General features: G+C 57.7%; 1 protein-coding gene and 1 long non-coding RNA gene across 3 annotated transcripts; both read right to left on the bottom strand.

The window, feature by feature from the left end:
* Nucleotides 1-23,953: 23,953 nt before the first annotated feature.
* Nucleotides 23,954-33,902, bottom strand: LOC103346230 (uncharacterized). 2 transcript variants are annotated; one of them, XR_011378523.1, is made up of 4 exons: nt 33,096-33,901; nt 28,376-28,413; nt 25,962-25,999; nt 23,954-24,211 (listed from the first exon to the last, which is right to left on the bottom strand). It is a non-coding gene; the product is annotated as an uncharacterized lncRNA (long non-coding RNA). The 2 variants fall into 2 exon arrangements; XR_011378522.1 differs by lacking the exon at nt 28,376-28,413 and having other exon boundaries at nt 33,096-33,902.
* Nucleotides 33,903-34,574: 672 nt separating this feature from the next.
* Nucleotides 34,575-36,686, bottom strand: LOC138843581 (zinc transporter ZIP10-like). The gene is made up of 2 exons (XM_070048205.1): nt 36,412-36,686; nt 34,575-34,878 (listed from the first exon to the last, which is right to left on the bottom strand). The coding sequence occupies exons 1-2, from the start codon at nt 36,671-36,673 to the stop codon at nt 34,673-34,675; spliced, it is 468 nt and encodes a 155-aa protein (XP_069904306.1). The 5' UTR covers nt 36,674-36,686; the 3' UTR covers nt 34,575-34,672.
* Between the last annotated feature and the right edge of the window lie 33,932 nt (nt 36,687-70,618).

Genomic DNA, 70,618 nt, shown 5'->3' with positions numbered 1-70,618 from the left:
CTTCCTTACTAGCTGAACTCTTTATGAGTGAAATATAAAGCTCTTAGGAGGCAAGTTAAAAAAAATACACTATTTCAAAAATAATAAAAGATTTAAAGAGAATGACAAGCCCTTACTTTCTAAATTTTTGGTTTGTTAAGAATAGTATACAAACTGAAATGTCTCTGTAGTGATTCTCAAAATCCAATAAAATCTCAATTATGAAAAAAAGCTTATCTCGTATTCATTGTATTGCTCTGATGCTATCCAATTTCACATACACGTGAAAACATACTACCATTTTCTTAATTAAAGGAAACAATCTAAAATAAATATGCATCACCAACTTAAAATGCAGCATAATAGCCTTTTGACTGAGCATGTCAAGAAAGAACCATTCAGTCATTTACAGGCTATGTTTTTGTATTAATTAACCATTTTCAAATACCATAATATTAGTTGTGACATTAATCATTTAAAACCCCTTAACCTTATACACCAAGTAACATGTTGGTATTTTTACTTACATTTTATCCACAAGAGTTGTACATATGTATGGGCTAGTGTGACATTTCAATACTTATATAAAATTTGTACTGATCAAATCTACATTTCTTTTTGGACATTATTTTACGCTTAGAGCCTTGAGCTCGTGTACTTGGTTTGCTAATAAAAGATCTAACAGAGATTACTGTGAGCTACACACAGCCCACTGTGTGACTTTAGGAAATGACTCAATGATCTACTGCCACTAGGATACAGCATCATCCATAAACCATTTTTTCCACCTCGTTTTAATATCGCAACTGGTTTCAAAAGCAAAACACAGAGAAACAATAAAGGGGAGAGGGGGAGAGACAAAGAGAGAAAGATACCCACCCGTCTAGCAGTTCATTACCCAAATGCCCACAAGGGCTGATCTGACCCAGGCTGAGCTGGGAGATGGTCTCCAAGGTGGTAGCAAGAATCCCACTACTTAAACGATCACTGCTGCCACTGGTATCCTGAGCATTGTCTTTCCCACTAGGCCAAACATCCATCCTTCAAAAAACTCTGACATAGCCTCATATAGCCCTGGCTTCCAGAGAAGGAGGCCACAGTCCCCTGTCTTGACCCCATCACTGCATGGTCTCCTACTCCCCAATCACCACACATGCCCCCATGTGTGCCTCCCACAACCTCCCTAACTTCAACCAGCCCACTGTCTTCTCTGGCATAAGGGCCACATCATAATACAGCTTCAGATATCTGTATGTGGATATTCAGTTTGGTTCTGCCTGAGATATGGGTACCTGGGTCTGCTGAGTGTACACTTAACAACCCCAGTGTGCAATGAGGCCCAGTGTCACCTGGGGACCTAGTACCACAGATAGAACAGAACATCAGAGCACTGAAGCTAGGATGGAGGCACGGGACTCGGACCACGAGCCAGCAGTACGGGCCAACCTGGCTTCTGCCAGCTTCTGCCAAGTTCCTGCTCAACTCCAGCCACAGCATCTGGTTTAACGGATCCAACTGAAGACACTGGGAACCCTGGCCCACCAGGGCTGCCAAACATGTAGTCACTGGACGTAAGGGCCCACATCTGAGGCAGAAGCAACCTGGCTATCCACATGTACAAAACTGAAACTGTGGCACTGTCACACCACATATTAAAATCAACTCAAAATGAACTGAGAGTCCACACAGAAGATCTGAACTTTTACAACTTATAAAATAGAAAAATCCCTGACATTAGCCTCAAGAGTGGTTGCTCATGTGTTAACAATTAAGCACAGCAAAAGCAAATATAAGGAAATGAAACTACAACAAACTAGTAAAGCAGTAAAGCAAGGATCAATGAAATGAAAAGGCAAACCAATGAATAGGAGAGAATGTTAGCAAACCAGATGTGCGATCAAGGGAGTAATACAAGGAATGTGCACCACTAAGAAGCAAAGAATACAATTAAAAAGGGACAAAGGACTGAATCAATGTTTTCCAGCAAAGACATACAATGTACCCAGTGGGTATGTGAAAAAGTTCTGAACATTGCTAACATCAACAAAATGCAAATCAAGATGACAATGGTTATTATCTCCTATCTGTTAAATGGCTACTGTTAAAAAGCTAAAAGATAACAAGTATTGGGCACAATGTAGAGAAAACGAACACACATCATTGGAGGGAATGTACATTATACCGTCCATTATGAAAAACAATATGGAAGTTCCTCAAATACAATTTAAAAAGGAACAACCTTTATTGACCATGAATCCAAAAGAAAATCACCATCTCAATGAACTGTCTGCACCCCCACATCACTTCAGCATCATTCACAATTCCACGATATGGAAATAATCCAAATGTTTGCTGATGGACCCATAAGGAAAAATGGGATACACGCACAGTGGCATCCTCGCCAAACCTTAAAAAGAAAGGAAATATTACTACTTGTCACAGATGGATCCAAAAGTATGGAACTACAGGACATGACCATGAGGGAAACAAGACGCACAGAAATAAGCACTACGACACGATCACACTTCCATGTGGAATATACAAAGTCCAACTAACACAGTCAGAGAGCAGGATGGTGTCTGTGATGAACTGGGAGCATGAAACTGAAGAGAGGGCAGTCAAACGATACAAACATATGGTGATGGGGCTGGAGCTGGGGTGTAAAAAAAGCCTGAGCCTCCACCGGCACTGCCAGCATCGCGTGTAAGCACCAGACCAGGTCCCAACTGCTCCACTTACCATTCACCTCCCCGCTAACGTGCCTGGGAAAGCACTAGAAGATGACCCAAGGACGTGGGCCCCAGTGCCAAAGTGGGAGACCTGGGGCAGAGCCTTGCCACTGAGGACATCTGAGGAGGGAAATAATGCATGAGATGAGATATCCCTCATCCTCTCGCTCACCCTGTCTGTCTCTGCCTTACTCTCTTTATCCCTCTCTCCCCTTTTCTCTGTTTCCTGCCTTTCAAAAGAAATGTACAGGGGTCGGCACCGTGGCTCACTAGGTTCATCCTCCACCTGCGACACCCGGCATCCCATATGGGCACCGGTTCTAGTCCCGGTTGCCCCTCTTCCAGTCCAGCTCTCTGCTGTGGCCAGGGAGTGCAGTGGAGGATGGCCCAAGTGCTTGGGCCCTGTACCCCATGGGAGACCAGGAGAAGTACCTGGCTCCTGCCATTGGATCAGCGCAGCACGCCAGCTGCGGCGGCCATTGGAGGGTGAACCAACGGCAAAAGGAAGACCTTTCTCTCTCTCTCTCTCTGTCACTGTCCACTCTGCCTGTCAAAAAAAAAAAAGCATAGGAGTGTCAATGAGAGGGCAGGTACAGTAGAAGAATTACTGCTACCAATAAATACAACTGCTAAAGCTGCAATTATTGAATGCATAAAGTATGTATACCTCAAATAAAAGTTGTCTGGGAAAATACATAAAGAAATAAAATTTGAAAAAGTTACAAAACACGGTAAAAGTGATAAATTTGTTAGGTGGCCCCATTGTACTAATCCTTTCATAGTGTACTGTAAGTACCAGGAGAGTCGAACGGTTTGTGTGAAAATGCAATATACAGATCAGACTCATATCGAAACACAGAGAACGTGCCTTGAATAGATAGAATTTTTGTTTCTCAGTTACACTGTGAAAAGGCTGGAAAAAATAAAGCATTCAAAATAGGTTCCTATACTTAAAATGCATCATAAAAGTTAAGGAACTTAGGTTAATATTGTGGGGTTTTGGTAGGCTTCATGGGACAGAAATGATGCTAAAATATTCATGATTGGGGCTGGCACTGTGGCATAGCGGGTGAGGCCACCAAATGCAGTGCTGGCATCCTACACGGGCACCAGTTCAAGTCCCGGCTGCTCCACTTCCAATCCAGCTCTCTGCTATGGCCTGGGAAAGCAGTAAAAGACGGCCCAAGTCCTTGGGCCCCTGAACCCATGTGGGAGACCCAGAAGAGGTTCCTGGCTCCTGGCTTCACACTGGCACAGTTCCGGCCTTTGCAGCCAACTGGGGAGTGAACCAGCAGGTGGAAGACCTCTCTCTCTCTCTGCCTCTCCTTCTATCTCTGTGGAAGTCTGACTTTCAAATACATAAATCTTTAAAAAGAACATTCATAAACTTGACTAAACTAAATTTCAGGAGATTTATATCTTGAAAATAAAGATTCGGGAATTCCATCAAGAGAATATTTAAGACAATATCCAAGTAACATAATGCATTGTCACCCCACCTCCCTCAAACTGAAAACTCAGAAATAAAAAAATGAAAGGAAATGTATCTGAAGGAAACCAGGAAAGTGAAAAGTGAAACGAGAATCCTAAATTACTATGTGCTATTCTCCCACCAATGTGTGCACATTCCTATGTGCATTTAACATAGCTACTATTATAGGCAGGTTGTGAATTAGCCCAATTAAACTATGGAATGGAAAATGCAGGGCCTGCTTCATCAGTAGGTGACCAGTGACACTGCAAGAAAATGTTAACATAATTTAAATGTCTTTAAAGTAGCACTCTGAAAACCACAGATATACCAATTCATTGAAGGATTTCCTGGACTCCATGCCTGTTCTCTCACTACAGAACTCCCAAATATTTGCAACATTGAACTGCAAGTCAGTTTTAGTTTTCCCATTCATAATTACTGAGGTATACATAACTCACAAACAAAACAAAGGCATTGTGTGAGGTGAACACTCCATCTAGTTTCCCCCCCCCCCATAGATACGATTCTAGTCAAACACAGGGAAAGCATCTTAAGACGTTTGGCGTAAACCACTTTAATTTTGGAACTTCCCCAGAAAGTTTCTAAATTTTAACTTCCTGTTAGTAGTACACTAGTAGTTGCTAGCCTAGGGAGAGGCTAGGCTTATGGGAGATGATAAAGTTTTATGGTGGTCACAGGAGCAGAGGTGTGGAAAAGGTGACGGAATTGAGACACAAAAGCGAAAAGCCAAAGAATCACATATTCATGTGGCTTCCAGAAGGGTGTGGGGACCAGCCAGCCTTTGAGATGCCTGGTGAATGTTATCAGAGAACATGTGTGGACTGGGAGCATGAGAAAACAAGAGAACAGATTTTTCCTGGTTTGTTGTGTGTGAGGGAAAAGAATTATGGAATCAAGGAATCAAGTTTGAAAATAGCCAAAATGAGAAAACCGTGGGCAACATAAACAGGTCTAGCTAATGATGGGAGAAAAAGCCAAGACCCTCCTGAAACACGGTACAGAGATGAGGCTGTCTAGGATGAGAAGACCAGTGAGAACAAACACTTAGAATGAACATGGGGTCATTTCAACATCTGGATTTGAATAATCAGGACTAAGAGGAACACCAAGAGTGGATAATGAGGAAACTGGAACATCCATGATGACTCGCCTCAAGGGGTTGTTACCGATTAGTCCCTGCTCAGCATCTCCTAAAATGAAAATCAAGGAATGATCCTTGGATGTCAACACTAGTGAATGCTAACCAGCAGGAAGGAAGACTCGATTCTCCACATACTATAAGAACCAAACCACAAAACACAATACCTAGGGATTCTGAAATTCTGTGTTGTTTAAACACACGGACTAACAGGGATTTCATTTCGTCAACCAAAGTTTCACAACCAATGGCATGGCAACCATTGTGGATACTGTGCAGAAACAATACCCCTCTCCTCTCCGACCGAAAAATATCATAATCCAAGTGATTTCAATATTTCAAAATCTAACTTAGAAATAAAAAGAACCTGTATTGAGTTATTCAGAACCTTATAGTTTTATACCTGCAACAAATATACTTAGGGAATAATGCTTCCTTCTCAAACTTTCGGTGCCATCCTCTGATCTACTTGCCTCTGATGATAAACAGAGTCCCCATAGTCCTAGCTAATGTAATAATATGACTGGGATATGTGAAGTTTACATCGTATGTCTCCCCATATAGCCACATTCGTTAAGACAATCTAACAATATCTTCCTAAAGAACTTTTTCATAAAATTAGGGCAACACTGGATATCACAGAGGCAGAATTAGAATTCAGTGGGGCAATGACATCGATATACAACCATTTTGGGGGGTTTCCCAGTCAATGCTATCACTGCTGTGTTGCAGAACCTTCCATGTAAACTGAGATAAACTAGCTTAGCAAATTAGGAAAAACAGGAGTCAAAGCCTGTGAGCAGGAACTTCCTTTCTGGATGACTAGATCCATTTTCTCAGTTCCTATCCACCAAGCAGAACTATAAATCCAGAAAATAACACAAGAAACCTGGAAATTAACGCAGTCGCTGGGCATCGTAAGTGCCCACCCGACAGAAGATGACTCACCTGCTGGTTCACCCATCCTGGCATGACAATTCAGCCAGGTAGGCCCATTCCTTCTGGAACCGTATGTGATACCTCCGAGCACATACACATTTTACGATATACAATGTAAAGCCTATTTAGAACATGTGACACGAAATTTATAATATATAATACAAATTGAATATACAGCATTCAATTTACAACATACAATATAATACACAATTTATCCTTCCTTTCCCCTGGCTCCTGAAGGCCCGAGTGTCCCCTGCCTGTGGCCAGGGCCGGCATATGATACGCACAAACATTTTGAGAAGACTCACCAGGCGAGGAGGGACAAACCTGAGGGTCCTGTTGAACCTACTGCCACTCCTCCGACACCAGCAGCCCGGCCCTTCCTGCAGGTGTTGCTCTTGGCTGCTCACCTCCTTGTTCGAAGGCTTAGCGCCAGTGCTCAGTACATGTTCCAACAAAGAACTCCACGACGCTGGATGCTAAGAAGAGAAAAGGGAAACAGCAACACTGAGCACCCTTTTTATAAACTCGGTATTCGACAGCATGCGTCAATTCTGATTGGATTCCCTTCAGGCACCAACCAATCAGAAAACAAAGACCAAGCCCACACAGGCTTGCACACGGGATGTGGCTCCAGGCTTCTCCGGAGCTCCTGCTGTCTGTACCAAGTAGACAGCGAGGCCAGGCTCCAGTGCGGTGGGGCCGCAGGTCAGTTGTTTGCTTCACTTTTGCCATGGAATTTATTCCACCATTCGATTTAAAATTTGACAGAGATTTTCTCTTTAGGTACAGTACATACTCCTCTGATTTTCTCCCTAGAGTGTTCAAATAAAGTGAAACTGCTTTTATAGGACTCATGCATTGGGAGTGGTTTTGTTTTTCAACGACTGGATTACAGAAAGAAAACAAGTATGGGATGCTGGCATTACGGGTGGTGGCTTGACCCACTGCACAACACTAGCCCCTACCCACAGGAATTTAGAAGCCCAATGATTTAGAAAAAGACTGTCTCACATGTGGAAGGAATGCAAATGTATAGTTTCGGTAAGTCTGAATGACTTTTATTGCAGAAAACAAGAAAACACAAAGATATTTCAACTAGGTGATGAGGAGTCTGATATACAACAAATGATTCATTTAGCAGTACCGTTACCACTGCGGGATCTTTTCCTCTAACTACTGGTTTAGACACTTGATTTAAATTTGTGGCCAGCCTTGGAAAGCTGGAAATCTTGATGCCAAGCAGAAGCGGGATGAAATTTAAAACAGAGGCATACCAGCTAGAACCACAGCCTAGACCTAATTCTAGTGTTTACTCTTGGCGAGAGTTTACTCTTGGCGAGAGTTGGAAATCACAAACTCTGTAAGTAAGAAAACACCATCTCCACCTCCAGATTCCACGTTAAGCACCATATGCGCTGACCAACAATGCTTTCCTCCCTCCTACTTAATAAAAATATAATAAAAATAAGTCTATGATTGCTGCACTAATTGTAAGATACCTCTGCTTAAAGATACACCATGAAATAAAATATTTCAAGGATTTATAATAACTCTAAGAGGTTTCTAACTCAGAGAAAGTTCCAGGAGGCAAGGGTAGGTCTGTTCTAGTCTCTAGAACAGTGGGCAATCAATCCCCCAGGGCCCCAACTGTTCCCCTCCGAAGTGACTCAAAAACGCGTGCTTGAGCAATTTTGAAAAGTCACAAGTTGAGGGACTGTGTACTAACAGAACTCTACCAGCCATCCAAATGAGGGAGAACCATCATGCAGACATTGTGCAGACACCACACCACCTGTGGGTAAGGCCTCCCCAGTGTGCACAGCACTAGCCCTGGAAATGCCAGTCACAGGGCGTAACGATGCCCACGGGGGCTGTGCAGTGTGACGACTCTGCCAGTAATAACATCTCTACCCAACAGCTCTCGAGTAGCTCAGGAGCGTAGCAGTTACATCTTGTAAAAACTAGCAGACGTGACTTTTACACAGGCCAAGAATATCTACTAGCTCACTTCACACAAGTCAGTATGTGTCATTTCTGATGAACACTTTATCAGCAAACTTCAACAAGAATTTCAGGCAAGATTTTAGGCTAGTGAGTACTGTGGGTCTGCAAGATTCTTCTTCTTTCTACTTGAGGCTTTCTTTGAATGGTTAAAGGTTCTTTTTTTAAAAAACATTTTATTTATTTTAAAGGCACAGTTACAGAAAGAGAGGGAGAAAAAGAGAAAGAGAAAGAGAGAAAGAGAGAAAGAGAGAAAGAGAAAGAGAAAGAGAAAGAGAAAGAGAAAGAGAAAGAGAAAGAGAAAGAGAAAGAGAAAGAGAAAGAGAAAGAGAAAGAGGTCTTCCATACACTAGTTCACTCCCCAAATGGCCACAATGGCCAGGAGCCTCTTCTGGCTTTACCACGTGGGTGCAGGAGCCCAAGCACTGGGGCTATCTTGTGCTGCCCTCCCAAGTGCATTAGCAGAAATCTGGATTGAAAGCGGAGCTGGGAATTTGAATCAGCGTCCATATGGGACGCTGGTATCTTTGGGGGCAGCTTTACCAGCTAAGCCAAAACACTGGCAGCAAAAGTTCTTATCTTCTACTTTGATTTACAAAACCCCTCAGAAATCTAGAAATTTTATGACACAGCTAACAACTCGGAAAGGACAAGAGTTATTAATGGGTGGAGTAGGGCATCTGGTACAGTGCTTAAGGAGAAACAACCTGGGCCTGGTGAGTGGACAGTGCTGTCTATGACTGTCCTCCAACCTACTTTATTTTCAGCTGTGAGTCCTAGAGGTTTGAGAGCACATTTAATAATGTACAAAGCAAAGAGGCAGAAAGAAGGGCAGTCAGGCACAAGAGTGCACTGCTCTAGTCTTTTCCACACTGCAGGTGCAGAGATCTGTTCAACACCTGTGTAAATTTCAACACAGTCAGCCTTGTGCTAGGGAGCGAGCTGGCCTGCAACCCCACTGCCTACTGCAGAATGCTAGCAAAGACCTAGTGATTCTGAACTAACACAAGTCATCAAAACAGTTCCAGGAATGCTCTGGTATGGATATTCCACGTTGCTCCCTGCAGCATTGCTTTAATGGTGAAATAGCAGAATTATCTCAAAATAGCAACCACTTATGTTGGAATACAATGTAATCTTATACAGTCACAGCCAATGGGTTATACTCAGCAGCCAAGGCCAACCTCACGGGTGCAGCCTACATGGTCACAAAGGAGCCATCACACAGCGCTGGTACTCAGAAGGGCCTTCACTGGGTGTAAACCTCTGCTGGTGGTGACTCAAAATCCTCAAAATTTTATCTTTGAATTTGCAGTTTGTAAGCGAGTCCAAAGAACATGAGGCTGAGCCAAGGAGGTATGCGGGAGAAAGGAAAGAGCTTTATGATTTAGTACCTTTAGTGGCACTTTATCCCTGCCTTAGGAACAAGGCGCTCACAAAATTATGCAGCAGGCCTTGTTAGCAGTGGTGATGTAAGCCCCTCCCAAGCAGCCAGCCACCCTGTGAAGGAGGGAACAGAAGACTAATCAAGGAATGGCTTCTGGTGTAGTGGCTAAGCCACTGCTGGAATCCCCACAGCCCATGTTAGAGTGCCCAGGATCAAGTCCTGGCTGAAGTCCTGATTCCAGCTTCCTGCTAATCCACCCTGGGAGGCAGCAGGTGAAGGCTCAAGTACTTACATTCCTGCCACTCACATAGGAGACTTGGATTGAGTTCCCAGGTCCTGGCTTCAGATACAGTTCCAGCTGTTGTGGGCACTAGGGAAGTAAACTAAAGGATGAAATATTTCTCTCTTCCTTTGAAATAAATAAATAAGAAACAAAGACTAATCACCAGGGACCTTGTGGACCCCTCAAACCCTCTGGTCTTAACCCTACCAGCAAATCTCCTTTCATACCTAAGGGTCCCTATCAAAAGTCAGTTCCAGTCCCCAGGTGGCAAGATGCCCACCTCAGACTCCTCCAATATTGTTAGTTCTGCATAGGCTGAATACCAACTGTGTACCAGGGACTACAGGAATGAAAGCAGAGAGAAAAGGCCTGCCCTGGACAAGCTCACAGTCTTCTATGAGATACAGGTATTTAGCAAATACATGCTGATAAAATGGGTTAAGCGCTTTACGAAGATAAGCAGTGTGTTATGCAAGTTCTGGAAACGTATCCCTGCCTGGGAGGATGAGAGAAATGTATCAGAGAAGGAAGACCCTTGAGTTGGATATTTTGAAACATGGCTACGACTTTCTCAAGCTGAAAATACTGAGGAACATCAAGTAGTGGCTGCCTATCTGCAGAGCAGTGGCAAGTCTGGCATGACAGAAGCAGGGGCTGTGCAGCTTGGAAAAAGAAGCTGTGAACAGACCTGAGAACAAGGCCTTGGAATCCCCCCCTAAGGGATTAGGGCTTTTGGAAGTATGCAAGAGGAGATGAGAAAAGATCAGACAGTCCCCTATGCTTTCTAGGGAAATGCAGGTGGTATGCAGGCCAGAAGCAGAAAAGCCTGGAAGAAAGAATCCAGAGAGCAATGATACTTAGCAGCAGGCAGCCTCGGCCTGAGGGCTTGTGTAGGACCTGAGCCACCGCTGACATAGATTCGGTGACTACTAGGAGACAGATGCTGGTAAAGAGGGTGCTGCCAAGTTTGCCAACTTGGAAGGCAAGTCAGATGGAGCCACCAATACAGAGATCAGTGCAATGTGTGGAGCAGGTTTAAAGGGAACAGGAAGTCTGCGGTACCTGCAGGACACTCAAGTGTGTGTCTAAGAGGCAATGCAAATGGAGATGTGGATCTCCTGGTAGACGCTGAGGATGGAGACACTGCTTTGGCAGGCAGTCTCATAGAGACGTCGGTTCAAGCCACAGGAGTACTATCACCTTGAGTTAATTAGAGTGCCCCAGGCCAGTTTTCCCGCACACACATCACAGTTCAGAACCACCCAGAGAAGAGAGGCCGGGAGTCAAGGCCGCTTCTCACAGACGCAGCCAAAACTGCTTCCGGCCAGGGCCAGGAAACCCCCAAAACAGAACCCAGGCCGTAGGAAAAGTTCTTCCTCTCCCAACCCCCACCTCCACCCGCCCACCGGCACTCCTGTCACACTCGCCCTCCCTTGACGCTGCCCCAAACACCTCCTTCCCCTTCCTTCCACGCCACCCCACCTTCACGCCACCTTCCCCTCCCTTCCTCTCTCCTCCCGAATCTCCCTTGGCCACCTCTCTCCTCCTCCTCTCCCCTCCACCCCTCACATGCACACCCCTTGCCCGCTATCTGCACCCCAGGCCCCACCTACCCCGTGACGACAGCAAGGCCATCGCGCCCAACTCACCAAAGAGCGTTTCTGCTCCTCTGGAACAGGAGCCGAGGCCCGAGGGGTAGACTTCCGGAAGCTGCCCAAGAAGAGGACCGCGCCTACACATTTCCAGAAGGGCAAGGTACCTGCCGCGGCAGCCTCGGGCCGCAGCCTCTCTGAGCCCGGCCTGACCCCGGGGGATTTGGGTCTCCCGCAGGCTCCGCCGGCAGCGTCCAGGACGGCTCCGGACGGCTCGCGCGGGCTCTCCGGCAGCAGCAGACTGGACCGCCGAGGACTCCTACCTGAGCACAGCGGGCCACAAGGGGCCACTTCCGGGGCACAAGGGGCCACTTCCGGGGCACAGCGCCGGGCGCAGGCGCACTCCCCATTGGCGGCCGCCGTGGCGCCACGAATGCATCTGCGCGCTGCCTGCGGCGTCCAGCGTCTGACGCCCCAGGGCCGCTGGTGGGGCGGCCTCTCCAGGCTGTGACCCAGGGACCACGCCTCCCGGCCTCCTGGGCGCCCTGAATGGAGGTCAAGCCTCCTGGCTTCTGCCTGGCCCGGCGCTGGCCGTTGGAGCCGCTTGGGGAGAGAAGCAGAGCACCGGGCATCGCGAGCCCTCTTGCCTCTTGCTCTCTCTCACGGATCGTCCCTCTGGGGGTTCAACCCCCAGGTGGCTACTAAGGCCGGGACCAACTCAGAGTAGAGTTTGGTAAAGTGGCAGGATAGAAAATCAACAGCCTTTGTATACGCAGACAGTGCCGTGGCTCAGAAAGAACTTCTAGGACCAATCCTGTCCACATAGCTACAAAGAAAATACAGGCTCTGGGGACCATTTTAACCAAGGATGTCCACTATCTGAGAATCACAACAGATTAAAGAAAGGAATAGAAGAGGGCAAAAAGCAAAAAACCAAATTGAGAAGCTTCTGCACTGCAAGCAAAACACTCGGCAAAGCGCAGAGGCAACTAACAGAATGGGAGAAATTATCTGCAAAGTATGCACCTGGTAAAGGATTCACTACCAGAGGTTTTCAAGAAACTCAACAGCAGCAAAACAAACCACCCACTCAAGAAACGGGCCAAGGACTTCCGCAGGCATGGTTCAAGAAAGGAAATCCAAATGGCCAACAAACACATGCAAAAATGCTCAGGGTCACTAGCCATCATGGAAATGCACAGCAATACTACAACAGCCTTGAGGATGTCAGGGGGGGAAAGGCGGCCTGCTCCGCTGTTGGTGGGAATGTAAACTGGTATAGCCACTGTGGGAGACAGTATGAGAAACCTCAGAAACCTGAATATAGACAAACCAGCCGTTCCACCCCGGGGAATATACGCAAGGGAAAGGAAATCAGCATATGGAAGAGTCATATTTACTGCAGCTCATTTCACAACAGCAAAGATAGGCAATCAACCAAAATGCCGCTCTCCTGAAGACTGAAGAAAGAAATTACAGGCCATGTACACCACACATACATATACAGACCACAGGGGAGAGGAAAGGCCATCATTTTGAAATAGCCCTGCCTATATGTTCTCCACTTGAGAACAAGGAGACCTCTCTACCCTAGAGCATAATCGACCTTGGGGAAGGGCCATTAACCAACTCCTGCCCCTGGAAGTCTTGCTGTCTTACACAGGGGATAAAAGAGCAAAGAAAAAGGCTAGAAAAGTATTGTGAAAGCTACAGGCTAGGGGTGAAGGCCAATGAAACCAAATATTCAATCCTAAGGTTATACACGCTTTCTTCCTTCAATACTTTAGCACATCACCCGGGCTCCAGATCTATACCAGACACAGGTTCTATTTAAGAAGCAATTTCTAGGGAAACCCCAAAAAAGAGTGTGAGACACCAAAATAAAGGCCCAAAAGGAAAATGAAACCTCTGATACCTACAGCAAAGCAAACATTAAATAGCCTAACTCCCACCCAGAGGAACATAAACCTCACACTAAGAGACGCACTTACTTTGCTTTCTATTACCTGATACATTGTGTCCAGCTTTCAGAAAAAAAAAAAAGTTAAAGCAAGAAAAATGCATAGTCTGAAGAGACAAAGCAAGCATCAAAACCAGGCCCTACCATGGCAAAGATTCTGGAGCCGTCTGACTGGGTTATTAAAACAACTGTAATAGAAAAATTGGACAATATACAAGACCACATGAATAATGCAAACAGATAGATGGAAACTCTCAAAGAATCAAAAGGGACTGCCAGATCAAAACAACCACTGAGACAGAAACGAAGAATGTCTTGGAGGGGCTCATTATCAGACTAGACACTAGAGAGAAGACAATCCGTGAGCGGGTGTGTATCAATAAAAACTTCCTAAACTAAAAACCAAAGAAAGAAATGGGGAAAACGCTAATGGAATGCCTAAGGTTATGGGACAATTACAAAGGTATGACACACACAAAGCAGGAATACTAGAAGAAGAAAGGAAGGAACAGCGGCAATACTGAAGTAATGATGGCCAAAAATGTTTCAAAAGCTGAAGGTAAAAACGATAGAGGTTGAGGGGCTGGCGCTGTGGTGTAGCAGATACAGCCACCACCTGCAGCATCGGCATCCCATGTGGGTGCCGCTTTGAATCCCATATGCCCCACTTCCGATCCAGCTCTCTACTGTGGCCTGGGAAAGCAGCAGAAGATGGCCCAAGTCCTTGGTCCCCTGCACCCACATGGGAGACCCAGAAGGTCCTGGCTCCTGCCTTTTAATCGGCACAGCTCTGACCATTGTGGCCATCTGGGGAGTGAACCAGCAGATGGAAGACCTCTCTGTCTGCCTCTGCCTCTCTGTAATTCTGCCTTTCACATGAATAAATAAATACATCTTAAAAAAAAAAAAGGTTGAATATCACTGGTAGGAAACGTTTGGTGATAGAAATATCTCAGATGAGAAACAATGACTTGATCAGCCCTTGTCCTGACTGTCCAGGAACACCTTACTACTTTATTCCTTTTAGTAGTAGTTTGTTCTACTTATTAGCATTGGTTGAACTCTTTAATTTACACACAATTATTCTTAGGTGTTTAAATTCTACTGAAAAATGATTCCTGTTAAATATAAGAGTGGGAATAAGAGAGGGAGGAGATGTACAGTCCAGAACATGCTGATTCAGACTTACCCTTAATGGTAGAGCTAGAAACATGCCAGGGGATTCCAATTCAATCCCCATCAATGTGGCATGTACCAATGCCATCTTACTAGTCTAAAGTGATCAGCTTCAGTTCATAATTGATCATAATGAGAGGATTAAATGTCAAGGGGATCACATAAACAAGTCTAGTGTCTGCTTCTACTAACTGATAGAATTAAAAAGGAGAAAACAATCCAACATGGGAAGCAGGATACACAGCAGACTCATAGAATGGCCAAAGCCCTAAACAGCACCCTGGCCTCCAAATCAGCTCCTAAAGCATTCGGATCTGGCTGTAAAGCCCATGAGAGTATTTCAGGCATGGGAAGTCCAGACACTCTGGCAAAAGAAAAAAAATAACCTAAATTTAAGAACGCTGTGAGTGAGATCCCAGAGGAAAGAACAGGCCAGCAAAGAAGGAGGTACTTTTCTCTGAAGGGAGGAGAGAACTTCCACTTTGACTCTGGCCTTGTCTAAAGAAGATCAGAGTTGGTGAACTCCAGAGGAACTTCCATAGCCTTGGCAGCTCATGACAAGAACCTCTGGTGATTACTGACGTCATCAATAAGAGTGTCCATTGTTAAATCAACAACAGGAGTCACTGTGCACTTACTCCCCATGTAACATCTCTATCCTTAATGTGTTGTACTCTGTGAATGAATGCTAAAACTACTACTCAAACAGTACTCTATACTTTGTGTGTCTGTGCGGGGGCAGTCTGTTGGAATCTTTACTTAGTATATACTAATTTGATCTTCTATACATGAAGAGAATTGAAAATGAATCTTGATGAAGAATGGGACGGGAGAAGGAGTGGGGGATGGGATGGTTGTGGGTGGGATGGATGTTATTGGGGGAAAAGCTGCTATAATCCCAATGTTGTGCTTTGGAAATTTATAGTTATTAAATAGAAGTTGAAAAACTAAATTATGTGTGTATGTTTCTACAGTAGAGCATATGTGTAGTTTTTCAAATGGTAGTATCAACAGGAATAGAACAAAATTTTTCAAGTTAAAATAGAAGTCAAAAAACCTATTAAAAAAGAAAAAGGAAAATAAATGTATTTAAAACTATTTTGGAAAATAAGAAAACAAGTATTCAAAATCAATCCCACGAAAACCCCTTTTGATGCCAGCTTACCAACAGAGGACGCATATGCTCATATAATCATAGGCGCAACTAAGAGGTGATCCTTAACACTTTATAAGCATTTACCCACCTACTTAAAAACTTTTCATAACAAAAGAAATAGCTTTCAGGGCCACCGTTGTGGGTCAGTGGGTTAATCCTCTGCCTGCAGCGCCTGCATCCCATGTGGGCACCGGTTCTAGTCCCAGCTGCTCCTCTTCCGATCCAGCTCTCTGCTATGGCCTGGGAAAGCAGGGGAAGATGGCTCAAGTCCTTGGGCCCCTGCAGTCATGCCGGAGACAGGAAGAAGCTCCTGGCTCCTGGCTTCGGATCGGCACAGCTCCAGCCGTTGTGGCCATTTGGGGAGTGAACCACCAGACGGAAGGCCTTTCTCTCTGTCTCTCCCTCTCACTGTCTGTAACTCTGCCTTTCAAATAAATAAATAAATACAATCTTAAAAAAAATAGCTTTCTAACATTTTACTCTATGGATGCAGCAGAATTTGCTACTTACTTATATATTATTCTTTTCCATGTATATATTATTCCTAACTTCATTTTTCCTCCCTCATCAGAAAGGAAGACATGCTCAGGTTTGAAAAACTGTAAATCACAATCATTCAAAAAGGAGAGGATAGAAGCCACCATAACCCCTTCACTAGAATGAGCATGCTAACATGGAGGATTACCTTCTGTGCATTTATCCCATTCTTCATTACAACTAAGGTGATTTTAAACATCTTTGCACGTGAATGTTTGTTTGCATTTTTATTTCTTTAGAGTAGAAGATTGCAGAATAAGTGGATCATAAAGCACTAACTGTTTTGTGATCCTAGAATGCAATATCTAATTTCCTTTGGGAGCATTTCTTTCAATGCTGTTTTTCTCAATGCAACCCCAGATTACTAAGTCTGAAGCTAAACCAGCAACTCTTAAGGTTCCAAAGCAATCATACACACATCTGACATCCTAGGAGCAGTGAGTCTCCCTTTCCATGCTCACAGCCCAGGCAGGCTGCCAGGTGTCTTCCCTGTGAGAGCCCACAGGCGGAAAACTCCACACCTCCTGGGCTGAGCTCACTCACTCCCTTCTTCCTTCTCCTGACAGGCCGGCACCACTAATCACCAAGCATTAGAACTAAGAGTTATCCTGAACCACCAATGTTACCTAAGTTCAATTGCTTAAGTTGTACCAGTAGCTACAACTGATGTCACTAAGGCCAACTGGTCCTATTTCACACAGACCTTGCACATCCTCCCCCTGCACAGCCACTGTCCCAGTTCAGAGTCTCATCGTGTCACCTACATAACTGCAATAGCTGCTCCCAGAAATTCACTCTGGATTTAAATCTATCCCAATTGTCTAAAATAAAAAGTCATACCATTCCATCAACATCTGTCCTTACACAACCACAACCACACACACAGGAAACTCAATGTATCAAAACCAAACTGCTGATTTCCCCATGAAACCTCTTGCTCTGGCCCCCTATCTTCCCCTGCAATAACTGACCCACCATTTCACCAGCAGCTCAAGTCAAACCCTAGCATCATTCTCACTCCTTTATTTCCATCAAGCCATCAGTGCCACCTGTAAACTTTCTCCACTTCTCTCCATTTTCAGCCTGAGCAGATGTGAGCTAAGCAGATTTGAAGCCAGGAGCCTGCAGCTTCCTCCAGGATTCCCAAACAGTCGCAGGGGACCAAAGACTTGGGCACTCTTCTACTGCTGGGCCGGGCCACAGCAGAGCTGGGACGGAAGCGGAGGTGCTGGGACTTGAACCACCACCCATATGGGATGCTGCTACTTCAGGCAGCAGCTTCATCCACTCTGCCACGGCTCGGCCCGCCCCCACACCCTCCCCCAAATGCCCAGGTTGTTGCACTTGTGATACAGCTGGCTGCTAACAAGCCTAGGAAAGCAGAGCAAGAGGCCCAAGGACTTGGGCACCCGAACCCACACTGGAGTCCTGGATAAAGTACCTGGCTTCTGCTTCAGCCTGGCGCAGCCCCAGGACATCGTAGCCACCTGGGGTGTGAACCCATACACTGACTCTCTCTCCACCACTGCCTCATCTGTAACTCTGCCTTTCACACCAGTCTTTAAAAAGAAAAAACAATCCAGTACTTACCATGAGGCGTCAGAACCTTGGACAGGCTGGAACAGAGCACAAAGGGATTCCTGGGGTTTCTCTAAGCTTCTGCTTTCTAGTCCTTGTGTGCGGTCTGTGAAAATTCACCGGATTACGTGCAAGTTAATTCGAGTGCCCCAGGCCAGCTTTCCCGCACACACATTACAGTTCAGAACCACCCAGAGAAGAGAGGCCGGGAGTCAAGGCCGCTTCTCACAGACGCAGCCAAAACTGCTTCCGGCCAGGGCCAGGAAACCCCCAAAACAGAACCCAGGCCGTAGGAAAAGTTCTTCCTCTCCCAACCCCCGCCTCCACCCACCCACCGGCACTCCTGTCACACTCGCCCTCCCTCGACGCTGCCCCACATGCCTTCCTTCCCCTTCCTTCCACGCCACCCCACCTTCACGCCACCTTTTCCTTCTCCCCCTTCCTCTCTCCTCCCGAATCTCCCTTGGCCGCCTCTCTCCTCCTCCTCTCCCCTCCACCCCTCACATGCACACCCCTTGCCTGCTATCTGCACCCCAGGCCCCACCTACCCCGTGACGACAGCAAGGCCATCGCGCCCAACTCACCAAAGAGCGTTTCTGCTCCTCTGGAACAGGAGCCGAGGCCCGAGGGGTAGACTTCCGGAAGCTGCCGAAGAAGAGGACCGCGCCTACACATTTCCAGAAGGGCAAGGTAACTGATGCGGCTGTCCCGGGCTGCAGTGTCTCTGATTCAGGCCTGACCCCGGAGGCACTGGGTCTCACTCAGGCTCCGCCAGCAGCATCGAGGACGGCTCCTCAAGACTTGAACAGGCTTTTGGGCAGGAACAGATGAGGAGCAGACTTCCATCTGAGGATGGCTGAGCAGATGTACCTACGGGTACAATTCCTGGTCACAGCGCAGGGCGCAAATTCACTCCCCACAGGCAGCTGCCATGGCGCCATGGGACACATCTGCATGCTGCTACGTCCAGTGTGGGGCGCTCAAGAGCCGATTCCAGTCCCGCTACTCCAGGATGGGACCGAGGGAGGCAGCTGCTGATGGCCCAGGTACTTGGAACCTGCCTCCTTCCCTCCTGGGAGTCCTGAATGGAGTTCTTGCCTCCTGGCTTCTGCCTGGCCCGGCACTGGCCTTTGAAGCCACTTGGGGAGAGAAGCAGTGCATGGGGCATCACGAGCACTCTTGCTCTCTCTCAGTGATTGCCCATCTGGTGGTTCGCCCCCTCCCAGTGGCTACAAAGGCCAGGGCTGGGCCAGGCTGAAACAGAAGCCAGGGACTTTATCTGGTGCCCCATTCTGAGAACCTGCCACTGGGCCCCTGGCTCCTGAATACTGGCTCCGGATCTGCTCAGCCCCCATCACTGCGCCAATTTGGAGAGAACCAGCAGATGAAAGACTTACTTTCTCTTTCTCTCTCTCTCTCTCTCTGAATGTAACTCTGAATTTCAAATAAATGAATAAGAACTTTATAAAAAAAAAGGAAGACATAGCTATAAATAAACTACTACATCAAGGCCAACTACTAGAGTTTATATCGAACTTGATAATATATGCATCACCTAGCCTATTAACACAGAACTCCTGTGTGAAGGATAGTTAAAACCCGTGATTTGCAAACCCTTCCAAAAAGGAGATGAAGGGGAAAAATCTTCCATCTTATCCCATCAGACCAACTTTTTCCCAACATCCAAAACAAACGCATCATAAAGAAAACGGCACATACGTATCTGTCATGACTGCGCTGTCACTTTCCTCAACAAAATATTACCAAACGCGCTCCTGAAGCACAACCAAAGCTTAGCACGCTGGGTGCAACTGAGAGGTACTCCGGGAATGCAAGGATGGCTACCATACACAATCAATATATCACAGAACAGAATAAACATGGGGAAAGCCCACAAAGTATCCCTATAGACACAGAAAACCTATTTCACAAAAACTCCCACCGCTTTGGCGATCTTAAAAAAAAAAAAAGGAATCATCAAATCAGGAACAGAAGCTAAACCTCGGCTTGACAATGGCCTCTCACTGAAAACCCACAGAGCGCTAACATCACACCAAATGCCAGTTAACCGGAAACTGTCCTCCTAGACCAGGAAACAGAGGAGCGTTTTCGCTCTTATTCCTCCCCGTCAGCAGTCTCGGGGGTCTCGAGCAGGGCGGCTGGGCCATCAAAACGCAAACAGACGGGAACGCGGGGCCGCTCCGGGAGGAGACGGAGCCCCTCTGCTCTGGCACAGCTGCTCGCACACTGGGGAAAGTTCCAGACCGACCGTCCACACAGCAAGACCACGACTCCACCCGCGCCTTCGGGACCCGAGAGCAACAGGCACGCCGGCAGCGAAGACTCGCAGCGGGAAACCCCAACAGCCCCGCGTCACTCACCGCCAAGGGGGCCCGGTCTGCTGGCGGGCGGCACAGGGGCCCGCGAAGGCCGCTGCTTCCACGAGGGGCCGAAGAAGAGAACCGCGCCTGGGAAACGGCGCGGCAGCCTCGGGCCGCAGCCTCTCTGAGCCCGGCCTGACCCCGGGGGCGCTGGGTCTCCCGCAGGCTCCGCCGGCAGCGTCCAGGACGGCTCCCGACGGCTCGCGCGGGCTCTCCGGCAGCAGCGGACGGGACCGGCAAGGACTCCTACCTGAGCGCCGCGGGCCACGAGGGGCCACTTCCGGGGCACAGCGCCGGGCGCAGGCGCACTCCCCACGGCGGCCGCCATGGCGCCATGGGACGCACCGGCATGCTGCCTGCGGCGTCCAGCGTCCGACGCCCCAGGGCCGCTGGCAGTGCGGCCTCTCCAGGCTGTGACCTAGGGACGGCGGTTCGAGTCCCGGCTGCTCCACTGCCGATGCTTCTCCACAGCCACCATCTGTCCTGTAGGGTGCCTGGTGAAGCTGAGCTCAGCTCCAGTCTCCTCGCCCCAGAGGGAAGGGACTCGGCAGCCTGGGCCATGGCATAGCTGGGGACACCTCTGGCTCCTCCTGCATAGCCCCACGGGCTGCACAGGCCCTGATGCCTGCCTCACTCTCCCATCTCTGGGGACCACTGGCACCAACTCCGGGTCCCATGCTGTTCCTGTCACCTACCCCACCTGACTTCCTGACCCTAATGGTGCATTGGCTGGAGCCGGCGCTGTGGCACAGTAGGCTAATCCTCTGCCTGCGCTGCCCGATCCCATGTGGGCGCCGGCTCTAGTCCTGGAGGCTCCTCTTCCAATCCAGCTCTCTGCTGTCGGCTGGGAAAGCAGTAGAAGATGGCGCAAGTGCTTGGGTCCCTCATCTGCATGGGGGACCAGAAAGAAGCACCTGGCTCCTGGCTTCTGATCGCTGTAGCTCCGGCCATTGTGGCCATTTGGGGAAATGAACCAACGGACGGAAGACCTTTCTCTCTGTCTCTCCCTCTCACCCTAACTCTACTCTCAAGTAAATAAATAATAAAATAAAATAAAAAATAGTGCATTGGCTGATTACCAGCATCTTAGTCCCTCCTTAATGGCTGGAATGGATCCTCACCTAAGGTGATGGTGAGGGCTGGGGCAGACATGAAGTCTGGGCCAGGCACTCGGGGACTAGGAGTGCTGTTTCTAAAGAGGTGGCAGGGGTTCCCTGTGTTTCCTGTCCCTGGGCCACTGGCCCCTTCCCCATGAGATTCGGCTGTCCCGATTCTGTCCCATGAGCATCCAGGGGAGGCAGCAGCTGGAAGCACAGTGCAGCCTCCCCAGAGCTTGAACAGCCTGCACCTGGGCCTCCACTGCGAGCCTCTAGAGCTGAGACAAACCCATCTCTGCTCTGCATGGGGACCCAGGTGCTCATTTATGGCAGCCACAGCAGGGGATGAGCATGGGACACCCCCCCCCCGCCACCAGAGCCCACAGGTAACAATGCTCTGTGTCCTGCTACCCCTCTGTTGGCCCGAGGCTAGGACTGCAAAACCCCACACTCACTTGCACTTGAGTTCTGCCCCTGGGACCTCCAGAACCTGCCTCTGCACCCACCCCTACTCACAGGAGTCAACTTGGCCCCCACAAATGGGCTCAGGGCACCTGGGCCTTCCAGGTGTCCTCAGATCCAATGCCCGGCTGGCTTTGGCCTTCACTGCGCATGGTCTCCCACAGCCCCACCTCCCTCTAGCCCTGCCCTTATACAGGTGGGAGCCCCACCCCCCCAGTCCTATGAGGGTCTTGTCTGAAGACAGCTGTGGTCATCAGGCCAGGAGCCTGTGTGGGGTCATTCAGGGAGAGGCCCCCTGGGCAGGCAGGGACACAGCTCATCTTGCCAGAGTGGGGGGTCCAGCTGTGCTCCGGGCTCCTGGAGACAGAGCCACATGCAGGGCCCTGAGGACAGCTCCACAGCCCGGCCCAAGAGTCATGGCGGTTGAGCCAATACCCGCCCCCATCCCACAGGAGGATTTAAGGAAGCTCCAGTTGGCTGGTGCCGTGGCTCACTAAGCTAATCCTCCACCTGTGGTGCTGGCACGCCAGGTTCTAGTCCCGGTCGGGTTGCCAGATTCTGTCCTGGTTGCTCCTCTCCCAGTCCAGCTCTCTGCTGTGGCCCAGGAAAGCAGTGGAGGATGGCCCAAGTGCTTGGGACCTGCACCTGCATGGAAAGCCCAGGGGGAAGCACCTGGCTCCCAGCTTCAGATCAGCACAGCGCGCCGGCCGTGACAGCCATTTAGGGGGCGAAACAAAGGAAGGAAGACCTTTCTCTCTGTCTCTCTCTAACTCTGCCTGTCAAAAAAATAAATTAAATATGGCCAAATGAGCCACTGGGCCAGAGCATTTCCCAACCCTAGAGACCCACTGGCTCTTTGTCCTAAATGTTGCCAGAAGGGCCATTGAGGAATGGGCTGTCCTCTTGCCCATCCTAATTGAGTCAGTAGGCCATCCACCCCACCTATGCCCTGGGTTGACCTTTTAGGGCTAGCTATTGAGGACTGAAGGAGCCTGGACTCCCACCACCGAACTATGGCCATCACTCCATAGGAGCCCAGGTTAACTGTGATGCTATCAGGTAGGCCAATTACTTTTTTTTACTGACATGGGGGCAACCTTCTCAGTCCTGACCCAGTATTGGGGACCCACCTCTGTTGCCTCAACCTCCATGGCTTCAGCATGGCCCAGCCTGACCTTGTGGCAATATGGTGAGTGAACCAGTTGGTAAAAGATTCTCTTTCTCCCCATCTCCCTCCCGCTCCCTCCTGCTCCGTTCCTCTCCCTCCCTCTCTCCCTCTCACTCTCTCCCTCTCTCTCACTCTTAACTCTGCCTGTTAAATAAATAATCTTTTTGAAAATATTAAAGCAGTCAAATAATTGCCACATATTTGTTATGTACCAGGTAGTTCCATTTTCAAAATGCCAGACACTGTATCAAATTCTCTTTTCAAAGATTATGAAATAAATGGGGATTAATGGAGAGAGTCAATGATTTGCTGTGGGAACATAACACAGAGAATTCAGAAACCTAGCAAGGAGCAGAGGTGTGTTGGTGTCATCAACTGATTCTCTAGGGTTAACAAAAAGTTCTGACTTGTGGCATTTAGCAACTTACGTGGCATGAATATCAACAGATGGATGTGGTTTGAAACTACCAAACTGTGATTTGGTATGAACACGATTTTAAATCCATTCAAAGGATTTTATGGTATGCATCTTTATCAAATTTTGATGAGATTTTAGAATATGAGCTTTCATGAACTTTCTGTGACTTCATGATGAAAAAAAAATGTATGAAAATGCTACCATGAAAAAAATTATGTGTGGGTTTAAATTTTTTGTGCCAATATCAGCTCATATTTTCATTGTTTTTATATATTTCACTGTATTCTTAAATACTGATTTTATAGTAACTGTTGCATGTCCCCTTGAACAATGGAATTGGAAATTCAAGACTGAAATGGGTTGAGCTGAAAATTTTGGAATCAGATCATTCCATATTCCTTTTTGAATAAGTTTGTGAAGTGTGAAGTGTACAACATGATTTCCGCACAGTCAGAAAACATGACTCCTTTGAAGTCAGTTGCAAGCCAATTTGTTTATTTCTGGACAGAAAGAAAAATCTGTCAATTTTTTTTCTAAAAACACTCTTAGCTTCATGGTAGAGTGTAGGGAAATTAGTGATGTCCAGCTGTGAATATGCTACCATTGAATGAAATAAAATGATTCATTTTGGAGAGTTGGGCGGCCCCCTTCTAGATGTGAGTTTTGCAGCTTGCTTTATAGGGTCGATTACTGTTGTTCCAAAGCACCAGATATGATGAGATGGTTCCATTTCTGTTGAAATAAAAAGTGAAATAATATTCTCAGATTCTGGAGATATCCCAATTCCTGATTAAAGAACTGCCCTCAAGATTTCCCCTAAGAAATGAGGTAAACATCATTAAACCAAAAGACACACATGAGAAGGAACTGATAATACATGTCTCCAGGTGATGAACCAAACTTCACCCTGTAAAAAAATTGCCTTTTGCCAATAACAACCTAGGTTTGCAGAGTGCTTGCTGGCACTACTGAGGAGAAGTTAAGAGGAAGCCCTGAGATACCATGCCAATGGAGCTCTTGAGTAACAGCGGACAGAGGACACAGCTGTGCCCTGGAATCCTCTTCCAATGCAGGATTCCGGTCAATCGCCCTACTTGACATGGGGTCAGATTCCAGGAGTGGCATTATTTATTTCACTGAAGATAAAACCTAAGTTTTCTTAGGACATATTCATAAAGTAAACTCAGTATGAGAGAGAGAGTGGCAAAAAAAGTACTTTAAAGCCAAGTGTCACACACTCATAAAGGAGTGTTTTCATGAGGTTTCTGAGACTTCATGCAGACAATTTAAGGAAAATATGTGTTATGAAAAAACCATAGATATTATACTTTCTGAACCCAACAAATCCCCACTCTTCATTTTTAGAAGATTTACCTTTATCTTTGAATACTCTTTGTGTACAAAGCATTGGAATTAACCCCTGATGAAGCAAAAGAATAAGGGCAGGTAAACTGAAAGGACCTGGTAGTTTGGAAAGTGTCCATTCAGTGTGCAACTGTGAACACACATGGAACCACTTGATGCACAATGGTTGTCTTGGTGTAGGGGCCTCTTGGGCAATTCTCTACTCAGGAATTCCATCCATTCTTGGACAGAAATTGAATGTGTCAAGCAAAAACAGAAAACTTGTGCAAGCAGTCCTTCCTGTGAGGTTAAATGAAGTGCATGGGGAAAAAACCCTAAGCAGTCATGGTAACTGTGCTCTTCTGTAACTCAGAAGTCAGAGGACAGTGCACTGGTTGGGCCCATACCAAGCGCAGGCTTGGCATCCTCTCCGGCTGGAGAATTCACTCGGTCATTATACTGGACACTGGTCTGGTCTGCAGTAGCAGGGTAATTTGTTCTGCTGAAGAAACACCAGGGAGCAGGAAAAATAATGTTAGGTGAGAGCATGATACACTCATGGTGTGGATTTCAGGAGGTTTCTGAGACAGCTTAGAGATAAGCTTATGAAAAGATACAACTGATGAGCAAATTGATACCTAGCGTAAATGCTTTGTTGGACCAAAACAACTTCCTATTGTACCTTGATTCTTATATTTTAGTTTTTGTCTTTGAATACCAAATTGTCTTGCAGCATTAGAACTACTTTTAATGAAGGCAAAGAAAAAAATGAAACAAACTTGTAGCTTGGAAAATGTGAATTCAGTGTTGTACTGCCAACAAGTGTGAAGAAAACATGAAGACTATGTAGTCTTAGTTTATGGGCCTCATGGGCAATTCTCTACCAAGGAAGTTCACCCACCAGGGGAAGAAACTGAAGATATTTCAAGCAAAGTTTAAAAACAAACATTTTGAAACAGTAGTCCTTAGTCTTATGTTAAGTAAAATACAGAGAAAAGAAAAGAAAATCTTAAGAAAAAGAGATCCTAACTCAGTTTTCCAGCCACTTGGAATGCAGAGGACAGAAGACATAGGTGGGCCCATCTAGGCTCAGGCATGGCATCCTGTGCCATTTCGAGATTTTGGCCATTCACCCTACCTGGTATTGTGTCAACAGCAGTGGTAGCATCAAAGCACCTGTTGAATGACAAACAAAAGTTGTCAAGATATTTCAGACAACAGACCCATCTCAACCATCTGATGGCAGCAAAAAAATTTGAAATCCAAGCAAATTGGCTCCTATTGTGGACTTGAATGAGTTTTCTGATACATCATTAAAATCAGTTTCTTAAAGTATGGATAATGAAAAAAAGCTCATAGTTTAATAATTTTAGAACAAAATTCTTGTTTAAATTCATTTTTAGTTTTTTCCCCCTTTATCCTTGACTATTATTTGTATCTTAACAATCGCAACTACTCTTTCAGAAGACAAAAAGATTATGATAAAAATCAAAGGTCTGGTAACTTGGAAAGTGCCCATTTGGTGTTTCTCTAGGAGTCAAGGATAGAATAGGAGGAATACAAAATGGAGTAGATGAGGTTAAGTGCCCCACGGGAAATTCCCTGGCAAGGAACTCCATGCTTCCTGCACAGGATCTGAAGAGTCCAAGCCAAGTTAGAAAACTTCTACAAACATTTCTGCACAATAATTCTTAGTGTAAAGTTAAAAGATTTGTACAGAAAGATAAAATCCTGGTGCTTTGGCACAGTAGGTTAACCCTCCACCTGCGGCGCCAGCATCTCATATAGGTACCGGTCCTAGTCCCAGTTGCTTCTCTTCTGGTCCAGCCCTCCACCATGGCCTGGGAAAGCAGTAGAAGTTGGCCCAAGTACTCTAGCCCCTGCACCCATGTGGAAGGCCTGGAAGAAGCTCTTGTCTGCTGGCTTTGGACCGGTGCAGCTCTGGCTAGTGTGGTCATTTGGGGAGTGAACCAACAGATGGAAGACCTTTCTCTGTCTCTCACTGTCTGTAATTCTACCTCTCAAATAAATTTAAAAAATCTTTAAAATAGAGAAAACCCCAAGGAATCAGGCCAGCTGTCCTCATAATAAGTAAGAAAAAGAGGAGAGAAAACATCAGTAGGCCCACTGCAAGGTTAGGCCTGATATCCTCTCCCAGTGGAAGATTTTTGTCAGTCACCATATTTGACACTGGGTGGGCTTCCCCTGGAGTGTCATTCATTCCATTGCAGAAAAAAATAAAGCTCTCCTAAAACATTTTCATAAGAGACTCATCTCAGTATCAGATAGTAATAACAAATTACTTTAAATACCAGCATCCTACACTTACAGTGGGGATTTTCATGAGGTTTCTGAGACTTCATGTAGAAAAGCTAAGGAAAATATATGTTCTGGGTTCATTTTTAGGTGTCTTATTTTACCTTTGAACACTATTTGTGTAGAAAGCACTGAAATTACCCTGCATTATGGCAAAGGCGTAAGGAGATACTGATACTATCTGGTAACACGAAAAGTGTCCATGCAGCGTGCAACTGTGAGGCAACGATAGAGTAACAATGCAAAACACTTTTCTTATTTTAGGTGCCTCTTGGGCAATTCTCTACCCAGGAATTCCGTCCATTCTTCATGCACAGAAACTGAGGATGTCAAACAACATTAGAAAACATGCGCAAGCATTCTAGAAAATGTAGTTCATACTGTGAGGTGAAATGAAGTTTATCGGGAAAAAATATCCTAAGGGATCATGTCAACTGTGCTCTCCAGTAACTCAGAAGACAGAGTACAGTAGACACGGGTGGTCCCATAGAAGGTCAGACTTCTCACCTTCTACCACTGGAGGATTTTGGTCAGTGAATATACGTGACACTGTTCTGGTTTGGAGTGGTGGGGGAAATTTCTTATGTTGAAGAAAAACCAGGAGTTATCTTAGTATATTTGAAGACAACATATTCATTTCAACATGGAGCAACAGTAAAAGAAAAAATATACTGAAACATAATACACCCATGATGTGGACTTCATGAGGCTTCTAAGAGGTAAGTTTATGTAAATACAATGAATGAAAACTTGATGCACAGGTTTAACAATCTGGGGGAGCAAAACAAGTCCTCATGCTAACTTCCTTCTTACATTGTTTAATTTTTGCCTTTGAATGCATTGTGTACTGACCGTTACACTACCCCTTGGTAAAGCCAAAGGAAAAGGATGGAAAAAAATGAAAGCAACTGGCAAGTTGGAACATTCCCACTCAGTGTACTCCAGCAAACAAATGATAGAAAAACAAGAAGCAAAACACTAGTCTTAGTTTAGATACCTCAATGACAATTCTCTACTAAAGTACTCCTTCCTGTGAGGAAACTAAGGTTTTCAAGCAAAGTGAGAAAACTCAAACAGATATTTTTGAAAAGTAGTCCCTAGTGTTAGGTTAAAGGAAGTGCATAGAAATGAAGAAAAATACTAAGGAATGATGCTAACTGAACTCTCAGTAACTCAGAATGCAGAGGACAGAAGGCTTCAGCTGCCATTGAAAATTTTTTTACTCTGTCATCATACCTTACACTGATTCGTACTCCAGGGTAGCATTAAATCACCTGTGGAAGGTAAATCAAAAGTTTTCTTAGGATATTTTCAGAACACAATCATTTTATCAACTGACAACAGGAAAACATTATTTGAACCCATAGAAATACATGCTCATAATGTAGATTTTCATGAGTTTTCTGACACAAGATAAACATAGGTTTATTTTTATTTATTTATTTTTGACAGGCAGAGTGGACAGTGAGAGAGAGGCAGAGAAAGGTCTTCCTTTGCCATTGGTTCACCCTCTGCTGCGGTCGGCGCACCTCGCTGATCCTATGGCAGGAGCTAGGTACTTCTGGTCTCCCATGGGGTACAGGGCCCAAGGACTTGGGCCATCCTCCACTGCACTCCCTGGCCACAGCAGAGAGCTGGCCTGGAAGAGGGGCAACCGGGACAGAATCCAGTGCCCCAACCGGGACTAGAACCCGGTGTGCCGGCGCTACAAGGTGGAGGATTAGCCTAGTGAGCCGTGGCGCCGGCCAGACATAGGTTTATAAAGATGGGTACAATGAGAAAGCGGCTCATAGATTTAATAATTCAGCAACAAAAATGCCAATTTCAAATATATCCTTAGATTCCTTATTTTTATCCTTAAATATCGTTTGTGACTTACCAATTGCAAACACCCCTCAATAAAGAAAAAGCCAGGTATAGACAAAAGGAAAGGATACGGTAACTTGGAAAGTGCCCATTCCGTGTTCTGCTGGGAGCCACACAGAGAACAACATGAAACAAAAGCTTTGCCTTAGATTAGAGCCCTCAAGGACAATCTCTGCTGAGCAATTCTATCCTTCCTGGAGAACAACCGAAGAGACCGAGTCAAGTTAGTGGTCACATGAACATTTTGAAAATGGATTCTTTGTGTAAACTTAAAGAAACTGTATGGAAGTAAGAAGAAATCCTAAGGAAATACACCAAAGTGCTTTTCAGTAACTAAGAAGATAAAGTGCAAAAGGAAAGTGTGGTCCCACTCTAGATTCGGGCTGAATATTCACACAGTGAAGATCATGGTCAGTCACACACCTTGACACTGATTGGATTTCCATTGTGGTGTTACTTATTCTGTTGATGGAAAGAACTAAGGCTGTCTAATGATGTTTTCAGAAAACAGACCCATATCAATATGCACATGGTGTAAAATAAATTATTTTACATCCCACCATGTTTAATTCATAATGATGATTGTCATGAACTTTATGGTACCCCAAAAAGAAGTAAAGGAAAATGCATGAGAACAAAACAGATAGATAGGAGAGTTGTTAAACAATTCCTATTTTAAATTTCTTCAAGATGTTTTATTTGTATTTGAACAGCAGCTGAGAACAAAGCATCAGATGACCTTAGGCTATAGCAAAGGGGTAAAGATAGACAATCGCCAAGTTTCTGGTAACTTGCAAAGTGCCCATAGAATGTGCAGCTGTTGGCCAGTGAGAGATGATGCGCTTCCACATGACGGTCTTGTACAGGTGTCACATGGGCAAATCTCTATCGAGGAAATACGTCCTTCCGTGGCAGAAACTAAAGGTTTCAGGAACATTAAGAAAACATAGCCAAACGTTCTGGGAAAAGCAGCTCTCAGCATTATCTTGAAAGCATGGCAGACATACTGAAGAGGAGTTCTCAGAACTTATGCCACATGAAATCTTCAGCATCTCATAGATCAGAGGACATAAAACATATGGACCCCTACTGAGCTGAGGCATGGTATCATTTGCCACTGGAAGGCTCTGCTCAGTCACCATGCCTGATTCTGGGTTTGACTCCAGTGAGACTATCATACTTCCTGTGGAAGAAAAAACAAAAGTTGCCTAAGCAGATTTTCAGATGCAGATCCAACTCCATGTCAGAAAGCAGGAACAGAAGTGATCTCCAACCCAAACAACACATTCTCATAATGTGGATGTGCACAAGTTTTCTGAGACATAATAAGGGTAAGTCTACAAAAATCCAAATTAGGAGAAAATGGGGAGATGTTGTCATGTTTTGAGAGAAAAACAACTGGCAAGGTGAAAATCATTCTTAGAGGTTTATGTCCTTGGCAATCATTTGAGTTTAAAGAATTTCCCTTCCACTTGGAGAAAATGAGACAACAGTCATAGATGAAAAGAAAGGATCCAGTAATTCAGAAAGTGCTCTCTCCATGTCCCAGTGGGAGCCACGAAAGAACAATATGATGCACAACCCACTGTCCTAGTACAGGAGCCACATGGATAACTCCATCAGGGATCGGGTCCCTCCTGGACAGCAACTGAAGACTTAAATTCAACATGACAAAGTCATGCAAATATTTAGGCAAGTTTATCCTTCATGGAGGGCTCCAGAAATGTAGATAGGATGCGACAAGCTACTAAGCAACCATGCCGACTCTTCAGTAAAGCAATAGACAGAATACAAATGACACGGTTGACACATGCCAAGCTCAGGCATGCCCTTCTCTTCGCATGGAGGATTTGGACCAAGTATATGTGTGGCAATGGTTAGGATTTCCAAGTTGGTTAGATTGACTCCGCTGCAGATATACCTAAAAGTGTCTTCGGATAGGTTGAGAAAACACACTCAACCTGCTATTACAAGCAAATCAATGATTTGACATCCCAGCAAATGGCACTCAAAATCAACACTTTCTGGAGGTTTCTGAGACATCATAAACTAAGAATCAACTACATATCAGAAGTACCAAATGCAAAGCTAGAATACTACAAGGAAAAAAGTGTGTGGCACGTGGTGGTATAGAACTTGTGTACCAAGCATTGCAGTGACCATAAACAGCTGCAAAAGCATAAGGAGAGAGAAACTGAACATCTTTGTGATCTTGGGAAGCACATACTGAGTGTAGAGCCACAGGAAGCAAACTGGCTGTCTCAGTAAATGTGCCCCAGGGGCAATGTTGTACCTAGGAACTCTATCCTTCCAGGCCAGAACATCAAACGTTTCCAGCAACCTAAGAAACACAAAGGAAAAATGGAAAAAGCAACCCCTAGTGTTCAGAGAAAGGATCAGCAGAGAATATCAAAGGAACTTGTAAGGCATTCTGGTATTTGAGCACATCAAGTGCTCAAGAGAACAGAGGTTAGAACAGAAGTGTACCCAAAGGGAGACTGGTGCTAGCATCATTGGACACATTTGGAGTTTGATCAGTTATCAGACCATCCTAAATGTCAGATTCCCATGTAATCATCAGGTCTTTCGGTAAGGGAAAGAAAATAAGTCCTCGGTGATTTTTCACATCAGAGAGGAATAAAATCAGTATTTCTGAAACACAGAGATGAACACACTCACAATGGATGTTCCTGACAATTCTGACTCATGTTCCTGTACATGCAAACATGCATTATGGGAAATGGCTCATGGATTTCAAACAGCTAGAGTAAAATCATTTCTTGCGCTCCACTCATTCTTAAAGGTTTTCTTTCTGTCCAGGGACATATCTTGATACTCCTAATTGCAAAGACAATTCCAGACAGCCAAAGAATAGAGAAAGATGTAATGAGAGATCTGGTAACATACAAATGGCACAAATGGTGTCTACCTGGGAGACAAGTAAAGTCACAGGTGGTCCAAGAGTGTTTTTTAGTTTGGTACCATCTCAGACAATATCTGAAAAATTTTCTACTATATTTACAAATGTTCGAATGGGGAACACAGGAATGGAACAACATGCAAATATAGGTGCAGGTTGGCTCCACTGCACACTGGAGCATTAGGTTCAGCGAGAAGACTTGACACTTGATTACAGTTCTGCTATTATTTCATCCATGGAAGGATCCAGGCATACTGAACTGAGTGACTGAGAAGACAGATTTCATTCAGCATTAGTATAGAGTAACAAAAAATAACTTCCTAACTAAAGAGTAAGGAAGAAAAACTAAAAGGCTCTGCGAACATTCAAAAATGCCGAGTCGTTATGCAGCAGTGTTCAGCCAATGATAGGACTCACGAGGACAAAAGGCAGTCATGGAGGACACGACTTGCACACGAGCACTTCTACACTGAAGAAACGCATCCATGTTAAGCAGAAGGATGAAGATTCCAAAACAGGTAGAAAACACAGACATATTTTCAGAAAAGGAGACACTTAGCAATAACATTCCACCACAAAAATGTCACGTCAAAAAGGAACAACAGCAGTAACTCTAAAGCACAAACCACACAAGAGCCAAACAGATTGTTCCTAAGTTCAAATGGGGGCGCTACAAGTTTGGGGACAACGATCTGTAACAAGATTACAGAGACCACAGAACCTACAAAAAACCAGAATGAAACAGAAAATCTTGGATTCACACAAAGAGGTCACTGAGAAAAATGTCCTGAATCATGGCAAATTACAGGAAACAAAGTACATATTACAGTGCAAAGGCAAAATGGGCACAGAGAGACAGAGAAAACTGTACTACTCAGAGACAAAAAAAAAAAAAAGGGAAACCTTTAAGGAAGGTGAAGAAAATCGAAGCAAAACAGACTGAAAAAGCAGCGTTAAAGGCAGTACAAACACTGGAGGAAAAAATGAAAGATCTATGTAAGCAAAAGACAGAGAAATCCTAGGTCACAGGACACCTTCTGGTAACAAGGAAGCACTTTGCAGAAGCTTCCCAGTCCTGGAGGCAATAGGAAAGCCCGTTCTCGCTCAAGGAGCCCCGGCAACCCAGCGGGCTCCCAGGGGCAGAGGACACAAGGCACACGGGGCCCCTACCGTGGTCGTGGTCGTGGTCGTGGTCGTGGTCAGCCTCCTCGGTGCTGGGAGTCATGGTTGGGAGCGGCACGTCCGGAACAGGTTCCCGGGTGCCGGGCTCGGCGTCTGCGGAAGAAGAGGAGACATCACGCACTTGGCCTGAGTGAGGGTCTTTGCCGACAACACACCTGCCTCCGCCTAGGAAACCAGGCAGAGCAATGTTCTCCCGGCCCCACACCTCCCGACGCCTCATGTGGGTGGGTGCCTAGGTCAGAGTGGAGACAGCACGGGCGCCTGCCTGCCTAGGCCACAAAGAATCCCGGCCAAGGGAAACTGGTGGCACCGGGACCAGGGCAAGGGCCCGCAGCAGGGCGCGCCGTCCCCACTTGTGCGTTGGGCCACGCAAGGCCTTGGTGCCACCCCACCCTCCGAGTGGGTTCCCCTCCTTGGCCAGGGCTGGCGGGCTAAGAGCGGCCCTTCCCTTCCACACGGCAAGGCGACGAGGAAGGGGAAGTGAAAGGATCCAGGAACCAGGCAAGGGCCACCTCCGGGTTCCAGGGGCAGCCAAGAAAGAACCTGACGGCACCCAGCCCCCTGTCTCAGGGGAGGGGCCTGGTGGGCACACCTCGAGCAATCCTCTGGGCCCTCCAGGACGGCAACGGAGCACCGTGTCCGGCACGGGCTCAGTCCAGCCAGGCCTCGCTGGACGGCTCCCCACATGGGGGCGAGAGGGGAGAAAAGCGGACGGAGCAACCGCGCCCTCTCTCATCTGCGCCCACTCAGGGCACGGAGGACAGACGGGCCCGCGTGGCTGGCTCCACACACCAGCCCGGGTCTGGTCTGGGCCACGAGCGCACGACTGGGAACTGGCCCATCCAGGACACTGGGTCAGATTCTCCTGGTGGCCCGCCGGACTACACGGCAGACAACTCCCCAGCTGCCTGGGGGCACGGCACGGGTCCAGAACACGCTCGTGCCAGCGTCAGAGGGCACATCGAGGACTTGTCCTCAGGCAGCGGCCACGCCTCCTGGACGCTGTCCCGGGAGCTCGGAGACCAGCCAACGCCAAGAGGAAGGCAAGGACGTCTCAGGAGAGGCAGAGGCACAGAGCACCACCCTCGCGGAGCCCAGTGTGCCCGCGCCTAAGTCCGCTGCGCACACTGGGCCACCAGGGGCAGTGGGGCACTCCACGCCGGGTCCAATGAGGCTTCTGCACTCGCAGCCTCCGTGGCGACGCCAGGCATGCGGGCTGGGAGTGCTGCAACAGAGCCCCGGGGTCATGGCCGGAGCAGACGTGGGGGGCGGGGAAGCCTACGCCCCTCCCGCACGGGTTAGCAGACCACCACGCAGAGAAACGGACAACCTGCGGACAGGCCCAGGCAGCGTGCAGCCAACCAGAGAACCCGGGAGGACACACGGCCCCGTCTCGGAGCGCCTGACTCGCACCGCGGCCCCTCTCTCCCCAGGGAGCACATCCTTCCCGGGCAGAGCCCCGAGGACGTCCCCGCAGCTCCAGAGCACAGGCCAGCGTTTCGGGACAAGGAATCGCATGGCGACACCTTCCCGGTCCCGGAGGCAATAGGAAAGCCCGTTCTCGCTCAAGGAGCCCCGGCAGCCCAGCGGGCTCCCAGAGGCAGAGGACACAAGGCACACGGGCCCCTACCGTGGTCGTGGTCGTGGTCGTGGTCGTGGTCGTGGTCGTGGTCGTGGTCTTGGTCTTGGTCGTGGTCAGCCTCCTCGGTGCTGGGAGTCATGGTTGGGAGCGGCACGTCCGGAAAAGGTTCTCGGGTGCCGGGCTCGGCGTCTGTGGAAGAAGAAGAGACATCACGCACTTGGCCTGAGTGAGGGTCTCTGCCGACAACACACCTGCCTCCGCCTAGGAAACCAGGCAGAGCAATGTTCTCCCGGCCCCACACCTCCCGACGCCTCATGTGGGTGGGTGCCTAGGTCAGAGTGGAGACAGCACGGGCGCCTGCCTGCCTAGGCCACAAAGAATCCCAGCCAAGGGAAACTGGTGGCACCGGGGCCAGGGCGAGGGCCCGCAGTCCCCCCTTGTGCGTTGGGCCGCGCAAGGCCTTGGTGCCACCCCACCCTCCAAGTGGGTTCCCCTCCTTGGCCAGGGCTGGCGGGCTAAGAGCGGCCCTTCCCTTCCACACGGCAAGGCGACGAGGAAGGGGAAGTGAAAGGATCCAGGAACCAGGCAAGGGCCACCTCCGGGTTCCAGGGGCAGCCAAGAAAGAGCCTGACGGCACCCAGCCAGCCCCCTGTCTCAGGGGAGGGGCCTGGTGGGCACACCTCGAGCAATCCTCTGGGCCCTCCAGGACGGCAACTGAGCACCGTGTCCGGCACGGGCTCAGTCCAGCCAGGCCCCGCTGGACGGCTCCCCGCACGGGGGCGAGAGGGGAGAAAAGCGGACGGAGCAACCGCGCCCTCTCTCATCTGCGCCCACTCAGGGCACGGAGGACAGACGGGCCCGCGTGGCTGGCTCCACACACCAGCCCGGGTCTGGTCTGGGCCACGAGCGCACGACTGGGAACTGGCCCATCCAGGACACTGGGTCAGATTCTCCTGGTGGCCCGCCGGACTACACGGCAGACAACTCCCCAGCTGCCTGGGGGCACGGCACGGGTCCAGAACACGCTCGTGCCAGCGTCAGAGGGCACATCGAGGACTTGTCCTCAGGCAGCGGCCACGCCTCCTGGACGCTGTCCCGGGAGCTCGGAGACCAGCCAACGCCAAGAGGAAGGCAAGGACGTCTCAGGAGAGGCAGAGGCACAGAGCACCATCCTCGCGGAGCCCAGCGTGCCCGCGCCTAAGTCCGCTGCGCACACTGGGCCACCAGGGGCAGTGGGGCACTCCACGCTGGGTCCCATGAGGCTTCTGCACTCGCAGCCTCCGTGGCAACGCCAGGCATGCGGGCTGGGAGTGCTGCACCAGACCCCCGGGGTGGTTCATGGCCGGAGCAGACGTGGGGGGCGGGGAAGCCTACGCCCCTCCCGCACGGGTTAGCAGACCACCACGCAGAGAAACGGACAACCTGCGGACAGGCCCAGGCAGCGTGCAGCCAACCAGAGCACCCGGGAGGACACACGGCCCCGTCTCGGAGCGCCTGACTCGCACCGCGGCCCCTCTCTCCCCAGGGAGCACATCCTTCCCGGGCAGAGCCCCGAGGACGTCCCCGCAGCTCCAGAGCACAGGCCAGCGTTTCGGGACAAGGAATCGCATGGCGACACCTTCCCGGTCGCGGAGGCAATAGGAAAGCCCGTTCTCGCTCAAGGAGCCCCGGCAACCCAGCAGGCTCCCAGGGGCAGAGGACACAAGGCACACGGGCCCCTACCATAGTCGTGGTAGTGGTCGGGGTCGTGGTCGTGGTCGTGGTCGTGGTCGTGGTCGTGGTCAGCCTCCTCGGTGCTGGGAGTCATGGTTGGGAGCGGCACGTCCGGAACAGGTTCCCGGGTGCCGGGCTCGGCGTCTGCGGAAGAAGAAGAGACATCACACACTTGGCCTGAGTGAGGGTCTTTGCCGACAACACACCTGCCTCCGCCTAGGAAACCAGGCAGAGAAATGTTCTCCCGGCCCCACACCTCCCGACGCCTCATGTGGGTGGGTGCCTAGGTCAGTGCGGAGACAGCATGGGCGCCTGCCTGCCTAGGCCACAAAGAATCCCGACCAAGGGAAACTGGTGGCACCGGGGCCAGGGCGAGGCCGCGCCGTCCCCCCTTGTGCGTTGGGCCGCGCAAGGCCTTGGTGCCACCCCACCCTCCAAGTGGGTTCCCCTCCTTGGCCAGGGCTGGCGGGCTAAGAGCGGCCCTTCCCTTCCACACGGCAAGGCGACGAGGAAGGGGAAGTGAAAGGATCCAGGAACCAGGCAAGGGCCACCTCCGGGTTCCAGGGGCAGCCAAGAAAGAGCCTGACGGCACCCAGCCAGCCCCCTGTCTCAGGGGAGGGGCCTGGTGGGCACACCTCGAGCAATCCTCTGGGCCCTCCAGGACGGCAACTGAGCACCGTGTCCGGCACGGGCTCAGTCCAGCCAGGCCCCGCTGGACGGCTCCCCGCACGGGGGCGAGAGGGGAGAAAAGCGGACGGAGCAACCGCGCCCTCTCTCATCTGTGCCCACTCAGGGCACGGAGGACAGACGGGCCCGCGTGGCTGGCTCCACACACCAGCCCGGGTCTGGTCTGGGCCACGAGCGCACGACTGGGAACTGGCCCATCCAGGACACTGGGTCAGATTCTCCTGGTGGCCCGCCGGACTACACGGCAGACAACTCCCCAGCTGCCTGGGGGCACGGCACGGGTCCAGAACACGCTCGTGCCAGCGTCAGAGGGCACATCGAGGACTTGTCCTCAGGCAGCGGCCACGCCTCCTGGACGCTGTCCCGGGAGCTCGGAGACCAGCCAACGCCAAGAGGAAGGCAAGGACGTCTCAGGAGAGGCAGAGGCACAGAGCACCATCCTCGCGGAGCCCAGCGTGCCCGCGCCTAAGTCCGCTGCGCACACTGGGCCACCAGGGGCAGTGGGGCACTCCACGCCGGGTCCCATGAGGCTTCTGCACTCGCAGCCTCCGTGGCGACGCCAGGCATGCGGGCTGGGCGTGCTGCACCAGACCCCCGGGGTCATGGCGGGAGCAGACGTGGGGGGCGGGGAAGCCTACGCCCCTCCCGCACGGCTTAGCAGACCACCACGCAGAGAAACGGACAACCTGCGGACAGGCCCAGGCAGCGTGCAGCCAACCAGAGAACCCGGGAGGACACACGGCCCCGTCTCGGAGCGCCTGACTCGCACCGCGGCCCCTCTCTCCCCAGGGAGCACATCCTTCCCGGGCAGAGCCCCGAGGACGTCCCCGCAGCTCCAGAGCACAGGCCAGCGTTTCGGGACAAGGAATCGCATGGCGACACCTTCCCGGTCCCGGAGGCAATAGGAAAGCCCGTTCTCGCTCAAGGAGCCCCGGCAGCCCAGCGGGCTCCCAGGGGCAGAGGACACAAGGCACACGGGCCCCTACCGTGGTCGTGGTCGTGGTCGTGGTCGTGGTCGTGGTCAGCCTCGGTGCTGGGAGTCATGGTTGGGAGCGGCACGTCCGGAACAGGTTCCCGGGTGCCGGGCTCGGCGTCTGCGGAAGAAGAAGAGACATCACACACTTGGCCTGAGTGAGGGTCTTTGCCGACAACACACCTGCCTCCGCCTAGGAAACCAGGCAGAGAAATGTTCTCCCGGCCCCACACCTCCCGACGCCTCATGTGGGTGGGTGCCTAGGTCAGTGCGGAGACAGCATGGGCGCCTGCCTGCCTAGGCCACAAAGAATCCCGACCAAGGGAAACTGGTGGCACCGGGGCCAGGGCGAGGCCGCGCCGTCCCCCCTTGTGCGTTGGGCCGCGCAAGGCCTTGGTGCCACCCCACCCTCCAAGTGGGTTCCCCTCCTTGGCCAGGGCTGGCGGGCTAAGAGCGGCCCTTCCCTTCCACACGGCAAGGCGACGAGGAAGGGGAAGTGAAAGGATCCAGGAACCAGGCAAGGGCCACCTCCGGGTTCCAGGGGCAGCCAAGAAAGAGCCTGACGGCACCCAGCCAGCCCCCTGTCTCAGGGGAGGGGCCTGGTGGGCACACCTCGAGCAATCCTCTGGGCCCTCCAGGACGGCAACTGAGCACCGTGTCCGGCACGGGCTCAGTCCAGCCAGGCCCCGCTGGACGGCTCCCCGCACGGGGGCGAGAGGGGAGAAAAGCGGACGGAGCAACCGCGCCCTCTCTCATCTGTGCCCACTCAGGGCACGGAGGACAGACGGGCCCGCGTGGCTGGCTCCACACACCAGCCCGGGTCTGGTCTGGGCCACGAGCGCACGACTGGGAACTGGCCCATCCAGGACACTGGGTCAGATTCTCCTGGTGGCCCGCCGGACTACACGGCAGACAACTCCCCAGCTGCCTGGGGGCACGGCACGGGTCCAGAACACGCTCGTGCCAGCGTCAGAGGGCACATCGAGGACTTGTCCTCAGGCAGCGGCCACGCCTCCTGGACGCTGTCCCGGGAGCTCGGAGACCAGCCAACGCCAAGAGGAAGGCAAGGACGTCTCAGGAGAGGCAGAGGCACAGAGCACCATCCTCGCGGAGCCCAGCGTGCCCGCGCCTAAGTCCGCTGCGCACACTGGGCCACCGGGGCAGTGGGGCACTCCACGCCGGGTCCCATGAGGCTTCTGCACTCGCAGCCTCCGTGGCAACGCCAGGCATGCGGGCTGGGCGTGCTGCACCAGACCCCCGGGGTCATGGCGGGAGCAGACGTGGGGGGCGGGGAAGCCTACGCCCCTCCCGCACGGCTTAGCAGACCACCACGCAGAGAAACGGACAACCTGCGCACAGGCCCAGGCAGCGTGCAGCCAACCAGAGAACCCGGGAGGACACACGGCCCCGTCTCGGAGCGCCTGACTCGCACCGCGGCCCCTCTCTCCCCAGGGAGCACATCCTTCCCGGGCAGAGCCCCGAGGACGTCCCCGCAGCTCCAGAGCACAGGCCAGCGTTTCGGGACAAGGAATCGCATGGCGACACCTTCCCGGTCCCGGAGGCAATAGGAAAGCCCGTTCTCGCTCAAGGAGCCCCGGCAGCCCAGCGGGCTCCCAGGGGCAGAGGACACAAGGCACACGGGCCCCTACCGTGGTCGTGGTCGTGGTCGTGGTCGTGGTTGTGGTCAGCCTCGGTGCTGGGAGTCATGGTTGGGAGCGGCACGTCCGGAACAGGTTCCCGGGTGCCGGGCTCGGCGTCTGCGGAAGAAGAAGAGACATCACACACTTGGCCTGAGTGAGGGTCTTTGCCGACAACACACCTGCCTCCGCCTAGGAAACCAGGCAGAGAAATGTTCTCCCGGCCCCACACCTCCCGACGCCTCCTGTGGGTGGGTGCCTAGGTCAGTGCGGAGACAGCATGGGCGCCTGCCTGCCTAGGCCACAAAGAATCCCGACCAAGGGAAACTGGTGGCACCGGGGCCAGGGCGAGGGCCCGCAGTCCCCCCTTGTGCGTTGGGCCGCGCAAGGCCTTGGTGCCACCCCACCCTCCAAGTGGGTTCCCCTCCTTGGCCAGGGCTGGCGGGCTAAGAGCGGCCCTTCCCTTCCACACGGCAAGGCGACGAGGAAGGGGAAGTGAAAGGATCCAGGAACCAGGCAAGGGCCACCTCCGGGTTCCAGGGGGAGCCAAGAAAGAGCCTGACGGCACCCAGCCAGCCCCCTGTCTCAGGGGAGGGGCCTGGTGGGCACACCTCGAGCAATCCTCTGGGCCCTCCAGGACGGCAACTGAGCACCGTGTCCGGCACGGGCTCAGTCCAGCCAGGCCCCGCTGGACGGCTCCCCGCACGGGGGCGAGAGGGGAGAAAAGCGGACGGAGCAACCGCGCCCTCTCTCATCTGCGCCCACTCAGGGCACGGAGGACAGACGGGCCCGCGTGGCTGGCTCCACACACCAGCCCGGGTCTGGTCTGGGCCACGAGCGCACGACTGGGAACTGGCCCATCCAGGACACTGGGTCAGATTCTCCTGGTGGCCCGCCGGACTACACGGCAGACAACTCCCCAGCTGCCTGGGGGCACGGCACGGGTCCAGAACACGCTCGTGCCAGCGTCAGAGGGCACATCGAGGACTTGTCCTCAGGCAGCGGCCACGCCTCCTGGACGCTGTCCCGGGAGCTCGGAGACCAGCCAACGCCAAGAGGAAGGCAAGGACGTCTCAGGAGAGGCAGAGGCACAGAGCACCATCCTCGCGGAGCCCAGCGTGCCCGCGCCTAAGTCCGCTGCGCACACTGGGCCACCAGGGGCAGTGGGGCACTCCACGCCGGGTCCCATGAGGCTTCTGCACTCGCAGCCTCCGTGGCGACGCCAGGCATGCGGGCTGGGCGTGCTGCACCAGACCCCCGGGGTCATGGCGGGAGCAGACGTGGGGGGCGGGGAAGCCTACGCCCCTCCCGCACGGCTTAGCAGACCACCACGCAGAGAAACGGACAACCTGCGGACAGGCCCAGGCAGCGTGCAGCCAACCAGAGAACCCGGGAGGACACACGGCCCCGTCTCGGAGCGCCTGACTCGCACCGCGGCCCCTCTCTCCCCAGGGAGCACATCCTTCCCGGGCAGAGCCCCGAGGACGTCCCCGCAGCTCCAGAGCACAGGCCAGCGTTTCGGGACAAGGAATCGCATGGCGACACCTTCCCGGTCCCGGAGGCAATAGGAAAGCCCGTTCTCGCTCAAGGAGCCCCGGCAGCCCAGCGGGCTCCCAGGGGCAGAGGACACAAGGCACACGGGCCCCTACCGTGGTCGTGGTTGTGGTCGTGGTCGTGGTCGTGGTCAGCCTCGGTGCTGGGAGTCATGGTTGGGAGCGGCACGTCCGGAACAGGTTCCCGGGTGCCGGGCTCGGCGTCTGCGGAAGAAGAAGAGACATCACACACTTGGCCTGAGTGAGGGTCTTTGCCGACAACACACCTGCCTCCGCCTAGGAAACCAGGCAGAGCAATGTTCTCCCGGCCCCACACCTCCCGACGCCTCATGTGGGTGGGTGCCTAGGTCAGTGCGGAGACAGCATGGGCGCCTGCCTGCCTAGGCCACAAAGAATCCCGACCAAGGGAAACTGGTGGCACCGGGGCCAGGGCGAGGCCGCGCCGTCCCCCCTTGTGCGTTGGGCCGCGCAAGGCCTTGGTGCCACCCCACCCTCCAAGTGGGTTCCCCTCCTTGGCCAGGGCTGGCGGGCTAAGAGCGGCCCTTCCCTTCCACACGGCAAGGCGACGAGGAAGGGGAAGTGAAAGGATCCAGGAACCAGGCAAGGGCCACCTCCGGGTTCCAGGGGCAGCCAAGAAAGAGCCTGACGGCACCCAGCCAGCCCCCTGTCTCAGGGGAGGGGCCTGGTGGGCACACCTCGAGCAATCCTCTGGGCCCTCCAGGACGGCAACTGAGCACCGTGTCCGGCACGGGCTCAGTCCAGCCAGGCCCCGCTGGACGGCTCCCCGCACGGGGGCGAGAGGGGAGAAAAGCGGACGGAGCAACCGCGCCCTCTCTCATCTGCGCCCACTCAGGGCACGGAGGACAGACGGGCCCGCGTGGCTGGCTCCACACACCAGCCCGGGTCTGGTCTGGGCCACGAGCGCACGACTGGGAACTGGCCCATCCAGGACACTGGGTCAGATTCTCCTGGTGGCCCGCCGGACTACACGGCAGACAACTCCCCAGCTGCCTGGGGGCACGGCACGGGTCCAGAACACGCTCGTGCCAGCGTCAGAGGGCACATCGAGGACTTGTCCTCAGGCAGCGGCCACGCCTCCTGGACGCTGTCCCGGGAGCTCGGAGACCAGCCAACGCCAAGAGGAAGGCAAGGACGTCTCAGGAGAGGCAGAGGCACAGAGCACCATCCTCGCGGAGCCCAGCGTGCCCGCGCCTAAGTCCGCTGCGCACACTGGGCCACCAGGGGCAGTGGGGCACTCCACGCCGGGTCCCATGAGGCTTCTGCACTCGCAGCCTCCGTGGCGACGCCAGGCATGCGGGCTGGGCGTGCTGCACCAGACCCCCGGGGTCATGGCGGGAGCAGACGTGGGGGGCGGGGAAGCCTACGCCCCTCCCGCACGGCTTAGCAGACCACCACGCAGAGAAACGGACAACCTGCGGACAGGCCCAGGCAGCGTGCAGCCAACCAGAGAACCCGGGAGGACACACGGCCCCGTCTCGGAGCGCCTGACTCGCACCGCGGCCCCTCTCTCCCCAGGGAGCACATCCTTCCCGGGCAGAGCCCCAAGGACGTCCCCGCAGCTCCAGAGCACAGGCCAGCGTTTCGGGACAAGGAATCGCATGGCGACACCTTCCCGGTCCCGGAGGCAATAGGAAAGCCCGTTCTCGCTCAAGGAGCCCCGGCAGCCCAGCGGGCTCCCAGGGGCAGAGGACACAAGGCACACGGGCCCCTACCGTGGTCGTGGTCGTGGTCGTGGTCGTGGTCGTGGTCAGCCTCGGTGCTGGGAGTCATGGTTGGGAGCGGCACGTCCGGAACAGGTTCCCGGGTGCCGGGCTCGGCGTCTGCGGAAGAAGAAGAGACATCACACACTTGGCCTGAGTGAGGGTCTTTGCCGACAACACACCTGCCTCCGCCTAGGAAACCAGGCAGAGAAATGTTCTCCCGGCCCCACACCTCCCGACGCCTCATGTGGGTGGGTGCCTAGGTCAGTGCGGAGACAGCATGGGCGCCTGCCTGCCTAGGCCACAAAGAATCCCGACCAAGGGAAACTGGTGGCACCGGGGCCAGGGCGAGGCCGCGCCGTCCCCCCTTGTGCGTTGGGCCGCGCAAGGCCTTGGTGCCACCCCACCCTCCAAGTGGGTTCCCCTCCTTGGCCAGGGCTGGCGGGCTAAGAGCGGCCCTTCCCTTCCACACGGCAAGGCGACGAGGAAGGGGAAGTGAAAGGATCCAGGAACCAGGCAAGGGCCACCTCCGGGTTCCAGGGGCAGGCAAGAAAGAGCCTGACGGCACCCAGCCAGCCCCCTGTCTCAGGGGAGAGGCCTGGTGGGCACACCTCGAGCAATCCTCTGGGCCCTCCAGGACGGCAACTGAGCACCGTGTCCGGCACGGGCTCAGTCCAGCCAGGCCCCGCTGGACGGCTCCCCGCACGGGGGCGAGAGGGGAGAAAAGCGGACGGAGCAACCGCGCCCTCTCTCATCTGCGCCCACTCAGGGCACGGAGGACAGACGGGCCCGCGTGGCTGGCTCCACACACCAGCCCGGGTCTGGTCTGGGCCACGAGCGCACGACTGGGAACTGGCCCATCCAGGACACTGGGTCAGATTCTCCTGGTGGCCCGCCGGACTACACGGCAGACAACTCCCCAGCTGCCTGGGGGCACGGCACGGGTCCAGAACACGCTCGTGCCAGCGTCAGAGGGCACATCGAGGACTTGTCCTCAGGCAGCGGCCACGCCTCCTGGACGCTGTCCCGGGAGCTCGGAGACCAGCCAACGCCAAGAGGAAGGCAAGGACGTCTCAGGAGAGGCAGAGGCACAGAGCACCATCCTCGCGGAGCCCAGCGTGCCCGCGCCTAAGTCCGCTGCGCACACTGGGCCACCGGGGCAGTGGGGCACTCCACGCCGGGTCCCATGAGGCTTCTGCACTCGCAGCCTCCGTGGCAACGCCAGGCATGCGGGCTGGGCGTGCTGCACCAGACCCCCGGGGTCATGGCGGGAGCAGACGTGGGGGGCGGGGAAGCCTACGCCCCTCCCGCACGGCTTAGCAGACCACCACGCAGAGAAACGGACAACCTGCGGACAGGCCCAGGCAGCGTGCAGCCAACCAGAGAACCCGGGAGGACACACGGCCCCGTCTCGGAGCGCCTGACTCGCACCGCGGCCCCTCTCTCCCCAGGGAGCACATCCTTCCCGGGCAGAGCCCCGAGGACGTCCCCGCAGCTCCAGAGCACAGGCCAGCGTTTCGGGACAAGGAATCGCATGGCGACACCTTCCCGGTCCCGGAGGCAATAGGAAAGCCCGTTCTCGCTCAAGGAGCCCCGGCAGCCCAGCGGGCTCCCAGGGGCAGAGGACACAAGGCACACGGGCCCCTACCGTGGTCGTGGTCGTGGTCGTGGTCGTGGTCGTGGTCAGCCTCGGTGCTGGGAGTCATGGTTGGGAGCGGCACGTCCGGAACAGGTTCCCGGGTGCCGGGCTCGGCGTCTGCGGAAGAAGAAGAGACATCACACACTTGGCCTGAGTGAGGGTCTTTGCCGACAACACACCTGCCTCCGCCTAGGAAACCAGGCAGAGCAATGTTCTCCCGGCCCCACACCTCCCGACGCCTCATGTGGGTGGGTGCCTAGGTCAGTGCGGAGACAGCATGGGCGCCTGCCTGCCTAGGCCACAAAGAATCCCGACCAAGGGAAACTGGTGGCACCGGGGCCAGGGCGAGGGCCCGCAGTCCCCCCTTGTGCGTTGGGCCGCGCAAGGCCTTGGTGCCACCCCACCCTCCAAGTGGGTTCCCCTCCTTGGCCAGGGCTGGCGGGCTAAGAGCGGCCCTTCCCTTCCACACGGCAAGGCGACGAGGAAGGGGAAGTGAAAGGATCCAGGAACCAGGCAAGGGCCACCTCCGGGTTGCAGGGGCAGCCAAGAAAGAGCCTGACGGCACCCAGCCAGCCCCCTGTCTCAGGGGAGGGGCCTGGTGGGCACACCTCGAGCAATCCTCTGGGCCCTCCAGGACGGCAACTGAGCACCGTGTCCGGCACGGGCTCAGTCCAGCCAGGCCCCGCTGGACGGCTCCCCGCACGGGGGCGAGAGGGGAGAAAAGCGGACGGAGCAACCGCGCCCTCTCTCATCTGCGCCCACTCAGGGCACGGAGGACAGACGGGCCCGCGTGGCTGGCTCCACACACCAGCCCGGGTCTGGTCTGGGCCACGAGCGCACGACTGGGAACTGGCCCATCCAGGACACTGGGTCAGATTCTCCTGGTGGCCCGCCGGACTACACGGCAGACAACTCCCCAGCTGCCTGGGGGCACGGCACGGGTCCAGAACACGCTCGTGCCAGCGTCAGAGGGCACATCGAGGACTTGTCCTCAGGCAGCGGCCACGCCTCCTGGACGCTGTCCCGGGAGCTCGGAGACCAGCCAACGCCAAGAGGAAGGCAAGGACGTCTCAGGAGAGGCAGAGGCACAGAGCACCATCCTCGCGGAGCCCAGCGTGCCCGCGCCTAAGTCCGCTGCGCACACTGGGCCACCAGGGGCAGTGGGGCACTCCACGCCGGGTCCCATGAGGCTTCTGCACTCGCAGCCTCCGTGGCAACGCCAGGCATGCGGGCTGGGCGTGCTGCACCAGACCCCCGGGGTCATGGCGGGAGCAGACGTGGGGGGCGGGGAAGCCTACGCCCCTCCCGCACGGCTTAGCAGACCACCACGCAGAGAAACGGACAACCTGCGGACAGGCCCAGGCAGCGTGCAGCCAACCAGAGAACCCGGGAGGACACACGGCCCCGTCTCGGAGCGCCTGACTCGCACCGCGGCCCCTCTCTCCCCAGGGAGCACATCCTTCCCGGGCAGAGCCCCGAGGACGTCCCCGCAGCTCCAGAGCACAGGCCAGCGTTTCGGGACAAGGAATCGCATGGCGACACCTTCCCGGTCCCGGAGGCAATAGGAAAGCCCGTTCTCGCTCAAGGAGCCCCGGCAGCCCAGCGGGCTCCCAGGGGCAGAGGACACAAGGCACACGGGCCCCTACCGTGGTCGTGGTCGTGGTCGTGGTCAGCCTCGGTGCTGGGAGTCATGGTTGGGAGCGGCACGTCCGGAACAGGTTCCCGGGTGCCGGGCTCGGCGTCTGCGGAAGAAGAAGAGACATCACACACTTGGCCTGAGTGAGGGTCTTTGCCGACAACACACCTGCCTCCGCCTAGGAAACCAGGCAGAGCAATGTTCTCCCGGCCCCACACCTCCCGACGCCTCATGTGGGTGGGTGCCTAGGTCAGTGCGGAGACAGCATGGGCGCCTGCCTGCCTAGGCCACAAAGAATCCCGACCAAGGGAAACTGGTGGCACCGGGGCCAGGGCGAGGGCCCGCAGTCCCCCCTTGTGCGTTGGGCCGCGCAAGGCCTTGGTGCCACCCCACCCTCCAAGTGGGTTCCCCTCCTTGGCCAGGGCTGGCGGGCTAAGAGCGGCCCTTCCCTTCCACACGGCAAGGCGACGAGGAAGGGGAAGTGAAAGGATCCAGGAACCAGGCAAGGGCCACCTCCGGGTTCCAGGGGCAGCCAAGAAAGAGCCTGACGGCACCCAGCCAGCCCCCTGTCTCAGGGGAGGGGCCTGGTGGGCACACCTCGAGCAATCCTCTGGGCCCTCCAGGACGGCAACTGAGCACCGTGTCCGGCACGGGCTCAGTCCAGCCAGGCCCCGCTGGACGGCTCCCCGCACGGGGGCGAGAGGGGAGAAAAGCGGACGGAGCAACCGCGCCCTCTCTCATCTGCGCCCACTCAGGGCACGGAGGACAGACGGGCCCGCGTGGCTGGCTCCACACACCAGCCCGGGTCTGGTCTGGGCCACGAGCGCACGACTGGGAACTGGCCCATCCAGGACACTGGGTCAGATTCTCCTGGTGGCCCGCCGGACTACACGGCAGACAACTCCCCAGCTGCCTGGGGGCACGGCACGGGTCCAGAACACGCTCGTGCCAGCGTCAGAGGGCACATCGAGGACTTGTCCTCAGGCAGCGGCCACGCCTCCTGGACGCTGTCCCGGGAGCTCGGAGACCAGCCAACGCCAAGAGGAAGGCAAGGACATCTCAGGAGAGGCAGAGGCACAGAGCACCATCCTCGCGGAGCCCAGCGTGCCCGCGCCTAAGTCCGCTGCGCACACTGGGCCACCAGGGGCAGTGGGGCACTCCACGCCGGGTCCCATGAGGCTTCTGCACTCGCAGCCTCCGTGGCAACGCCAGGCATGCAGGCTGGGCGTGCTGCACCAGACCCCCGGGGTCATGGCGGGAGCAGACGTGGGGGGCGGGGAAGCCTACGCCCCTCCCGCACGGCTTAGCAGACCACCACGCAGAGAAACGGACAACCTGCGGACAGGCCCAGGCAGCGTGCAGCCAACCAGAGAACCCGGGAGGACACACGGCCCCGTCTCGGAGCGCCTGACTCGCACCGCGGCCCCTCTCTCCCCAGGGAGCACATCCTTCCCGGGCAGAGCCCCGAGGACGTCCCCGCAGCTGCAGAGCACAGGCCAGCGTTTCGGGACAAGGAATCGCATGGCGACACCTTCCCGGTCCCGGAGGCAATAGGAAAGCCCGTTCTCGCTCAAGGAGCCCCGGCAGCCCAGCGGGCTCCCAGGGGCAGAGGACACAAGGCACACGGGCCCCTACCGTGGTCGTGGTCGTGGTCGTGGTCAGCCTCGGTGCTGGGAGTCATGGTTGGGAGCGGCACGTCCGGAACAGGTTCCCGGGTGCCGGGCTCGGCGTCTGCGGAAGAAGAAGAGACATCACACACTTGGCCTGAGTGAGGGTCTTTGCCGACAACACACCTGCCTCCGCCTAGGAAACCAGGCAGAGAAATGTTCTCCCGGCCCCACACCTCCCGACGCCTCATGTGGGTGGGTGCCTAGGTCAGTGCGGAGACAGCATGGGCGCCTGCCTGCCTAGGCCACAAAGAATCCCGACCAAGGGAAACTGGTGGCACCGGGGCCAGGGCGAGGGCCCGCAGTCCCCCCTTGTGCGTTGGGCCGCGCAAGGCCTTGGTGCCACCCCACCCTCCAAGTGGGTTCCCCTCCTTGGCCAGGGCTGGCGGGCTAAGAGCGGCCCTTCCCTTCCACACGGCAAGGCGACGAGGAAGGGGAAGTGAAAGGATCCAGGAACCAGGCAAGGGCCACCTCCGGGTTCCAGGGGCAGCCAAGAAAGAGCCTGACGGCACCCAGCCAGCCCCCTGTCTCAGGGGAGGGGCCTGGTGGGCACACCTCGAGCAATCCTCTGGGCCCTCCAGGACGGCAACTGAGCACCGTGTCCGGCACGGGCTCAGTCCAGCCAGGCCCCGCTGGACGGCTCCCCGCACGGGGGCGAGAGGGGAGAAAAGCGGACGGAGCAACCGCGCCCTCTCTCATCTGCGCCCACTCAGGGCACGGAGGACAGACGGGCCCGCGTGGCTGGCTCCACACACCAGCCCGGGTCTGGTCTGGGCCACGAGCGCACGACTGGGAACTGGCCCATCCAGGACACTGGGTCAGATTCTCCTGGTGGCCCGCCGGACTACACGGCAGACAACTCCCCAGCTGCCTGGGGGCACGGCACGGGTCCAGAACACGCTCGTGCCAGCGTCAGAGGGCACATCGAGGACTTGTCCTCAGGCAGCGGCCACGCCTCCTGGACGCTGTCCCGGGAGCTCGGAGACCAGCCAACGCCAAGAGGAAGGCAAGGACGTCTCAGGAGAGGCAGAGGCACAGAGCACCATCCTCGCGGAGCCCAGCGTGCCCGCGCCTAAGTCCGCTGCGCACACTGGGCCACCAGGGGCAGTGGGGCACTCCACGCCGGGTCCCATGAGGCTTCTGCACTCGCAGCCTCCGTGGCAACGCCAGGCATGCGGGCTGGGCGTGCTGCACCAGACCCCCGGGGTCATGGCGGGAGCAGACGTGGGGGGCGGGGAAGCCTACGCCCCTCCCGCACGGCTTAGCAGACCACCACGCAGAGAAACGGACAACCTGCGGACAGGCCCAGGCAGCGTGCAGCCAACCAGAGAACCCGGGAGGACACACGGCCCCGTCTCGGAGCGCCTGACTCGCACCGCGGCCCCTCTCTCCCCAGGGAGCACATCCTTCCCGGGCAGAGCCCCGAGGACGTCCCCGCAGCTCCAGAGCACAGGCCAGCGTTTCGGGACAAGGAATCGCATGGCGACACCTTCCCGGTCCCGGAGGCAATAGGAAAGCCCGTTCTCGCTCAAGGAGCCCCGGCAGCCCAGCGGGCTCCCAGGGGCAGAGGACACAAGGCACACGGGCCCCTACCGTGGTCGTGGTCGTGGTCGTGGTCGTGGTCAGCCTCGGTGCTGGGAGTCATGGTTGGGAGCGGCACGTCCGGAACAGGTTCCCGGGTGCCGGGCTCGGCGTCTGCGGAAGAAGAAGAGACATCACACACTTGGCCTGAGTGAGGGTCTTTGCCGACAACACACCTGCCTCCGCCTAGGAAACCAGGCAGAGAAATGTTCTCCCGGCCCCACACCTCCCGACGCCTCATGTGGGTGGGTGCCTAGGTCAGTGCGGAGACAGCATGGGCGCCTGCCTGCCTAGGCCACAAAGAATCCCGACCAAGGGAAACTGGTGGCACCGGGGCCAGGGCGAGGCCGCGCCGTCCCCCCTTGTGCGTTGGGCCGCGCAAGGCCTTGGTGCCACCCCACCCTCCAAGTGGGTTCCCCTCCTTGGCCAGGGCTGGCGGGCTAAGAGCGGCCCTTCCCTTCCACACGGCAAGGCGACGAGGAAGGGGAAGTGAAAGGATCCAGGAACCAGGCAAGGGCCACCTCCGGGTTCCAGGGGCAGCCAAGAAAGAGCCTGACGGCACCCAGCCAGCCCCCTGTCTCAGGGGAGGGGCCTGGTGGGCACACCTCGAGCAATCCTCTGGGCCCTCCAGGACGGCAACTGAGCACCGTGTCCGGCACGGGCTCAGTCCAGCCAGGCCCCGCTGGACGGCTCCCCGCACGGGGGCGAGAGGGGAGAAAAGCGGACGGAGCAACCGCGCCCTCTCTCATCTGCGCCCACTCAGGGCACGGAGGACAGACGGGCCCGCGTGGCTGGCTCCACACACCAGCCCGGGTCTGGTCTGGGCCACGAGCGCACGACTGGGAACTGGCCCATCCAGGACACTGGGTCAGATTCTCCTGGTGGCCCGCCGGACTACACGGCAGACAACTCCCCAGCTGCCTGGGGGCACGGCACGGGTCCAGAACACGCTCGTGCCAGCGTCAGAGGGCACATCGAGGACTTGTCCTCAGGCAGCGGCCACGCCTCCTGGACGCTGTCCCGGGAGCTCGGAGACCAGCCAACGCCAAGAGGAAGGCAAGGACGTCTCAGGAGAGGCAGAGGCACAGAGCACCATCCTCGCGGAGCCCAGCGTGCCCGCGCCTAAGTCCGCTGCGCACACTGGGCCACCAGGGGCAGTGGGGCACTCCACGCCGGGTCCCATGAGGCTTCTGCACTCGCAGCCTCCGTGGCAACGCCAGGCATGCGGGCTGGGCGTGCTGCACCAGACCCCCGGGGTCATGGCGGGAGCAGACGTGGGGGGCGGGGAAGCCTACGCCCCTCCCGCACGGCTTAGCAGACCACCACGCAGAGAAACGGACAACCTGCGGACAGGCCCAGGCAGCGTGCAGCCAACCAGAGAACCCGGGAGGACACACGGCCCCGTCTCGGAGCGCCTGACTCGCACCGCGGCCCCTCTCTCCCCAGGGAGCACATCCTTCCCGGGCAGAGCCCCGAGGACGTCCCCGCAGCTCCAGAGCACAGGCCAGCGTTTCGGGACAAGGAATCGCATGGCGACACCTTCCCGGTCCCGGAGGCAATAGGAAAGCCCGTTCTCGCTCAAGGAGCCCCGGCAGCCCAGCGGGCTCCCAGGGGCAGAGGACACAAGGCACACGGGCCCCTACCGTGGTCGTGGTCGTGGTCGTGGTCGTGGTCAGCCTCGGTGCTGGGAGTCATGGTTGGGAGCGGCACGTCCGGAACAGGTTCCCGGGTGCCGGGCTCGGCGTCTGCGGAAGAAGAAGAGACATCACACACTTGGCCTGAGTGAGGGTCTTTGCCGACAACACACCTGCCTCCGCCTAGGAAACCAGGCAGAGAAATGTTCTCCCGGCCCCACACCTCCCGACGCCTCATGTGGGTGGGTGCCTAGGTCAGTGCGGAGACAGCATGGGCGCCTGCCTGCCTAGGCCACAAAGAATCCCGACCAAGGGAAACTGGTGGCACCGGGGCCAGGGCGAGGCCGCGCCGTCCCCCCTTGTGCGTTGGGCCGCGCAAGGCCTTGGTGCCACCCCACCCTCCAAGTGGGTTCCCCTCCTTGGCCAGGGCTGGCGGGCTAAGAGCGGCCCTTCCCTTCCACACGGCAAGGCGACGAGGAAGGGGAAGTGAAAGGATCCAGGAACCAGGCAAGGGCCACCTCCGGGTTCCAGGGGCAGCCAAGAAAGAGCCTGACGGCACCCAGCCAGCCCCCTGTCTCAGGGGAGGGGCCTGGTGGGCACACCTCGAGCAATCCTCTGGGCCCTCCAGGACGGCAACTGAGCACCGTGTCCGGCACGGGCTCAGTCCAGCCAGGCCCCGCTGGACGGCTCCCCGCACGGGGGCGAGAGGGGAGAAAAGCGGACGGAGCAACCGCGCCCTCTCTCATCTGCGCCCACTCAGGGCACGGAGGACAGACGGGCCCGCGTGGCTGGCTCCACACACCAGCCCGGGTCTGGTCTGGGCCACGAGCGCACGACTGGGAACTGGCCCATCCAGGACACTGGGTCAGATTCTCCTGGTGGCCCGCCGGACTACACGGCAGACAACTCCCCAGCTGCCTGGGGGCACGGCACGGGTCCAGAACACGCTCGTGCCAGCGTCAGAGGGCACATCGAGGACTTGTCCTCAGGCAGCGGCCACGCCTCCTGGACGCTGTCCCGGGAGCTCGGAGACCAGCCAACGCCAAGAGGAAGGCAAGGACGTCTCAGGAGAGGCAGAGGCACAGAGCACCATCCTCGCGGAGCCCAGCGTGCCCGCGCCTAAGTCCGCTGCGCACACTGGGCCACCAGGGGCAGTGGGGCACTCCACGCCGGGTCCCATGAGGCTTCTGCACTCGCAGCCTCCGTGGCAACGCCAGGCATGCGGGCTGGGCGTGCTGCACCAGACCCCCGGGGTCATGGCGGGAGCAGACGTGGGGGGCGGGGAAGCCTACGCCCCTCCCGCACGGCTTAGCAGACCACCACGCAGAGAAACGGACAACCTGCGGACAGGCCCAGGCAGCGTGCAGCCAACCAGAGAACCCGGGAGGACACACGGCCCCGTCTCGGAGCGCCTGACTCGCACCGCGGCCCCTCTCTCCCCAGGGAGCACATCCTTCCCGGGCAGAGCCCCGAGGACGTCCCCGCAGCTCCAGAGCACAGGCCAGCGTTTCGGGACAAGGAATCGCATGGCGACACCTTCCCGGTCCCGGAGGCAATAGGAAAGCCCGTTCTCGCTCAAGGAGCCCCGGCAGCCCAGCGGGCTCCCAGGGGCAGAGGACACAAGGCACACGGGCCCCTACCGTGGTCGTGGTCGTGGTCGTGGTCAGCCTCGGTGCTGGGAGTCATGGTTGGGAGCGGCACGTCCGGAACAGGTTCCCGGGTGCCGGGCTCGGCGTCTGCGGAAGAAGAAGAGACATCACACACTTGGCCTGAGTGAGGGTCTTTGCCGACAACACACCTGCCTCCGCCTAGGAAACCAGGCAGAGCAATGTTCTCCCGGCCCCACACCTCCCGACGCCTCATGTGGGTGGGTGCCTAGGTCAGTGCGGAGACAGCATGGGCGCCTGCCTGCCTAGGCCACAAAGAATCCCGACCAAGGGAAACTGGTGGCACCGGGGCCAGGGCGAGGGCCCGCAGTCCCCCCTTGTGCGTTGGGCCGCGCAAGGCCTTGGTGCCACCCCACCCTCCAAGTGGGTTCCCCTCCTTGGCCAGGGCTGGCGGGCTAAGAGCGGCCCTTCCCTTCCACACGGCAAGGCGACGAGGAAGGGGAAGTGAAAGGATCCAGGAACCAGGCAAGGGCCACCTCCGGGTTCCAGGGGCAGCCAAGAAAGAGCCTGACGGCACCCAGCCAGCCCCCTGTCTCAGGGGAGGGGCCTGGTGGGCACACCTCGAGCAATCCTCTGGGCCCTCCAGGACGGCAACTGAGCACCGTGTCCGGCACGGGCTCAGTCCAGCCAGGCCCCGCTGGACGGCTCCCCGCACGGGGGCGAGAGGGGAGAAAAGCGGACGGAGCAACCGCGCCCTCTCTCATCTGCGCCCACTCAGGGCACGGAGGACAGACGGGCCCGCGTGGCTGGCTCCACACACCAGCCCGGGTCTGGTCTGGGCCACGAGCGCACGACTGGGAACTGGCCCATCCAGGACACTGGGTCAGATTCTCCTGGTGGCCCGCCGGACTACACGGCAGACAACTCCCCAGCTGCCTGGGGGCACGGCACGGGTCCAGAACACGCTCGTGCCAGCGTCAGAGGGCACATCGAGGACTTGTCCTCAGGCAGCGGCCACGCCTCCTGGACGCTGTCCCGGGAGCTCGGAGACCAGCCAACGCCAAGAGGAAGGCAAGGACGTCTCAGGAGAGGCAGAGGCACAGAGCACCATCCTCGCGGAGCCCAGCGTGCCCGCGCCTAAGTCCGCTGCGCACACTGGGCCACCAGGGGCAGTGGGGCACTCCACGCCGGGTCCCATGAGGCTTCTGCACTCGCAGCCTCCGTGGCAACGCCAGGCATGCGGGCTGGGCGTGCTGCACCAGACCCCCGGGGTCATGGCGGGAGCAGACGTGGGGGGCGGGGAAGCCTACGCCCCTCCCGCACGGCTTAGCAGACCACCACGCAGAGAAACGGACAACCTGCGGACAGGCCCAGGCAGCGTGCAGCCAACCAGAGAACCCGGGAGGACACACGGCCCCGTCTCGGAGCGCCTGACTCGCACCGCGGCCCCTCTCTCCCCAGGGAGCACATCCTTCCCGGGCAGAGCCCCGAGGACGTCCCCGCAGCTCCAGAGCACAGGCCAGCGTTTCGGGACAAGGAATCGCATGGCGACACCTTCCCGGTCCCGGAGGCAATAGGAAAGCCCGTTCTCGCTCAAGGAGCCCCGGCAGCCCAGCGGGCTCCCAGGGGCAGAGGACACAAGGCACACGGGCCCCTACCGTGGTCGTGGTCGTGGTCGTGGTCGTGGTCAGCCTCGGTGCTGGGAGTCATGGTTGGGAGCGGCACGTCCGGAACAGGTTCCCGGGTGCCGGGCTCGGCGTCTGCGGAAGAAGAAGAGACATCACACACTTGGCCTGAGTGAGGGTCTTTGCCGACAACACACCTGCCTCCGCCTAGGAAACCAGGCAGAGAAATGTTCTCCCGGCCCCACACCTCCCGACGCCTCATGTGGGTGGGTGCCTAGGTCAGTGCGGAGACAGCATGGGCGCCTGCCTGCCTAGGCCACAAAGAATCCCGACCAAGGGAAACTGGTGGCACCGGGGCCAGGGCGAGGCCGCGCCGTCCCCCCTTGTGCGTTGGGCCGCGCAAGGCCTTGGTGCCACCCCACCCTCCAAGTGGGTTCCCCTCCTTGGCCAGGGCTGGCGGGCTAAGAGCGGCCCTTCCCTTCCACACGGCAAGGCGACGAGGAAGGGGAAGTGAAAGGATCCAGGAACCAGGCAAGGGCCACCTCCGGGTTCCAGGGGCAGCCAAGAAAGAGCCTGACGGCACCCAGCCAGCCCCCTGTCTCAGGGGAGGGGCCTGGTGGGCACACCTCGAGCAATCCTCTGGGCCCTCCAGGACGGCAACTGAGCACCGTGTCCGGCACGGGCTCAGTCCAGCCAGGCCCCGCTGGACGGCTCCCCGCACGGGGGCGAGAGGGGAGAAAAGCGGACGGAGCAACCGCGCCCTCTCTCATCTGCGCCCACTCAGGGCACGGAGGACAGACGGGCCCGCGTGGCTGGCTCCACACACCAGCCCGGGTCTGGTCTGGGCCACGAGCGCACGACTGGGAACTGGCCCATCCAGGACACTGGGTCAGATTCTCCTGGTGGCCCGCCGGACTACACGGCAGACAACTCCCCAGCTGCCTGGGGGCACGGCACGGGTCCAGAACACGCTCGTGCCAGCGTCAGAGGGCACATCGAGGACTTGTCCTCAGGCAGCGGCCACGCCTCCTGGACGCTGTCCCGGGAGCTCGGAGACCAGCCAACGCCAAGAGGAAGGCAAGGACGTCTCAGGAGAGGCAGAGGCACAGAGCACCATCCTCGCGGAGCCCAGCGTGCCCGCGCCTAAGTCCGCTGCGCACACTGGGCCACCAGGGGCAGTGGGGCACTCCACGCCGGGTCCCATGAGGCTTCTGCACTCGCAGCCTCCGTGGCAACGCCAGGCATGCGGGCTGGGCGTGCTGCACCAGACCCCCGGGGTCATGGCGGGAGCAGACGTGGGGGGCGGGGAAGCCTACGCCCCTCCCGCACGGCTTAGCAGACCACCACGCAGAGAAACGGACAACCTGCGGACAGGCCCAGGCAGCGTGCAGCCAACCAGAGAACCCGGGAGGACACACGGCCCCGTCTCGGAGCGCCTGACTCGCACCGCGGCCCCTCTCTCCCCAGGGAGCACATCCTTCCCGGGCAGAGCCCCGAGGACGTCCCCGCAGCTCCAGAGCACAGGCCAGCGTTTCGGGACAAGGAATCGCATGGCGACACCTTCCCGGTCCCGGAGGCAATAGGAAAGCCCGTTCTCGCTCAAGGAGCCCCGGCAGCCCAGCGGGCTCCCAGGGGCAGAGGACACAAGGCACACGGGCCCCTACCGTGGTCGTGGTCGTGGTCGTGGTCGTGGTCAGCCTCGGTGCTGGGAGTCATGGTTGGGAGCGGCACGTCCGGAACAGGTTCCCGGGTGCCGGGCTCGGCGTCTGCGGAAGAAGAAGAGACATCACACACTTGGCCTGAGTGAGGGTCTTTGCCGACAACACACCTGCCTCCGCCTAGGAAACCAGGCAGAGAAATGTTCTCCCGGCCCCACACCTCCCGACGCCTCATGTGGGTGGGTGCCTAGGTCAGTGCGGAGACAGCATGGGCGCCTGCCTGCCTAGGCCACAAAGAATCCCGACCAAGGGAAACTGGTGGCACCGGGGCCAGGGCGAGGCCGCGCCGTCCCCCCTTGTGCGTTGGGCCGCGCAAGGCCTTGGTGCCACCCCACCCTCCAAGTGGGTTCCCCTCCTTGGCCAGGGCTGGCGGGCTAAGAGCGGCCCTTCCCTTCCACACGGCAAGGCGACGAGGAAGGGGAAGTGAAAGGATCCAGGAACCAGGCAAGGGCCACCTCCGGGTTCCAGGGGCAGCCAAGAAAGAGCCTGACGGCACCCAGCCAGCCCCCTGTCTCAGGGGAGGGGCCTGGTGGGCACACCTCGAGCAATCCTCTGGGCCCTCCAGGACGGCAACTGAGCACCGTGTCCGGCACGGGCTCAGTCCAGCCAGGCCCCGCTGGACGGCTCCCCGCACGGGGGCGAGAGGGGAGAAAAGCGGACGGAGCAACCGCGCCCTCTCTCATCTGCGCCCACTCAGGGCACGGAGGACAGACGGGCCCGCGTGGCTGGCTCCACACACCAGCCCGGGTCTGGTCTGGGCCACGAGCGCACGACTGGGAACTGGCCCATCCAGGACACTGGGTCAGATTCTCCTGGTGGCCCGCCGGACTACACGGCAGACAACTCCCCAGCTGCCTGGGGGCACGGCACGGGTCCAGAACACGCTCGTGCCAGCGTCAGAGGGCACATCGAGGACTTGTCCTCAGGCAGCGGCCACGCCTCCTGGACGCTGTCCCGGGAGCTCGGAGACCAGCCAACGCCAAGAGGAAGGCAAGGACGTCTCAGGAGAGGCAGAGGCACAGAGCACCATCCTCGCGGAGCCCAGCGTGCCCGCGCCTAAGTCCGCTGCGCACACTGGGCCACCGGGGCAGTGGGGCACTCCACGCCGGGTCCCATGAGGCTTCTGCACTCGCAGCCTCCGTGGCAACGCCAGGCATGCGGGCTGGGCGTGCTGCACCAGACCCCCGGGGTCATGGCGGGAGCAGACGTGGGGGGCGGGGAAGCCTACGCCCCTCCCGCACGGCTTAGCAGACCACCACGCAGAGAAACGGACAACCTGCGGACAGGCCCAGGCAGCGTGCAGCCAACCAGAGAACCCGGGAGGACACACGGCCCCGTCTCGGAGCGCCTGACTCGCACCGCGGCCCCTCTCTCCCCAGGGAGCACATCCTTCCCGGGCAGAGCCCCGAGGACGTCCCCGCAGCTCCAGAGCACAGGCCAGCGTTTCGGGACAAGGAATCGCATGGCGACACCTTCCCGGTCCCGGAGGCAATAGGAAAGCCCGTTCTCGCTCAAGGAGCCCCGGCAGCCCAGCGGGCTCCCAGGGGCAGAGGACACAAGGCACACGGGCCCCTACCGTGGTCGTGGTCGTGGTCGTGGTCGTGGTCGTGGTCAGCCTCGGTGCTGGGAGTCATGGTTGGGAGCGGCACGTCCGGAACAGGTTCCCGGGTGCCGGGCTCGGCGTCTGCGGAAGAAGAAGAGACATCACACACTTGGCCTGAGTGAGGGTCTTTGCCGACAACACACCTGCCTCCGCCTAGGAAACCAGGCAGAGAAATGTTCTCCCGGCCCCACACCTCCCGACGCCTCATGTGGGTGGGTGCCTAGGTCAGTGCGGAGACAGCATGGGCGCCTGCCTGCCTAGGCCACAAAGAATCCCGACCAAGGGAAACTGGTGGCACCGGGGCCAGGGCGAGGGCCCGCAGTCCCCCCTTGTGCGTTGGGCCGCGCAAGGCCTTGGTGCCACCCCACCCTCCAAGTGGGTTCCCCTCCTTGGCCAGGGCTGGCGGGCTAAGAGCGGCCCTTCCCTTCCACACGGCAAGGCGACGAGGAAGGGGAAGTGAAAGGATCCAGGAACCAGGCAAGGGCCACCTCCGGGTTGCAGGGGCAGCCAAGAAAGAGCCTGACGGCACCCAGCCAGCCCCCTGTCTCAGGGGAGGGGCCTGGTGGGCACACCTCGAGCAATCCTCTGGGCCCTCCAGGACGGCAACTGAGCACCGTGTCCGGCACGGGCTCAGTCCAGCCAGGCCCCGCTGGACGGCTCCCCGCACGGGGGCGAGAGGGGAGAAAAGCGGACGGAGCAACCGCGCCCTCTCTCATCTGCGCCCACTCAGGGCACGGAGGACAGACGGGCCCGCGTGGCTGGCTCCACACACCAGCCCGGGTCTGGTCTGGGCCACGAGCGCACGACTGGGAACTGGCCCATCCAGGACACTGGGTCAGATTCTCCTGGTGGCCCGCCGGACTACACGGCAGACAACTCCCCAGCTGCCTGGGGGCACGGCACGGGTCCAGAACACGCTCGTGCCAGCGTCAGAGGGCACATCGAGGACTTGTCCTCAGGCAGCGGCCACGCCTCCTGGACGCTGTCCCGGGAGCTCGGAGACCAGCCAACGCCAAGAGGAAGGCAAGGACGTCTCAGGAGAGGCAGAGGCACAGAGCACCATCCTCGCGGAGCCCAGCGTGCCCGCGCCTAAGTCCGCTGCGCACACTGGGCCACCGGGGCAGTGGGGCACTCCACGCCGGGTCCCATGAGGCTTCTGCACTCGCAGCCTCCGTGGCAACGCCAGGCATGCGGGCTGGGCGTGCTGCACCAGACCCCCGGGGTCATGGCGGGAGCAGACGTGGGGGGCGGGGAAGCCTACGCCCCTCCCGCACGGCTTAGCAGACCACCACGCAGAGAAACGGACAACCTGCGGACAGGCCCAGGCAGCGTGCAGCCAACCAGAGAACCCGGGAGGACACACGGCCCCGTCTCGGAGCGCCTGACTCGCACCGCGGCCCCTCTCTCCCCAGGGAGCACATCCTTCCCGGGCAGAGCCCCGAGGACGTCCCCGCAGCTCCAGAGCACAGGCCAGCGTTTCGGGACAAGGAATCGCATGGCGACACCTTCCCGGTCCCGGAGGCAATAGGAAAGCCCGTTCTCGCTCAAGGAGCCCCGGCAGCCCAGCGGGCTCCCAGGGGCAGAGGACACAAGGCACACGGGCCCCTACCGTGGTCGTGGTCGTGGTCGTGGTCGTGGTCGTGGTCAGCCTCGGTGCTGGGAGTCATGGTTGGGAGCGGCACGTCCGGAACAGGTTCCCGGGTGCCGGGCTCGGCGTCTGCAGAAGAAGAAGAGACATCACACACTTGGCCTGAGTGAGGGTCTTTGCCGACAACACACCTGCCTCCGCCTAGGAAACCAGGCAGAGCAATGTTCTCCCGGCCCCACACCTCCCGACGCCTCATGTGGGTGGGTGCCTAGGTCAGTGCGGAGACAGCATGGGCGCCTGCCTGCCTAGGCCACAAAGAATCCCGACCAAGGGAAACTGGTGGCACCGGGGCCAGGGCGAGGCCGCGCCGTCCCCCCTTGTGCGTTGGGCCGCGCAAGGCCTTGGTGCCACCCCACCCTCCAAGTGGGTTCCCCTCCTTGGCCAGGGCTGGCGGGCTAAGAGCGGCCCTTCCCTTCCACACGGCAAGGCGACGAGGAAGGGGAAGTGAAAGGATCCAGGAACCAGGCAAGGGCCACCTCCGGGTTCCAGGGGCAGCCAAGAAAGAGCCTGACGGCACCCAGCCAGCCCCCTGTCTCAGGGGAGGGGCCTGGTGGGCACACCTCGAGCAATCCTCTGGGCCCTCCAGGACGGCAACTGAGCACCGTGTCCGGCACGGGCTCAGTCCAGCCAGGCCCCGCTGGACGGCTCCCCGCACGGGGGCGAGAGGGGAGAAAAGCGGACGGAGCAACCGCGCCCTCTCTCATCTGCGCCCACTCAGGGCACGGAGGACAGACGGGCCCGCGTGGCTGGCTCCACACACCAGCCCGGGTCTGGTCTGGGCCACGAGCGCACGACTGGGAACTGGCCCATCCAGGACACTGGGTCAGATTCTCCTGGTGGCCCGCCGGACTACACGGCAGACAACTCCCCAGCTGCCTGGGGGCACGGCACGGGTCCAGAACACGCTCGTGCCAGCGTCAGAGGGCACATCGAGGACTTGTCCTCAGGCAGCGGCCACGCCTCCTGGACGCTGTCCCGGGAGCTCGGAGACCAGCCAACGCCAAGAGGAAGGCAAGGACGTCTCAGGAGAGGCAGAGGCACAGAGCACCATCCTCGCGGAGCCCAGCGTGCCCGCGCCTAAGTCCGCTGCGCACACTGGGCCACCGGGGCAGTGGGGCACTCCACGCCGGGTCCCATGAGGCTTCTGCACTCGCAGCCTCCGTGGCAACGCCAGGCATGCGGGCTGGGCGTGCTGCACCAGACCCCCGGGGTCATGGCGGGAGCAGACGTGGGGGGCGGGGAAGCCTACGCCCCTCCCGCACGGCTTAGCAGACCACCACGCAGAGAAACGGACAACCTGCGGACAGGCCCAGGCAGCGTGCAGCCAACCAGAGAACCCGGGAGGACACACGGCCCCGTCTCGGAGCGCCTGACTCGCACCGCGGCCCCTCTCTCCCCAGGGAGCACATCCTTCCCGGGCAGAGCCCCGAGGACGTCCCCGCAGCTCCAGAGCACAGGCCAGCGTTTCGGGACAAGGAATCGCATGGCGACACCTTCCCGGTCCCGGAGGCAATAGGAAAGCCCGTTCTCGCTCAAGGAGCCCCGGCAGCCCAGCGGGCTCCCAGGGGCAGAGGACACAAGGCACACGGGCCCCTACCGTGGTCGTGGTCGTGGTCGTGGTCGTGGTCGTGGTCAGCCTCGGTGCTGGGAGTCATGGTTGGGAGCGGCACGTCCGGAACAGGTTCCCGGGTGCCGGGCTCGGCGTCTGCGGAAGAAGAAGAGACATCACACACTTGGCCTGAGTGAGGGTCTTTGCCGACAACACACCTGCCTCCGCCTAGGAAACCAGGCAGAGAAATGTTCTCCCGGCCCCACACCTCCCGACGCCTCATGTGGGTGGGTGCCTAGGTCAGTGCGGAGACAGCATGGGCGCCTGCCTGCCTAGGCCACAAAGAATCCCGACCAAGGGAAACTGGTGGCACCGGGGCCAGGGCGAGGGCCCGCAGTCCCCCCTTGTGCGTTGGGCCGCGCAAGGCCTTGGTGCCACCCCACCCTCCAAGTGGGTTCCCCTCCTTGGCCAGGGCTGGCGGGCTAAGAGCGGCCCTTCCCTTCCACACGGCAAGGCGACGAGGAAGGGGAAGTGAAAGGATCCAGGAACCAGGCAAGGGCCACCTCCGGGTTCCAGGGGCAGCCAAGAAAGAGCCTGACGGCACCCAGCCAGCCCCCTGTCTCAGGGGAGGGGCCTGGTGGGCACACCTCGAGCAATCCTCTGGGCCCTCCAGGACGGCAACTGAGCACCGTGTCCGGCACGGGCTCAGTCCAGCCAGGCCCCGCTGGACGGCTCCCCGCACGGGGGCGAGAGGGGAGAAAAGCGGACGGAGCAACCGCGCCCTCTCTCATCTGCGCCCACTCAGGGCACGGAGGACAGACGGGCCCGCGTGGCTGGCTCCACACACCAGCCCGGGTCTGGTCTGGGCCACGAGCGCACGACTGGGAACTGGCCCATCCAGGACACTGGGTCAGATTCTCCTGGTGGCCCGCCGGACTACACGGCAGACAACTCCCCAGCTGCCTGGGGGCACGGCACGGGTCCAGAACACGCTCGTGCCAGCGTCAGAGGGCACATCGAGGACTTGTCCTCAGGCAGCGGCCACGCCTCCTGGACGCTGTCCCGGGAGCTCGGAGACCAGCCAACGCCAAGAGGAAGGCAAGGACGTCTCAGGAGAGGCAGAGGCACAGAGCACCATCCTCGCGGAGCCCAGCGTGCCCGCGCCTAAGTCCGCTGCGCACACTGGGCCACCGGGGCAGTGGGGCACTCCACGCCGGGTCCCATGAGGCTTCTGCACTCGCAGCCTCCGTGGCAACGCCAGGCATGCGGGCTGGGCGTGCTGCACCAGACCCCCGGGGTCATGGCGGGAGCAGACGTGGGGGGCGGGGAAGCCTACGCCCCTCCCGCACGGCTTAGCAGACCACCACGCAGAGAAACGGACAACCTGCGCACAGGCCCAGGCAGCGTGCAGCCAACCAGAGAACCCGGGAGGACACACGGCCCCGTCTCGGAGCGCCTGACTCGCACCGCGGCCCCTCTCTCCCCAGGGAGCACATCCTTCCCGGGCAGAGCCCCGAGGACGTCCCCGCAGCTCCAGAGCACAGGCCAGCGTTTCGGGACAAGGAATCGCATGGCGACACCTTCCCGGTCCCGGAGGCAATAGGAAAGCCCGTTCTCGCTCAAGGAGCCCCGGCAGCCCAGCGGGCTCCCAGGGGCAGAGGACACAAGGCACACGGGCCCCTACCGTGGTCGTGGTCGTGGTCGTGGTCGTGGTCGTGGTCAGCCTCGGTGCTGGGAGTCATGGTTGGGAGCGGCACGTCCGGAACAGGTTCCCGGGTGCCGGGCTCGGCGTCTGCAGAAGAAGAAGAGACATCACACACTTGGCCTGAGTGAGGGTCTTTGCCGACAACACACCTGCCTCCGCCTAGGAAACCAGGCAGAGCAATGTTCTCCCGGCCCCACACCTCCCGACGCCTCATGTGGGTGGGTGCCTAGGTCAGTGCGGAGACAGCATGGGCGCCTGCCTGCCTAGGCCACAAAGAATCCCGACCAAGGGAAACTGGTGGCACCGGGGCCAGGGCGAGGCCGCGCCGTCCCCCCTTGTGCGTTGGGCCGCGCAAGGCCTTGGTGCCACCCCACCCTCCAAGTGGGTTCCCCTCCTTGGCCAGGGCTGGCGGGCTAAGAGCGGCCCTTCCCTTCCACACGGCAAGGCGACGAGGAAGGGGAAGTGAAAGGATCCAGGAACCAGGCAAGGGCCACCTCCGGGTTCCAGGGGCAGCCAAGAAAGAGCCTGACGGCACCCAGCCAGCCCCCTGTCTCAGGGGAGGGGCCTGGTGGGCACACCTCGAGCAATCCTCTGGGCCCTCCAGGACGGCAACTGAGCACCGTGTCCGGCACGGGCTCAGTCCAGCCAGGCCCCGCTGGACGGCTCCCCGCACGGGGGCGAGAGGGGAGAAAAGCGGACGGAGCAACCGCGCCCTCTCTCATCTGCGCCCACTCAGGGCACGGAGGACAGACGGGCCCGCGTGGCTGGCTCCACACACCAGCCCGGGTCTGGTCTGGGCCACGAGCGCACGACTGGGAACTGGCCCATCCAGGACACTGGGTCAGATTCTCCTGGTGGCCCGCCGGACTACACGGCAGACAACTCCCCAGCTGCCTGGGGGCACGGCACGGGTCCAGAACACGCTCGTGCCAGCGTCAGAGGGCACATCGAGGACTTGTCCTCAGGCAGCGGCCACGCCTCCTGGACGCTGTCCCGGGAGCTCGGAGACCAGCCAACGCCAAGAGGAAGGCAAGGACGTCTCAGGAGAGGCAGAGGCACAGAGCACCATCCTCGCGGAGCCCAGCGTGCCCGCGCCTAAGTCCGCTGCGCACACTGGGCCACCGGGGCAGTGGGGCACTCCACGCCGGGTCCCATGAGGCTTCTGCACTCGCAGCCTCCGTGGCAACGCCAGGCATGCGGGCTGGGCGTGCTGCACCAGACCCCCGGGGTCATGGCGGGAGCAGACGTGGGGGGCGGGGAAGCCTACGCCCCTCCCGCACGGCTTAGCAGACCACCACGCAGAGAAACGGACAACCTGCGGACAGGCCCAGGCAGCGTGCAGCCAACCAGAGAACCCGGGAGGACACACGGCCCCGTCTCGGAGCGCCTGACTCGCACCGCGGCCCCTCTCTCCCCAGGGAGCACATCCTTCCCGGGCAGAGCCCCGAGGACGTCCCCGCAGCTCCAGAGCACAGGCCAGCGTTTCGGGACAAGGAATCGCATGGCGACACCTTCCCGGTCCCGGAGGCAATAGGAAAGCCCGTTCTCGCTCAAGGAGCCCCGGCAGCCCAGCGGGCTCCCAGGGGCAGAGGACACAAGGCACACGGGCCCCTACCGTGGTCGTGGTTGTGGTCGTGGTCGTGGTCGTGGTCAGCCTCGGTGCTGGGAGTCATGGTTGGGAGCGGCACGTCCGGAACAGGTTCCCGGGTGCCGGGCTCGGCGTCTGCGGAAGAAGAAGAGACATCACACACTTGGCCTGAGTGAGGGTCTTTGCCGACAACACACCTGCCTCCGCCTAGGAAACCAGGCAGAGCAATGTTCTCCCGGCCCCACACCTCCCGACGCCTCATGTGGGTGGGTGCCTAGGTCAGTGCGGAGACAGCATGGGCGCCTGCCTGCCTAGGCCACAAAGAATCCCGACCAAGGGAAACTGGTGGCACCGGGGCCAGGGCGAGGCCGCGCCGTCCCCCCTTGTGCGTTGGGCCGCGCAAGGCCTTGGTGCCACCCCACCCTCCAAGTGGGTTCCCCTCCTTGGCCAGGGCTGGCGGGCTAAGAGCGGCCCTTCCCTTCCACACGGCAAGGCGACGAGGAAGGGGAAGTGAAAGGATCCAGGAACCAGGCAAGGGCCACCTCCGGGTTGCAGGGGCAGCCAAGAAAGAGCCTGACGGCACCCAGCCAGCCCCCTGTCTCAGGGGAGGGGCCTGGTGGGCACACCTCGAGCAATCCTCTGGGCCCTCCAGGACGGCAACTGAGCACCGTGTCCGGCACGGGCTCAGTCCAGCCAGGCCCCGCTGGACGGCTCCCCGCACGGGGGCGAGAGGGGAGAAAAGCGGACGGAGCAACCGCGCCCTCTCTCATCTGCGCCCACTCAGGGCACGGAGGACAGACGGGCCCGCGTGGCTGGCTCCACACACCAGCCCGGGTCTGGTCTGGGCCACGAGCGCACGACTGGGAACTGGCCCATCCAGGACACTGGGTCAGATTCTCCTGGTGGCCCGCCGGACTACACGGCAGACAACTCCCCAGCTGCCTGGGGGCACGGCACGGGTCCAGAACACGCTCGTGCCAGCGTCAGAGGGCACATCGAGGACTTGTCCTCAGGCAGCGGCCACGCCTCCTGGACGCTGTCCCGGGAGCTCGGAGACCAGCCAACGCCAAGAGGAAGGCAAGGACGTCTCAGGAGAGGCAGAGGCACAGAGCACCATCCTCGCGGAGCCCAGCGTGCCCGCGCCTAAGTCCGCTGCGCACACTGGGCCACCAGGGGCAGTGGGGCACTCCACGCCGGGTCCCATGAGGCTTCTGCACTCGCAGCCTCCGTGGCAACGCCAGGCATGCGGGCTGGGCGTGCTGCACCAGACCCCCGGGGTCATGGCGGGAGCAGACGTGGGGGGCGGGGAAGCCTACGCCCCTCCCGCACGGCTTAGCAGACCACCACGCAGAGAAACGGACAACCTGCGGACAGGCCCAGGCAGCGTGCAGCCAACCAGAGAACCCGGGAGGACACACGGCCCCGTCTCGGAGCGCCTGACTCGCACCGCGGCCCCTCTCTCCCCAGGGAGCACATCCTTCCCGGGCAGAGCCCCGAGGACGTCCCCGCAGCTCCAGAGCACAGGCCAGCGTTTCGGGACAAGGAATCGCATGGCGACACCTTCCCGGTCCCGGAGGCAATAGGAAAGCCCGTTCTCGCTCAAGGAGCCCCGGCAGCCCAGCGGGCTCCCAGGGGCAGAGGACACAAGGCACACGGGCCCCTACCGTGGTCGTGGTCGTGGTCGTGGTCAGCCTCGGTGCTGGGAGTCATGGTTGGGAGCGGCACGTCCGGAACAGGTTCCCGGGTGCCGGGCTCGGCGTCTGCGGAAGAAGAAGAGACATCACACACTTGGCCTGAGTGAGGGTCTTTGCCGACAACACACCTGCCTCCGCCTAGGAAACCAGGCAGAGAAATGTTCTCCCGGCCCCACACCTCCCGACGCCTCATGTGGGTGGGTGCCTAGGTCAGTGCGGAGACAGCATGGGCGCCTGCCTGCCTAGGCCACAAAGAATCCCGACCAAGGGAAACGGGTGGCACCGGGGCCAGGGCGAGGCCGCGCCGTCCCCCCTTGTGCGTTGGGCCGCGCAAGGCCTTGGTGCCACCCCACCCTCCAAGTGGGTTCCCCTCCTTGGCCAGGGCTGGCGGGCTAAGAGCGGCCCTTCCCTTCCACACGGCAAGGCGACGAGGAAGGGGAAGTGAAAGGATCCAGGAACCAGGCAAGGGCCACCTCCGGGTTCCAGGGGCAGCCAAGAAAGAGCCTGACGGCACCCAGCCAGCCCCCTGTCTCAGGGGAGGGGCCTGGTGGGCACACCTCGAGCAATCCTCTGGGCCCTCCAGGACGGCAACTGAGCACCGTGTCCGGCACGGGCTCAGTCCAGCCAGGCCCCGCTGGACGGCTCCCCGCACGGGGGCGAGAGGGGAGAAAAGCGGACGGAGCAACCGCGCCCTCTCTCATCTGCGCCCACTCAGGGCACGGAGGACAGACGGGCCCGCGTGGCTGGCTCCACACACCAGCCCGGGTCTGGTCTGGGCCACGAGCGCACGACTGGGAACTGGCCCATCCAGGACACTGGGTCAGATTCTCCTGGTGGCCCGCCGGACTACACGGCAGACAACTCCCCAGCTGCCTGGGGGCACGGCACGGGTCCAGAACACGCTCGTGCCAGCGTCAGAGGGCACATCGAGGACTTGTCCTCAGGCAGCGGCCACGCCTCCTGGACGCTGTCCCGGGAGCTCGGAGACCAGCCAACGCCAAGAGGAAGGCAAGGACGTCTCAGGAGAGGCAGAGGCACAGAGCACCATCCTCGCGGAGCCCAGCGTGCCCGCGCCTAAGTCCGCTGCGCACACTGGGCCACCGGGGCAGTGGGGCACTCCACGCCGGGTCCCATGAGGCTTCTGCACTCGCAGCCTCCGTGGCAACGCCAGGCATGCGGGCTGGGCGTGCTGCACCAGACCCCCGGGGTCATGGCGGGAGCAGACGTGGGGGGCGGGGAAGCCTACGCCCCTCCCGCACGGCTTAGCAGACCACCACGCAGAGAAACGGACAACCTGCGCACAGGCCCAGGCAGCGTGCAGCCAACCAGAGAACCCGGGAGGACACACGGCCCCGTCTCGGAGCGCCTGACTCGCACCGCGGCCCCTCTCTCCCCAGGGAGCACATCCTTCCCGGGCAGAGCCCCGAGGACGTCCCCGCAGCTCCAGAGCACAGGCCAGCGTTTCGGGACAAGGAATCGCATGGCGACACCTTCCCGGTCCCGGAGGCAATAGGAAAGCCCGTTCTCGCTCAAGGAGCCCCGGCAGCCCAGCGGGCTCCCAGGGGCAGAGGACACAAGGCACACGGGCCCCTACCGTGGTCGTGGTCGTGGTCGTGGTCGTGGTCAGCCTCGGTGCTGGGAGTCATGGTTGGGAGCGGCACGTCCGGAACAGGTTCCCGGGTGCCGGGCTCGGCGTCTGCGGAAGAAGAAGAGACATCACACACTTGGCCTGAGTGAGGGTCTTTGCCGACAACACACCTGCCTCCGCCTAGGAAACCAGGCAGAGAAATGTTCTCCCGGCCCCACACCTCCCGACGCCTCATGTGGGTGGGTGCCTAGGTCAGTGCGGAGACAGCATGGGCGCCTGCCTGCCTAGGCCACAAAGAATCCCGACCAAGGGAAACTGGTGGCACCGGGGCCAGGGCGAGGCCGCGCCGTCCCCCCTTGTGCGTTGGGCCGCGCAAGGCCTTGGTGCCACCCCACCCTCCAAGTGGGTTCCCCTCCTTGGCCAGGGCTGGCGGGCTAAGAGCGGCCCTTCCCTTCCACACGGCAAGGCGACGAGGAAGGGGAAGTGAAAGGATCCAGGAACCAGGCAAGGGCCACCTCCGGGTTCCAGGGGCAGCCAAGAAAGAGCCTGACGGCACCCAGCCAGCCCCCTGTCTCAGGGGAGGGGCCTGGTGGGCACACCTCGAGCAATCCTCTGGGCCCTCCAGGACGGCAACTGAGCACCGTGTCCGGCACGGGCTCAGTCCAGCCAGGCCCCGCTGGACGGCTCCCCGCACGGGGGCGAGAGGGGAGAAAAGCGGACGGAGCAACCGCGCCCTCTCTCATCTGCGCCCACTCAGGGCACGGAGGACAGACGGGCCCGCGTGGCTGGCTCCACACACCAGCCCGGGTCTGGTCTGGGCCACGAGCGCACGACTGGGAACTGGCCCATCCAGGACACTGGGTCAGATTCTCCTGGTGGCCCGCCGGACTACACGGCAGACAACTCCCCAGCTGCCTGGGGGCACGGCACGGGTCCAGAACACGCTCGTGCCAGCGTCAGAGGGCACATCGAGGACTTGTCCTCAGGCAGCGGCCACGCCTCCTGGACGCTGTCCCGGGAGCTCGGAGACCAGCCAACGCCAAGAGGAAGGCAAGGACGTCTCAGGAGAGGCAGAGGCACAGAGCACCATCCTCGCGGAGCCCAGCGTGCCCGCGCCTAAGTCCGCTGCGCACACTGGGCCACCGGGGCAGTGGGGCACTCCACGCCGGGTCCCATGAGGCTTCTGCACTCGCAGCCTCCGTGGCAACGCCAGGCATGCGGGCTGGGCGTGCTGCACCAGACCCCCGGGGTCATGGCGGGAGCAGACGTGGGGGGCGGGGAAGCCTACGCCCCTCCCGCACGGCTTAGCAGACCACCACGCAGAGAAACGGACAACCTGCGGACAGGCCCAGGCAGCGTGCAGCCAACCAGAGAACCCGGGAGGACACACGGCCCCGTCTCGGAGCGCCTGACTCGCACCGCGGCCCCTCTCTCCCCAGGGAGCACATCCTTCCCGGGCAGAGCCCCGAGGACGTCCCCGCAGCTCCAGAGCACAGGCCAGCGTTTCGGGACAAGGAATCGCATGGCGACACCTTCCCGGTCCCGGAGGCAATAGGAAAGCCCGTTCTCGCTCAAGGAGCCCCGGCAGCCCAGCGGGCTCCCAGGGGCAGAGGACACAAGGCACACGGGCCCCTACCGTGGTCGTGGTCGTGGTCGTGGTCGTGGTCGTGGTCAGCCTCGGTGCTGGGAGTCATGGTTGGGAGCGGCACGTCCGGAACAGGTTCCCGGGTGCCGGGCTCGGCGTCTGCGGAAGAAGAAGAGACATCACACACTTGGCCTGAGTGAGGGTCTTTGCCGACAACACACCTGCCTCCGCCTAGGAAACCAGGCAGAGAAATGTTCTCCCGGCCCCACACCTCCCGACGCCTCATGTGGGTGGGTGCCTAGGTCAGTGCGGAGACAGCATGGGCGCCTGCCTGCCTAGGCCACAAAGAATCCCGACCAAGGGAAACTGGTGGCACCGGGGCCAGGGCGAGGCCGCGCCGTCCCCCCTTGTGCGTTGGGCCGCGCAAGGCCTTGGTGCCACCCCACCCTCCAAGTGGGTTCCCCTCCTTGGCCAGGGCTGGCGGGCTAAGAGCGGCCCTTCCCTTCCACACGGCAAGGCGACGAGGAAGGGGAAGTGAAAGGATCCAGGAACCAGGCAAGGGCCACCTCCGGGTTCCAGGGGCAGCCAAGAAAGAGCCTGACGGCACCCAGCCAGCCCCCTGTCTCAGGGGAGGGGCCTGGTGGGCACACCTCGAGCAATCCTCTGGGCCCTCCAGGACGGCAACTGAGCACCGTGTCCGGCACGGGCTCAGTCCAGCCAGGCCCCGCTGGACGGCTCCCCGCACGGGGGCGAGAGGGGAGAAAAGCGGACGGAGCAACCGCGCCCTCTCTCATCTGCGCCCACTCAGGGCACGGAGGACAGACGGGCCCGCGTGGCTGGCTCCACACACCAGCCCGGGTCTGGTCTGGGCCACGAGCGCACGACTGGGAACTGGCCCATCCAGGACACTGGGTCAGATTCTCCTGGTGGCCCGCCGGACTACACGGCAGACAACTCCCCAGCTGCCTGGGGGCACGGCACGGGTCCAGAACACGCTCGTGCCAGCGTCAGAGGGCACATCGAGGACTTGTCCTCAGGCAGCGGCCACGCCTCCTGGACGCTGTCCCGGGAGCTCGGAGACCAGCCAACGCCAAGAGGAAGGCAAGGACGTCTCAGGAGAGGCAGAGGCACAGAGCACCATCCTCGCGGAGCCCAGCGTGCCCGCGCCTAAGTCCGCTGCGCACACTGGGCCACCGGGGCAGTGGGGCACTCCACGCCGGGTCCCATGAGGCTTCTGCACTCGCAGCCTCCGTGGCAACGCCAGGCATGCGGGCTGGGCGTGCTGCACCAGACCCCCGGGGTCATGGCGGGAGCAGACGTGGGGGGCGGGGAAGCCTACGCCCCTCCCGCACGGCTTAGCAGACCACCACGCAGAGAAACGGACAACCTGCGGACAGGCCCAGGCAGCGTGCAGCCAACCAGAGAACCCGGGAGGACACACGGCCCCGTCTCGGAGCGCCTGACTCGCACCGCGGCCCCTCTCTCCCCAGGGAGCACATCCTTCCCGGGCAGAGCCCCGAGGACGTCCCCGCAGCTCCAGAGCACAGGCCAGCGTTTCGGGACAAGGAATCGCATGGC

The sequence above is a fragment of the Oryctolagus cuniculus genome, chromosome 8 (assembly GCF_964237555.1).
Source record: "Oryctolagus cuniculus chromosome 8, mOryCun1.1, whole genome shotgun sequence".
Lineage (NCBI taxonomy): Eukaryota > Metazoa > Chordata > Mammalia > Lagomorpha > Leporidae > Oryctolagus > Oryctolagus cuniculus.
Note: the sequence above shows the minus strand (reverse complement) of the source record. Positions and strands in the feature narration are given on the sequence as shown.

Excerpts from the sequence above, each read along its gene's own strand:
- LOC138843581 (XM_070048205.1), bottom strand. The coding sequence starts at position 36,673 with ATGAGGCGTCGGGAGGTGTGGGGCCGGGAGAACATTTCTCTGCCTGGT. Across the intron at positions 34,879-36,411 it reads CGACCACTACCACGACTATG|ACGCCGAGCCCGGCACCCGA; the intron begins GTAGGGGCCCGT and ends CTTCTTCCACAG.